The following is a 72,089-nucleotide window of genomic DNA, read 5'->3' on the forward strand; positions in this document are numbered from 1 at the left end:
CAATGACTTAGACAAAGGTTTTTGTCATTTTGACATTTAATTTCCCTTTTAAATCAAAGCTGCAGCATGCCATAGTTTATAGATTAGGCCTTAATTATATATAGCATTTTGTCTTCATATGCCTTGATGACTTTCCACCGCCACAACCTGTCAACAAAGGATAAGACCAAGAGGAAATGACTTTGTTGTTGCAAGTCTGAGACACCACCGCTTCTCTTCCTTTACTTTCTGCCAAGATTTGATTATTACAACATGCAGGGTTCATTTCATGCCACACAAAGAGCACTAGAGGAATCTTGTAGCCTTTGAATATTGTTTTCTTTTCTTCTTTTGATTGAGACGTAGCTGGACTTTGACCCACTGATTTCAAAAGAAACTTGCTGCACATTTGCTTAATTGGATATTTTGAAAGTTTTTGTCTTTAGTCCAAAGGTACAGCAACATCACGTTTTGTCAATCAAACTTAATTGCAAATATGATACTTAATTGCAAATAAATTTTGTCTTGTTGTGTATTAATCACTTCATCACTTTTAACCGCCAAGGAACACGAATTCATCACTTTGTCATGGCCTCTTGTATTGTTAAACCACCGCCCCATGATCAAAGTTTCATTAAACTAGTTGTTTCATGGTCCTTGTTGCCTGGCTTTTATTCAAAGCAAGCATGTGGCAAACATTTACTGCTCGGCTTCATTATATGTATGTTGTGTTCCTTCAAGCATCTAGGAGCAAGTTTGCAGCAACATACTCTGATAGTTATTGTTTCAAGGAGTGTAAAGCTTTGTCTCTGTCATTTTTCATGCGTGTCTTCTTCTTCTTCAATTATTCTCTCCATCAGTCTTTTCGAGTTCTTGACAGAGGCATTGTACATGTACATGCTGCAGGTGCAAGTGAAGGCAGGATCTTTGACAGCCAAAGCCATTTCCTTGCTGGGATTTGGTGGAGGAAGTGAGTCCGGATTCACATAGAAGTGAAGAGACTTCTGCTTCACGGCTTGGTCTCAGTTTTCTGATTCCTTTCCTTCTCGCCTACAGGTTGTTGGAAGCACTCCAAGAGAACATCAAGGGTAAATTCTTTTCTCCAGACACCAATTTTATGTTTTGTGTGGTTGATGTTCTGGCTGGTGTGTTCTTTACGTGGCTTATTTTGAGGCCATTTGTTGTGCTGAGGTGGAGAGGAAGGCAGAAGGTAGGAAGCTGCTGGTGGGAACTGCTGTTGAATTTTGGAGTAGATGATATTATACTCCACCGATTGGTCATACACTCGTTGATACACATGTATCGTATACGAGATTGCGACCGCTCAGGGATCTCCACAGCTCCATGGCGACAGAGGCAAAAGAGACACTGCAAAAAAAAACAAGAAGTAGCACTGGTAGGTCAAGGAGGTATCAACCTTTTAGCGTCTGCTTCCGGGTTTCTTCTTCAAACAAAGTTGCTGAAAACTTCTTCTCTCCTTTGCAGCAGGGCTTCGCCTTTCCTCTTGATGTGTTTTCTCCGTCTCCTTTCATTCTAGCACCATGCTTGCTTTTATAGAGTGTGTCGAAGATAGGATCAAGCCTTGAATTTGAATTTCAAATCAGCTTATCTCATGGCAGGTCATGTATAGCAGATAGATTCTGTTACATTCAGTTTGAAACAAACCCCACAAAATCTGTATAGCACGATTTGAATTTAGGCGTGAATGCCTCCAACTTTGACAAAACTCTTTCTTTGACCACTATTTGAATTTTGATAGCCATCTTGTATCTTGATATTGCAGTATAATCAAACTGGAAAGTAATTGCCGTGTTGTTGCATTTTTTTTTATATTATTATTTTTTCAACAGAGAGTCACCCCATCGACCCAGTTAATTTTGGATAGTCTAAGGGATATGAAGTTTTTAACTTGTGAACAATCTGGAAAAGTTTTGGATCGGTGGTGGAAGAAAGTGGAATAGTGATGAGTGATGGAGTAGTGATTTGAGCGGCAGCAGCGACCCTACTGTGGCCAAGGACCTCGTCGACCGAGCAGTAAAGAGAGAAAGAGAATAAAAAAAATAAAAAAGAGAGAGAAAAATAATAAAAAAAGAGGAAGTCAGGGTATAATGGTCTTGTTGGACTTGTTGTGTGAGAATTAAAGAGAATAAGAATTATCCAGTTTAATTTAAGAGGCGAGGGGCCAAACTGTTTTCCACGGAAAAGTTTGAGGAGTAACAAGTACTTAATCTTAGTATAAATATCATCAAATAATTTTTTCACCAAAATTTGCTAATTATTTCTACAAAGCCTTAAGAAATAGAAAATATTTCCTAATAAAATGATGATGAAACTAAATTGCCAAAAGTTGAAATCTTGAAATATTCGGGTTGCATCATTCCAGAACATATTGAGCGAGTAAGTCACATGATGAATTGGTGACAGCAGCTGCACGTAGGATGGCTTCGGCTTTTGGTACTGAGGCTGCTGCTTCACGTAGGAAGGATGAAGTTGTTGGTACAGAGGCTGTGGCTGCCGAAAGGATGGTTGATAGTGCTCGTAGCAAGGCTGCAACGTCGTCTGTCGGTAAGAATGTTGTTGTTGCTGGTAGAAAGGTTGTTGCTGCTGCTGCTGCATACAAGGCACATTTGGTGACGATGGTCCAACTTGAGTATGAAGATGAGGCACCTGACTAGGTGTCACACAATGAACGCAACTCGGATAGGACCCAAATCTTCTAAGATGTGTTGTACCACTATGTGAGGACTCCATCCTAAGAAAAAGAATAAGATCGGCGTTTCAAAATATTAAAAAGAATAAGATCGGCGTTTCAAAATATTAAAAAGAATAAGATCGATTATAGGTCCCAAATCCAATAGACTAATGCATAGATTTCATATAAATGCGACCAAAGTAAAGAGGGTACATCCCTTCCATTAGGAAATGCCCGTCGTTCAAGGGTAGTGCACAAAGTAAATATGGAGCTCATACCCAGTGAAAGATTCTCATCATGGATGAAAAATGCAAGGCCTTCATCATCGATTATCTCCACAGGTTGAGTAGGTAGATTTGACTTATATGCAGTCTTCATAATCAACTTATATTCATTTGGATCAACTCCCACAACACCATACACTCTATCAACAAGTTCTTGATACGTAATGTCCTCTGAGATTATTATTCCTTTCGTTTTGCCACCAACATATGTAGAATTCACCCACTCTCCATCATGGTTAACCAAAACTCTAACTTCAATAATTCTGCTGCAAATTAGCAGATAAAGTACACCATGAATGATGAGACAACTAGCTAAATAACTTATGTCTATTTCATATACCCCGAACATATATAAACCCTACACGAAACCCCACTTTTCGGTTTATTATAGCTCTGGTATCCCAAACAATACAGCAATAGTAATGTGGTAGTAAAAAATTAAAATAAGAGTAATGCTAGGTGAATCAAATTAGTAGAAGATATTCAAGCATTTTAGTAGCTAAAGAAGACGAGCACAAATGATCAATAAGTCTAAAGTTGTGTTTCCAAAAGTATCACAATTTAAAAGTTGAGAGTACCTTCTAGAAGAATTTGGCAATGGATGCTTCAAGTGCATATCGGAAGAAATGCTCTGATCAATAAAATTTTTGAGGTCATCATCATTGATTATCTCCACAGGATAAGCCGGTGATTTTGATTCATTGATCGTACTAATCTTGATCTCATTTTCATTTGGATGCACTCCAACAATATGATACAGTTGATCTAGAAGCTCAGTATAAGTAATGTCTTCTGAAACCACTATTTCTTCTGTCTCACCACCTATGTAACCAGAACCAACCCACTTTCCGCCATAGTTAACGCCAAGTCTGAACTCACCCATTTTCCTGAAAACAAAGATGCTAAAACAATTAACAAAGTAAGTATAATAATTAATTAACATGCAAGAAACTGAAGATGACTAACCTTTTATTATGATTAGTGATGTTTTCCTTGTTCCGCAAACTAGCCTTCCCCTTACGTGTTTTGTCTCCATTCACCAAAGTACGAGCTTGTTCTTCATATTCTTCAAATGGCTTCATCAAAGTTTCATTCTTCTTTCCCACTTTAGATGCTTGTCTACATTCAAGAATCTTCAAAAGCTCATTCAAGCACCATTTTGAAGAAGCATAATCTGGTGAAATGATGACAACCCAAACCTTTGATCCCTCAATTGCTTTGTCAAGTTGTTTACGAATGGACATTCCTTTCTCAAGATCTATGTCATCTCTAAAGGTGGAAATTCCACACTGAATTATGCAGCATATAGATGGTCCGTAAACTTCAAGCGGGTATCCTCCCTTCTAAAACTTAGAAAGACATCATGCTTCTGTAGACAAGAAGAGGACCAAGAAGGTGTTGATGGCAGACTTTTAATGGCAGGTTTTGAAAAAGAAGAATACAATTTCCTCCATGTCTCATCAACAACTACTTGAATGAGTTCTGCTTCGGGCCTATACAGTGGACATAGATAAGATACTTCGATTAGGTTAAGGAACATATAATATTCTTGATATACGTACTCAAGTTATACACTATATTTAGGGTCTTTAACTTATTAGACGAACATTCGGTGAATTAGTTTTCATAATTAGATGACAATAATATATATACAGGGTCCTTCTAGTGAGAGATTCCTTTTTTTAATAATTTTAAGGGATCGCTCACTAGACTCATTTTTTGATCATATATTCACATCTTAACCATTCAGTTGTTAGGTATATATGAGTATATCATCTCTGTAAATTTTCAGGCCAATTGATAATTGTTAAGGCATTCAAAACTGCGATTTACAATTATAAGCATGAACAGTTCAGATTGGACAGATTCGGTTCGTCCATTGATTTAATCTATTTCGATACCTTAACGGTCACCAATTTGGATTAAAATTTTCAAAAGTGATCTAAACATTAAGATCTAAAAATTGAATGGTCGAGATGCCAAAATGCGATCGAAAAGTGGGTCCCAGAAAAGAACCCCTAAAGTAACAAAAAAAGATCCCTTAGTGGAAGGGCCCTCAGTACATATATATATATATATATATATATATATATATATATATATATCACACACACACACAGTGTGTGTGTGTGGATGATCTAGAGAGGACCTCCTTAAACTGGAAAAGTGAGGATATTTTTATTTTTAACTTGTAGTTTAATAATCTAAATCATTCATCCTCTGGTTACATACATACATATGAATCCTACAAAAAATTAACCAAATCAAAAAATGTTCAACCAATTGATTACCACAATATTCATTTTAATTTTATCTAATGGACCACATTTGTTTACACAATTTTGAATGACCAAATGACTATGGATTTGGTTGATTTTTTGTAGACACAATTCTTGCATAGGAGTCTAAGGAATCAACGGTTGAGATCATTAAATTAGGTCACATACTAGTCTAAAATCATCCTCAAATTCTTAAAGTAAGGAGGTTCTCTCTAGAATGGGCATATATATATATATATATATATATATATATATTGGAAATTCTTCTATGCACTTATAGTGCAAGTGATCCAGTACCTATTAAATGATCTCAACCCTTGATTTTTTTAGTTTACATTACCAAAAAGTCAAATTGATGTATCTAGCCATCTATTCATATTGATGCAAGTGCATATCGGTGCTCTGAATACTCCCGTGTGTGTGTGTTGATTTAATGAGTCTAATGAGAATCTTGTTCTTATGTTTTTTGTCTTTTCTTTATTGTCACAAAATTTCATGGTAAATTTCATATTTTTCACATTTTCTTGCACTGAGTTTTACTTACATGTAGCCACTACATTTATAGACTTCAACTATGTAAGCCAAATAAAAACAAAATAATTAGAGAATTATTATAACGCACTTTTTAGGAAACATTATAGAGGTCAGAGATTTAAATCTCACTAACAATAAGGATATATAGGTGGGGTGGGGATGAAGGGAAGAAAAAAAAACAAATATTTTGAGGTGTATAGCAATCTTCAATAGGTATAAACAATCAATTAAAGGATCAATTAGGACACCTAAAAGACCATACAAGGTTTCTATCAAGTAATATTATGAATTTTTGATGTGAAAATTAACTATGTAGTAAATTAAGAACAGAAAGAAGTAATGTCTGATGTACTCATTTCCAATATAATAAATATTTCAATTGCATAATAGAATGCAATTCCTTTCTTTCTATTAAAAATAATAATAATTACATGAATTAACTGCATGTCTGCTATATTTTTTTTTGAAATAAAATGTCAAATATATTAATCATTGAAGAAGATTACAATCAGCTACTAGAGCATCTTGAATACATAAGGGAGGAATAGTATGCCAACACAGTTGTTGCCCTGAATGCAAGGCAAACTTAGCTAAAGAGTGCGCAACAGCATTCCCAGCTCTAGAAATATGCCCAAGCATGGCTCCTGGTATAGATGAGAGCCCGTCACTAATATCTTCATAGAGTCTTCCATAAGTAGAAGTAATTGAACCTGAGCTTTGGTTGACAATACAAGCTAAGTTCAAAGAATCTGTCTCAATGGATATAGGTGCTAGGTTTTTTGATTGTACCATACGCACAGGTATCCTCCCTGCTACTGCCTCTATCTGTTCCGGGGAGTAAACATTTTCAATATGCTGAAACATGCCCCCCATACAAGAGCCTTCTGAGTCTCTAATAATAACTCCAACACCACCCAAATGAGTTTGTTTTGAGAATGCACCGTCAAAATTGACTTTGAGCCAACCTGCTGATGGAGGCTTCCAAGTTGCTATCCTGGACACCTGTGCTATCCCTTTTTTGACCTGATGGAATTGAAAATCATGAAGCCATGCATTGGCTTGAAAGCAGACATTACCAACTGTAGAAGACTTCTCTCTCCAAGTCCTATTGTTTCGCTCTTTCCATACAGCCCACACTAGGAATAGAAGCTTATGGAAAGAAAGTTTAGATAAAGAAGCAAAACAAACTTGTAGCCAACCTTTAAAAGAAGGAAATTGTACATTGGGAGAGAGGCATACTTGATGAATCAAGGGATCAGCTGCCTCAATTAATGCCTTAGTGAAGGGGCATTCAAAGCATAAGTGTGTTGTAGTCTCAAGTGCATCCGAACACAAAGTACAACTCAAATCAGCTATATTAACATGACGATGCAATAATCTGTCCTTCGTTGGTAAAATGGCTTGACAAGCTTTCCATATACAAATTTTTGCAGAAGCTGGAATATTTGCGTGCCACACCTCTTTCCAAAACTGAACTGAAGACTCATCATCATTTGACTCAGCTTGTGACTCAATATGAGAAGCTTGAAGAAAAAGAGCTAATTTATAAGCTGATTTGACTGTGAATTGACCTTTTGGATCATAGTGCCATATACATCTATCAACCGCTGGTCTGTCACTCAACGAAATTGAAAGAATAGCTTCCACATCTTCAGGTGTAAAAACTTGGTTAAGATACTGAATATCCCAATTAAAGGGAGTAATGAAATCCTTTACTCTAGAATCCAATTCCACATTTAAGCCTCTTCTATCAGGAATAAAAGATGGAGCTCTTGGAATCCACGGATCACTCCAGGTATGTATGGAGCTCCCATCCCCTACTTGCCAACGCATTCCTTTAAGTACCAACTCCTTCGATGCAATAATACTTCTCCAGGAATATGAAGGAGCGATGGACTCTGGAGCATCCCAAAAAGAATGATGGGGAAAATATCGAGCTTTATAAATTCTTGCAACCAAAGAAGATGGATTTTCCAACACTCGCCACAATTGTTTTGCCAACATAGCAAGATTGTGTGCATATAAATTACGAAAACCCATTCCACCACTCTCCCTTGGTAAACATAAATCAGACCACTTTTTCCAATGAATTTTCTTCTTATCAGTAGAGCTTCCCCACCAAAATTTAGCGCACTTCTGCTGTAAATCATCACAAAAGCTCTTGGTAAGAAGAAAACAACTCATAGCATAATTCGGTAATGCTTGGGCCACAACTCTTATCAATATATCCTTTCCAGCTCCACTAAGGAGTTTCCCTTGCTAGCCTTGAATTTTCTTATCCAATCTCTCCCTTAAGTACTGAAAAGTCTCTGTTTTAGCTCTTTCCACATAGGTTGGGAGGCCTAAATAACGTTCATGAGAAGTAACAATCTCCACCTCTGCTAAGAACCTGGCAAGATCAATTTGCACACTATGCTCCACATTCTTACTAAAAACAATAAAGCTCTTGCTAAAATTAACTAATTGACCAGATGCTTCCCCATAAGTAGAAATCACAGATTGAATCTGCATACACGCTGCTAAAGAACTTTCTACATAAGGCATACTATCACCGGCAAAGAGGAGATGATTCACAGAAGGGGCTCCCTCACAAATTGATATACCCGGTAACAACCCCAGAGTAGCTTGCTGTGAGAAAAGTGCTGAGAAACCTTCCACTCCAAGTAAGAACAAATAAGGTGACAGAGGGTCACCTTGTCTCAATCCACGTTGAGGAATAACATAACCACAAGGCTTACCTCGGACAAAAAAAGAATAGCGTACAAAAGTCACACACTGCATAACCATATCAACCCATGGAGTAGAAAAACCAAAACCTTTCCATAACCTGCCGAAGGAAAGTCCACTCCATTCTATCATATGCTTTGCTAAAGTCCAACTTTAAAGCCATATATCCATCATCTCCAGATCTTTTATTATGAATAAAGTGAGCAAATTCATTAGCCACCAAAGTATTATCAGTAATTAAGCGCCCTGGAACAAATGCACTTTGAAAAGCAGAAATAATATAAGGTAGTATTAGCTTCAATCTATTCGCAATCACTTTGGAACAGATTTTGTGGATCACATTGCACAAGGCTATAGGTCGTAAATCTGCCATATGTTGAGGATTCTTGACCTTTGGAATTAGACAAATATGAGTGAAGTTTATCTGTTTCAAAAGTTGACCAGAGTGAAGAAAATTCTTAGCTGCCAAGGTGAGGTCCTCACCAATAGTTTCCCAGTAATGCTGATAGAACAAAGGGGGCAATCCATCAGGCCCTGGAGATTTAGTTGGGAACATCTGAAACAAAGCAATTCGAACTTCCTCAGAAGAATAAGGAGCGCACAGTTGCTGGTTCATCTCAGGAGTCACACGAGGTTGTATTGCCTCAAGAGTTTTAGACACAGCTTCGCTATTCAGGTTACCTGCTGTGAATATCTTAGAAAAATAAGATGTGATCACATTTTCCATTCCTTGTGCATCATCACACCATTTACCAGCCTCGTCAAAAAGGCCATGAATAGTGTTCTTTCGTTGCCTGTTTGAAGCCTTCCTATGAAAGTAACTCGTATTCCTGTCTCCCTCTTTCAACCAAGTAACCTTGGCTCTTTGGGACCAGTAAGCTTCCTCCTGCGTAACCAGTTGTTGGAGTTGAATAGTCAACATGTTCTTCTCCTCCTGTAATGCTGGTGTTATGGGTAGATCCATGATATCACCAAGCCGATTTCTAACCACCAACATACGATCCTGCCTTGCCCTGAAAGTTGAACGCTGCCATTTATCCAAAGCCTTACTCGTACTTTGGATTTTCTTCGTCAGATTAAACCAATGTATTAAAAAGCGCGCCTCTTAGAAAGCGCGAGGTGCTGTAGAAAATGAGTGTGTTTTGCAGGTGAGGTACAGAGGCGGACAAGGCGGCGATGTAGGTGGAAAAGGCGGCCAAAGCGCTCCTTAAGGCGTCTAAACCGAACGCCTGAGAAATTTTTTTTTTATTTGCTTATTCACCAAAACGACGTCGTTTTGGTGGTTTTGAGAGTTAAAACTCCTTCAGGTCTCGAGCTGAAGTTATTTTCGATTCCTTCAGCCTCCTCCATCAAAACTCCGACTCTTTCACTTCCAAATCCCAATTCCCAAGAAACAAATTTGATAAAATCATCAAGAGCCCATGAGTTTTCTCAAGGATTTGGCTCTAAAGGAGGCTTTTTTCGCACTTGGAGCAAGATATTTTCTCACTTGGAGATTTGGAATCGGATTTGCAGCAAAGGATTTAAGGTATGAATTTGATTTCCTCGATCTTGCTGGTGAATCCGATTTGCAGCAAATGTTTTGTTTTTTTGTTCAATTAATCAGTTTGGTGCAACTGGGAATGTGAGATTATGATAATAGCATAAATGAATGAAAATCATGTATGATAGCAATCGGTGCAGTGATAGCAATTGATACTAAATGAGGGAAAGAACATGGTATTGGCAAGGTTTGCAGAATATGCAGACCATAGTGTTGGGGATTATCATGTGCTTTGGTCATATTACTCATATATGATAGCAATCTGGGATTTTCATGTGTTTCTGGTAATCATTTTGTAATCAAAACAAAGGAGTGGTGTTTCATTATGGCCAAAGTTGCTGCTTTACCTCTAGCAGAATTGCTTTCTCAATTAAGTTTCTACTTATTGTAGTAATGTTCCTTGTATGGCAGATCGAACACCTTCAAGTATAGTGAGGCTGGCTAGAGTACTAGCTAATCACTGATAATTAGCTTCTGGTATAGCTTCTGTTATTATCTTTTAGAGAAATTGACAGTTATGTTTGTGTTGTGACGTGACGGTTATGTTTGTTTTGTGAGTTTCAGGGGCACATGATGTGGCTGCATAGACAAGACTCCTAGGAGAAGTTTGAGGGATCTCAGTGAAGCCAATAACAATGATGCTGATAATCAGCTTTTAAGCTTTGAGCCATTACCATCAAAATTGTATGTAAACAATTCCCAACTTCTGTTTTTTTCAGTCTATGTGATTGGTTTCTGAGTTTCAGTGTGTAATTGGGAGGGAGTAGTCTGATTTTGGTTGTCAAATGTTAGTTTTTGGTTACAATACATGTTCTATATATAAGACTAGTTATATACATAAATACAACTGATTTATACGTAAGTCTTACGCCTTACGCCTTAAGGCGAACGCCTTCTTGAGGCTCTCCCGAAAATGCCTCGGCTACGCCTCAGCCTTTTAAAACATTGGATTAAACATAGGCTGATCCCAATTAGGTAAACTCCAACTTGATCTCACAATCTGCTCGCATTCCTGGTTCTGAACCCAGAAGCTTTCAAACCTAAAGCGATGATAGCATGTATGCTTGGGTATAGGATCCAAACGAGCTTGCAATAGAAAAGGAATATGGTCTGAAGTCGATGGTGGCAGATGCCGAACTCTAGAATAACCAAAGATGTCACTCCAGGTAGGAGTAGCTGCTGCCCTATCCAACCTTAACTTTGTCAAGCTGTTACTCGAAGTATATTTGGCACCGAGAAACCCTAAGTCAATAAGATCTCCATAACCGAGGGCTTCACGGAAACCCTCCATCTGCCTCTCTAATCGACGTCTTCCCCCCAACTTTTCATCAGCGTGCACAATCTCATTAAAATCTCCTATGGTAAGCCAAGGAAGAGTATCTTCATCGCTCAAGTCACGTAGGGTTTGCCATGATAAGAAACGATCAGCCTTTTTTGGATGACCGTAAAAACCTGTTAAACGCCATCTTGGATCACCAGGGCCTCCCCCCACTTCCGCGTCAATAAACCTAGCAGAGGAAGATCGAACCCGCAAGGTAACATCATCCCTCCAAAATAGACCCAATCCTCCAGATCGGCCGACACTCAGCACCGCATGGGAATGCTGAAAACCTAATGCACGAGCAAGATCAAGAAACTCAACCTTCTCTTTCATCTTCGTCTCGCAAAGAAAAACAATGGAAGGTCGATTCTGGGAGATAAGATCCTTCAAAGCCTGTAGCTTGGATTTTCCCCCCATCCCACGACAATTCCAACTAGAATATCCATAGATTATGGATGAATAGCTGGGTACGTCAAACCCTAGAGTTCGACAACCTTAGAGAAAGGGATACATGTCTGCTATATAGAGTAACTAAATAATAGATGACAAATAAGGAAAAAGAAAGAAAATCAACATAATAAGTAATAAATAATTCATACCAGCCCTTTGAATCCCAGCCAGCGAGATTTGCCAGTTTCGTTAAAGCAGCTCTCCACCTTTTTACTTTTTGTGGGTCATCCTTGTACTTTATCTCATGGTCTGCAGAGGCTTGTGCAAAACTTCCTGTTTGATGTCGTACATCGGAGGGATCAACACCGTAGAATATTGGCAGCACTGTTTTCTCTACACTATTCTGCTTCGCGCCTTCGAGAAGCTGCGCGAGGTTATCCAATGCCGACTCCGACGGTGCCAAATTTTGAGTGACAACAGATATACGAGGGTCCGAACAGGTTCCATACATCTTTTTTAACATTTTCAAACGTTCCCGGTTGAACTGGATACGTGGACGTGTGGGATAGCTACGCATATTCTTAGTCTCAGACATCTCAACACTCAGAAGGAGTTCATATAGAATATCTCGATCAAGCTCGGAAAGTGAAAATCCTCTTTGTCGTCGCCGTGCCCTTAATTCCCAAAGATTCAGCAATTCGGTCATTTCTTCCCTTAAGTTTATCAAGCTTCCTATTGCTTCGCATAGCATTGCAAGCCTGCTGGGCCGAGAGGATGGGAATTCCAATTCGTCCTCTAGGGCACTACTGATTACAAGCAATTCGTCCTGTAGGGCACTGACTCCACTTATGGATGGACCATAGGACGTATGGTTTGGCATTTGAGACCTGATGTACTTATGCAACACAAACATTCTGTCCCGTAGGGCACTGAGGCGTGTGGATGGAGCATCGGATGTCATTGAAAGTTTAGGTGGCCGGAATCGCCGAAACTCAGCACAGAAAAATAATTTCAGATGATTTGCTGCAAAAGCTACATGTTAATATATATATATATATATATAGGCAAATGCCAACATCACTGCATGGTTCCAATTTCTCTCAATTGATTACAAAATTCTTTTACGTATGTATTTACATAATTAGGTCAGACGAAGCTTCCTAGATGCCTAATTAATTAACTAAACTAATTTCAGTGCAAAAGCATGGAACCAATCCTCTCAATTGCTTAGAAAATTCTTTTATTTATTTTTTCAGTCAAAATTATGTAAGACGTAGCTTCCTAGATGCTTTATTAATTAATCAATCAAATAACTAAACTAACTTCAAAGTGGAAATAGAAGGAACTAAGAGCAGGTATGACCGTATGAATCTAGAGAGATTATTTTTCCAATGAATCTATGGAAAACGTGTACCGGTGGAAGACGTGTTATATATTTTTGGCATTACGTTACGGTTTGACTATGGAAAACTAAATGTTGGTTTCGGGGTTGCTGAACTGGTAGGGAATTTCAAAGTGGTCGTCTCGAGGTCTGAATTTAGAGTCGGTTCCAATTTAGGTTGTGGTCTGATTCCAGATCAGGTCGATCCGCATCTGTATCCTTGTTGTTTGATGTATATAACCAAAGGCTGTGAATTCTTGCCAATTTCGTGGCATTTGTAGTTTGTCTAGTTCGTTTGATGAATGGATAACCTCTGTTTTGTGATGATCGTTTTATATCTTCAAAATTTGTTCTCGATCATAGTATATTTGAAGTGCACTTAAACTTATAAATGGCAGTCGGTTCCAATTTAGGTTGTGGTCTGATTCCAGATCAGGTCGATCCGCATCTGTATCCTTGTTGTTTGATGTATATAACCAAAGGCTGTGAATTCTTGCCAATTTCGTGGCATTTGTAGTTTGTCTAGTTCGTTTGATGAATGGATAACCTCTGTTTTGTGATGATCGTTTTATATCTTCAAAATTTGTTCTCGATCATAGTATATTTGAAGTGCACTTAAACTTATAAATGGCTGAAAATTATAATCTCCTCTATCATTCACATTACAGTCATAAGATTCAATGGAAACAACAAAGAAAATTACTCAATTTCCACTTCCGCGCAGAAAGTTTGAAAACCCTAATGGAGATGGATGACTTCTATGAACTCTAATTGCATAAAAGGCCTTCACCCATCCAAGGATAGCACAGGGTTCACAGTCCTGGAGGATAATAACTAGTTTCAGAACATCACTAAAAAATATGGAAAAGAGAGAAAAGTTTCAGAATGGTGAATATTTTATTAAGTTTAACAAACACTTGATTTTTTATTTAAAAATAAAAATATAATAATAATAATAATAATAGTAATAATAGTAATAATAATAATAAAAAGAGCAGTATAACTGGAGAACATATGAATGTAATGAAGGTTCAATAATCAATACTCAAAAAGAGGCTGTTTACCTAGTCTGTTTTGGACTAGTTTCCATATCCCTTGGGAGACTGTTCCTATTGGAAGCAATGATATCACATATCATAACTCAATTACAAAGCAGTAGCTTCTTTGTTTGGTATATACTTAAAAGTAAAAGTACAACTTTCCTTGTTGAAAAGTAAATCAAAGTAGAACTGGAAATTATAGCGGTATGTTGTAACGGGGGCGAATGCTCCAAAAGAAGCTTTTTACCTGGTCTGTTTTCAGATTTATTTCTTCAGGTGTTGAACCTATTAGAAAAAATGGCACGCATATCACAACTCAATTACAGAGTAGTAGCTCACTTGTTTGGTAAAAACTTATAATCAAAGTATAACTGGAAATCATAGAAACAAATGATTGTAATAAAGGTTGAGTAATGAAAAAAAAAAACAGAGAGACTGTTTACCTGGTCTGTTTTCAGACTTGTTTCTACAGGCGTTGGACCTGTTTCCATATCCTTTGGAGATTGTCCCTATTATTAGCAATGATATCTCTCATCACAATGGTAACAACTCAGAAAGTATAACTGAAACTAAAGAAACATATGATTGTAGTGATGGTCAAGTACTCGAAAATAAGCTATTTACCTGGTCTGATTTATGACTTGTTTCTACAGGCATTGGACTTGTCTCCATATCCTTTGGAGGTTGTTCCTATTAGAAGCAATATATCACTTATCAGCATAAAATTGAAATATAATTATACAAATGAAATTATAGAGAAACATATGATTGCTACGAAGGTCAAGTAGTCGTAAAGAAGCTACTTACCTGGTCTGTTTTCAGACTTGTATCTACAGGTGTTGGACCTGTTTCAAAGTCCCTTAGAGATTGTTCCTATTAGAAGCAATGATGTCACATATCAAACTCGAGTACAGAGTGCTAGCTCACTTGTATCATAAAAACGTGGTAGCTCACTTGTATCATAAAAACTTAGAATCAAGTATAACTAGAAATCATAGAAATGTATAAATGTAATAAAGGTTGAGTAATCCAAAAAAAAAAAAACAATTTACCTGGTTCGTTTTCTGATTTGTTTCTATAGGCACTGGACTTGTTTCCATAACCATCGGAGATTGTTCCTATTTGAAGCAATGATAGAACATGTCACAACTCTATCACAAAGTAGTAGCTGCTTGTTTAGTAAAAGCTTAAATTTGAAATATAAGTGAAAATTATAGAAACATATGATTGGAATGAAGGTCAAGTAGTCGAAAAGACGCTATTTACCTGGTCTGGTTTCAGAGTTGTATCTACACGCGTTGGACCTGTTTCATTGTCCCTTGGAGATTGCTCCTATTAGAAGCAATGATGTCACATATCAAACTCAAGTACATGAGTAGTAGCTCACCTGCTTGGTGAAAACTTGAAATCAACTTATAACTGGAAATCATAGAAACTTATGACTGTAATACAGGTTGAATAATAAAAACCAAAAAAAAAAAACCATTTTTTTTTTCTATTTACCTGGTTTGTTTTCTGATTTGTTTCTATAGGCATTGGATTTGTTACCACATCCATTGGAGATTGTTCCTATTTGAAGCAATGATATTACATGTCACGACTCTAGTACAGAATAGTAGCTTGCTTGTTTAATAAAAGCTAAAATTGAAATATAAATGAAAATTATAGAAACCTATGATTGCAATGAAGGTCAAGTAGTCGATAAGAAGCTGTTTACCTGGTCTGCTTTCAGACTTGTATCTACAGGTGTTAGACCTGTTTCAATGTCCCTTGGAGATTGTTCCTATTAGAAGCAATGACGTCACATATCAAACTCAACTACAGAGAATTAGCTCACTAGTTTAATAAAAGCTTAGGATCAAAGTATAACTTGAAATTGTAAAAACATATAATTGTAATTAAGTCCTTAAACAAAGCTATCTACCTTGTCTGTTTTAGACTTGTTTCTATAGGTGTTGGAGTAATTAACTGAAGGTTGTTGCTTTCGAACTAAGGATCAATAAAGTTAATTAAATGAATGGCCAAAATGATTGTTCACCCTCAAAAATGAATTTAACAGTTGGCTTAAAAAGAGAGATAACTAGGGACTTATTCAGAATCCAGAAAAATGAATACTGACAACAATTATGGAAAGTAAAAGCAACTGCAGCACCAACAAATATGGTTGAGAACATTGAAAATCAAACAACTCCCAATGTATGATATCAACACCTCTTCTCAGAAAAAAAAAATGACACCAAAACGAAGTGATCATGATCATCTTTATTGTGCTTGTAAAAGTTAAAAGTTTATGTTCTGTACCGCTGAAACTCACCTCTGCATATTTCTACGGTATCACAAGAAATCCTGTACTGTGATTAGTATCACTTACGGTTGATGACTTCTCAAACAGAGGTATAAGATCAGAGTTTAAGCTTACTTTGGTCAAGGAAACCTCAGAGTATATAGTATATAGAACCAACTTTTGCATTGCAGTAAGCGGAGCTTATTACTGAAACTGAAATGAACTTGGAAAAAAGAATAGGCAAAATAACTTCTAAGATATAACTATGTTAGAACATGATGACTTACTTCTTCGAACATCTAAAACCTATGACACAAGATTAATGGATACTTTCTGGAGACTTTTTGGAGTTGCTCAGCCCTTGTCATCTTCGGCAGATTGTCAGGGTGTAAATGGTTTCCTGTGGAGGCATCCACTTGAGGTATTTCAGTGCCTACTTTGGCTTCACAAGCTGTATCTCCTTTAGATGCATCCGTATTGGATTCTTCTCCAATCTGAGGTGCTGGAGCTTGTAAAGATTCAGGAAAAAGGGACTCAAAAACTTTCTTAGTAGGATCAGATGAAACTGTTGGGTCCATCTTGTACTTGGCAACTGCAATAGCAGGGAACTGGCTTTGGTCAGTGGTCAGTCCCTCATTCAGTCATATTACAATTTTTTCTTACCAGTACAACAGCACAGATGAACCATCCTATGTTTGGTTAAGGAAACAAATATGGAAGATAAACTATTATGTAGAATTTTTTCATTACTTATTTAATTGTTTTGATTCCAAGTGATAAGAGAGAAAATAAAAAATTCAGACTTGAAGAAGCCAACGGATAAGTTCGGTAAAATCTTCAGAACAAAACAAGCAGCTTGTAACCAATGTTTCTTCATTTCATTTATTGTCTAACTTTCCTTGTCTAATTCCTGAGAGATTTCAACTCAAGCGTACAACCCAAGCACATAAACACTGACTGCTGTATTTATATGCAAATGAGGAATCTTCCAAAAATAATCTGATAATCTAGAAAGATATGTGTTTATATTTTGAGCCACCCAAGGACTGGACGGCCAGAGGGAGCTCAAATCTACCGTGTTAGATATACATAATTGTATACTTTCTCTCTGAAATGAGACTTCCAAATCAAAAGTAGCTCAGCTATTTTATATAGCCACACATCAGCATCAGCTATGGGCAGATATGAATGTTGGGCCCTCAAGCATCCAAGCAAACTATTTTCCAACAAAGGAATACCCATAAAAGCATAGACTAGACACTACAGCAGGCATTCACATATACTAAATCTCAAAAGGTATATACACTATATATTCACCATCATCACTGACCTATTTCTTTCAGCATTCTGGTCATTCGACCTGAAGCAATAGATTGATCAACTTCTAGTAAGCATTTTGTGCAACCTACGCCTCCGAAATCCAGTGGTGCATACTTGTGGCGTGACATAATGCACCCACAATGGAGTGGCTGCATAAGGAAACCAATTATTATTTTCTTTCAAAAAAATATTGATGATAGAATGAAAGACAAAGAGTTTTGTGTTCTTATCTGAATCAACCTAATAGAATTTGTATTGATTCACAAACAGATGTCCGAAAGAAAATGAAAAAAATAAAATTATACTAAAAAAACAAAAAAGAAGACTTACCTTCCCACAAACAGCACAGTCTCTCCAGCCTTCTGCTTCCATGTGAAAGGTTTCACAAAATATACCATTCACATAAGCAAAACTAAATTTGCAAAGGATATAGTCAGTTACCATTTACCAAAACCTATGAGGAATAAATGGATAATTTATCACATTTGCACTTTCAAACTTCACCATATTGAAAATTAAAACCACACTACAGTAATTAAAAAAGTTTACACTCGAGACCTAGCATTTATGTCCCAAGAAGATCAGAGGGGAAAATTGCTATGCATTAGATACTTTCTTAAGTATGGCCTCACATAATAAGGAATTGCGTTGGATGGGCTAGAGGTACAGTTTGGGAACTTCTTTACCAATGATCAACCTATGTCCCTTCTAAGGTAAGATATTTCTTTGACTACGGTTACATGCAAGCAATCAATTTGAGCTACGGACTTCTGTTAGACTTAACTTCATTGTGCGGATTCATGACAGTAGGTCCCAATTATTGCTAAGATTGCAAGGGCTAAGTATAAGAGAATAAAAACCCAAGGATAAACCAAATTTGAACTTTAATCGTCAGTTACTTTTTTTCAATGCTCAGAGCTGTTTAACACAATGACATTGTGGCCGATATATGAGTCCCAATATGAAAGCTCGGCACTTAAATAAAATCAACCATAAGACTGAAAACCCTATGTCACAGCATACAAGTGCTCGGGAGCATATCACAATTTTCTTAACAGAACATGCTGAGAATTGGAAATAAAAAGAACGGAAAAATCAAATTATTCAAACCAAGTTAAGCATGCTGTATTTATTTAAACTTCTCTATGGCAACATTTAATGCAAATAATAAGTTTCCTACTTTAATCATACTCCCTCTTTTCCTATGTACATATAACAAATTAAACTGCTTAAAGTTCACTGGACCTGTCAACTACTAAATGTCATGAAGTTGGTTCCATGCAAGCAACTCGTACGCTATTGCAATTTGGTTGAGGAATTGATTTGAATTAACTTGCTCTTATATTGCAGGACCCTACAAAGATACTTGTCACTCTCGAGGCACGTAGATTTAGTCAATACACTTCAGGATCTTCCTTACCCAGAAAGAGTGTGGGAAATATCCTGGAAAATACATCTTTTATCAACAACTAACATTCCCAAGAATGGTTCATGAAGTACGAGGTCAAAAACAAAGTGCTATGAGCAAGTTCTAGGGAGTTCTCCTGTAAGGAATTCACCTGTATGGTGTCCCAGAGTTTCGTCTCAAAAATCCAAAATATACCCTGCGCCTGCAAGGTAGACTGAGAATGTGTCTTCAGATTTAATTCATTCTTGTGAGACCAAGAACCTTGTCCCAATTGCTTTTATGCTTAATTTTGTTGGGTTACAGAATATATTCTAAAAGATGGTGAAAGACCAAAGAGGTATCTCAACAATGTTTCTGTTCCACGAAACACAAGTTATGTATTTCAACCCATTAAATCCTTATGAATAGCGAGCAGTTGCTGCACTTAATTGTGCCTTCCAGATAGTTACCTAAGTTCTTTACCATTCTCTTAAATCTCTTTCGTATATCATGCAGATTCCAAGTTATACATAAAAGGGGGAGGGGTGGTCCTCAAATCATTTATTTACAGAGGCATTGTTGTTGAAGTCTTCAACGGAGAAGACCTTTATACTTAGAGAGATCTACCATCAAATTATTTTGACCTTTCTCAATGAAACATCTTACAGAACTTCTAGAGAGGGCATTTACATGTGGGTTGGTTTCTCCTTTGGATTGATTTGTGGTGATGATCACAAGACAAAACACAGTTGATTTTAGATAGTAGGTCATGATTTATGTAATCATGATCTTATTATACCAGTAATCTTGTACTTTGAAAAGGTAAAACTGTCTTCAAATCACCTTACTTGGCTTTACTAGTGTAGATCAGAAAAGAAAAAATTTACATAATACCACTAGGTGGCTCTGTGTTGTTAGTCATTACTAGTGAGTCATGCATCTCACTTTAAATTTGTTTAACACGAACTCAAGGAATGTTGGAGAACGAAGATATACTGTAATTTAAGGGATTTATCAAAGCAACAAATTAAGAAAAGCACACATTATTTTGAATGTTTTGCAGAAAGTCATTCCATAATCTTCTAGCTAACTCAAATATTCACATATAAGATTGTTTAGGTTGCACAGAGAGGAACCAACTCTTTTGTTGAATCACTGGATTGCTTTCGGGAAAAAAGCCCTCTGCTTCATTGAAAATAAGAAAAAGAAACTTCTAAGGCACCCTCTAAGCCATGGCCCTTTGGATAGAAACAGAAGCCCCCTTACATGTAGACCGTCTAGTATTTAGCCTCTTAACTAACTTGTAAAAGCCTCGAAGCTAATAGCGGTTGTACATGATAGTGTAAGCACTATCTCTAGACAAATAGGCTTAATCAAGGGCTCTTTCTTTATCTCTAGACAAATAGGCTTAATCAAGGGCTCTTTCTTTATCTACAGTTCTAGACCATTACATGATAGTGTAAGCACTAAACACCTATCCCTATTATGACTCGATCTCTTCATTTTTATATTAAATAGGTGAAGTTGTGACTAGAATCTACGTATTTTGACTCTCTACATTTTATACACCAATCTCAACCAGAAATCTTAACGGATTGCACTCCGTTTTCAGTCCTTCCATTAAAACCAATAGCATAAATTACCACAAAAAGATGAACAACTGTACCAATTTAAATCCAAAAGACAATGTGACAAATCAACTGGAGCATCCAATCATTATCAACCCAAAACCACACACAGAAACACACCATCAATTCAATCAAAAAAAAAAAAACATTTACATGCAGCAACATAATCCCTCAACGCAAAAACGAAAACAAAAAACAATCTAAACATACAGCCCAATTCAATTCAATCTAAACAGACCAATATTATCACAAAATTAAAAAACACATGAAAAAGGAAAACTGGGCTGACCCGCATTTCTTGCAGAGCTGGGCGAAAGACCCATCCTTGAGCTCCCAGCCATTAACGAACTGATCACTCTCGGCCTTGCAGAAAAAGCACGAAGCTTTGGCAGCCATTGAAGCCAAGAAACAAAGACATTGACGGAGGCAGAGAGTATAAATGCGTGTGGGTCAAAGCCATTTCGACCTTTCCTAATTTGCGATGGCTCACAAATTGGGAATTAGGGTTTTGGGGGGTTGGTGAATCGAATTGGATTTGAACTGGGTTGACGTGGAATGAATGTGGGGGGATGAATCTGATGGGCGAATTTGAAAAAGTAGGAGAATTTTGAACGTTTCCGAGGTTCGTCGTTTTCAGGTGCTTTAAAAACGGGGAGAATAGCCTACCTTTTATACTCGAAACTTTCCCTCTTCTTTTTTCCTCCGTCAAATTCAGATTTCAAAAAATTAATCATAAAACATGTACAAACTCCCAAAATCAGAAAATCAAAAGAAAAATGCCCCAAATTATATTAGAAATTCTTATTGATTACTTTGATCCAAGAATGAAAAATACAAAGAAAATATAACACGTGTGTTAATTATTGATTATGAAATTAATGTGCAATGTTCAGATCCAGCTTGAATATGTAAAAGATAAGATTGATTATATTAACTCTCAATAGCAACACCAATAAGAGGCCAACTACATATCAATTGATACTTCAAGATGTAAAGAAGTTAAATTTAAACAAGAAATGAGTAAGTAAGATCTAAAGATTTGTGGCTCCAATTTTTCGGAGCAACTAGAAATGTTTGACTATTTTATGTCAGAATCCCTGCAAGATAAGATCAATTACGATAAGACTTGCGATTGCCCGATGGAATGCCGACCAAAATTAAATATAAACTTATATCTGAAAAGTAGTTTGGTAATAAAAAAAAATAAAAAAAAAGATAGCATACCCATTAGGCAAGAGGTTTGCTTCAATTTATGGCAGAAATCAAAGAGCAAAACATTTTAGAATCTAAAATGAGAACAATTACGATAAGATTTGAGATTGGCCCCGGTGGGATGCCGTTCAAAATTTATTTCAAACTTAAAATCTAAACTTATATTTAAAAAGTAATTTGGTAATAAAAAAGAGTATATCCGAAAGGCGAGAGCTTTGCTTCAATTTATGGGAGAAATCGAAGGCCAAAACATTTCCACACTCCTCAACAACTTCAACGAGGAAGGTTTGGGCGACTCAACTTTGGTCTTTCGACTAAATATCGGCCAAGGCGATACATTATCTTTATTACATTTATATTGAAATATCTTTCACTTCTTAAGGCAGGTGGATATTAATGGGTTAGAGCTGTATTCCATAAGAATCTACAAGTGAGATTTGTTAACACAAAAAATAAAGGAATTACCAAATAGGTCAAATATTTTCAAAACATTTACCCATTTAGACAAGTCTTTATTGTCAAATAGTAAATAGTAATAATAATATGACAATGAGTATTACACACATAAAGAATAGAAAATTACATATAAGTGTCAATTTGAGACTGATATTAGTCATAAGGTCACCGAAATTATTTTGTACACATAATGTCACTTTAGGGCCCAAAACCATTAACTCATTTTTTTGTTATACCTAATTTACCCTCAGCTGTCTCTTTCTTTCTCTACCATTTATTATTTCTGTTTCTATTTCAGTTAACCACGATCTCTCTCTCTCTCTCTCTCTCTCTCTCTCTTGCACGCAGACGAAGACAAACCTCTCTCAAGATCGCTGCAGAAGCTCCCTCTCTAAATCGCAGACGAAGCTCTCTCTCTCTCGTTGAATCAATCTCAGTGTTCTCTCTCTCGTCTAATCTATCTCAGTGTTCTCTCTCTCGTCGAATCGATCTTAGCGTTCTCTCTCTCATTGAATCGATCCCAGCATTCTCTCTCTCTACACTCTGTAGTCCATGAATTGCACACTCTCTAATCAATCATTGATGTTTGATTCCATCTCTCTACACTTGGTTTAGCTTGATTTATACTTTCATTTTCATCACTATGATTTCATTTTTGTTTTGATTCGATCTTAGCTCTCTCTCTCTCTCTGCACTCTCTTTAGCTTGATTTGTAGTTCAACTTTCATTACTGTGATTTCATTTTTGTTTTGCTAAACCTAAATCATACGTAGCTTATAGTTAAAGAAGCTGATTGTGCTATAGAAAAATGTACAGAGAAAGTTACTAATGCAATGTGTAATTGTTACTGATACAGTTAAGGAATGCAACTAACACACTGAAATAATTCTACGTCAACTGTTTTGTTATACATTCTTTGTTTTTTCCTCTTGCCTTTTTATTCATATCAAAACTAGAAGCTGATTGATAGAGTTATAGGTTTGCGGTGCAGCGACACACTGCTTTGCATTGATTCTTGTCATATATATATTTATTCTTTCATTATTTTTTCATTGTTGATTGCATTCAGTAGCTTTATATAATTGTTATAGTGACTTTACCTTACTGTGATAGTAGTTTTTTTTTCTTCTGTTCGATTAACTTTACCTCACTTGTTTTTGTTTTATGTTTTCATTCATATCAAAACTAGAAGCTTATTGATAGAGTGATAGGCTCGCAATGCAGCGGCACACTGTTGTCTTCATTCTTCATTATAATACCAATCTTTATATCATGTGCCGCTGTCTTCATTCTTCATTATAATACCAATCTTTATATCATGTCTCTGTTTTCCTGTTATTTTTTCCTTTTTGATTACATTTAGTAGCTTTATATAACTATTATAGTGACTTTACCTTATTGTGATAGTAGCTTTCTTCTCCTCCGCTAGTACTTTTTCAATCTGATTCCAGCAGGTTTTGTGTTTTCATTGATATTGAAAATAGAAGCTGATTGTTCTTCCATTAATGTGAAATTGCAGTAACTTAGCCATGGATGCAAAACCTTATGCGAGGTGCAAGTATATGTCCGAGATAATCATGTTCTTTCTTCATAAGAAGCGTACGTTCGATGATATTGTGAGGGAGGTTTTATGAAGATGAGGTGAGTTCAACTTCTGTGGTGAAGCCTCAATTGGTTAACAGGTCATTTGGCTGACCCAAATCCGTTCGAATGAAGTATATTGCGGTGCCACGATGAGGCCTATCAAGTGTGGTTGATGTGGTGAGTTGGGGCGCCACAACAAGATAACGTGTATTGCACCAATCTGAAAGCTGGCAGTAGTACATGAACAGATGGAGTATCTTTTTACAACATTAAGATTAGCTTTTTACAACATTAAGAGTAGCTTTTGATAACATTTGGAGTATCTTTTACTATATCATCATTTTTTTTTTACATTGAGCATAGCTTTCACTTATAGTGGCAGCTATATACATGAACAAATGGAGTATCTTTTTACAACATTAAGAGTTGTTTTTGATAACATTTGTAGTAGCTTTTATGGAATGGGGAGTTCTTTCACTACTAGAATTATGGCCTCAGACATCGGCCAAAAACCGATGAGAAAAAGAATTCCGACCAATGTCTTAGTGGGTGATGAGAAAGATCCGGAAAATAACCGATGTCTGGTATAATTATATACATCGGTTCTTCATTATAAATCGATGTAAATACGTTTAAATTCTGACAAACTTATATGTTTATATATTGTTAAACCCTCATATTTTTTCCTTTAATGCTTATAGAAATATAGATCCTATAGCCCAACATACATTTTAACATCGTTATTTACTTAAAAACGATGACTGATATTGTTTCACACATCAGTTACCATGAACGTTTCTTGTTGTTCATGATTTAGACGTGTAATTTGGCTCATATCCTACCATTCCTTATTCAATAAACACAGTTGAATATTATATGAACCGATTTATTTACTTACATTAACATCAGATTCTAGGGAAAAAACGATGTTAATCATCTCATACTACATCGGTTCCAGTAAAAGAACGATGTCTAATGCTATGTAATATATCGAATCACTAAAAAAAACGATGTCAATATATTTTCATAACATTGGTTTTCTTGTCCTCATCGATGGCAATACTTATATTGGACATCGATCTTTGTCTAAAAGACGATGTGCAGTAGCTTATGGCACATAGATTCCAACATAATAATTCGATTTCCTATTGTTAATGGGACATCGATTTTGATTTTGGAACTGATGTATCTCTCTTACTGGACATCAGTTCTTATAGCTATAACTGATTTAAACTTTATACATAGACATCAGTTTGAAATAAGAGGATTGATGTCCACAAAATATGTAGCTGCTGCTATACAATATTGCAATATCCACAGTTGACCAAAGTGATTTCAATATATATTGGGGTATTTTGTCCAAAATCATCATCATTGACGGTTCACAAAATAGGCAAAACAAAACCCCAATTAACCTACTACAAGGCTAGCCTAACAATGCCTATATATAGCAATTTTGTTCATAATTGCTGCATTCACTTCATCTACTACAAAAAAAGTGAACCAAAAGCTATCTAGCCTTACTCAAAATCCTCATCCTAGTCAGAATCTACAACAAGGTCTGTAAGTAGTGAAAGTGAACCAAAAGCTATCTAGCCTTACTCAAAATCCCCATCCTAGTCAAAATCTACAACAAGGTCTGCAAGTAGTCGGCCACCTCCATGCGCACCTCGTCAAGTTGTTGTTGGGTATATCCTTTCCGAGTCTTTACCGCCCACTACAAATATATATATATATATACACAACAAACATATATCAATGTAAGTCATAATGAAATGCGCTAATATTTAAACCAAAGTTTCTGTTAATTCCTAATACGTATACCTTGGTCGAAAAGGAAAGTGTGTCATCATTAATAATATCCTTCATGTACCGCATAACATAGTAGCCACACTCAATTCCACCCGGTTGTTTAGGTACGCCCTATTTATTCATGTTATTAATTAAATTTGAAAGACTATCACTCTAAATCAAATATTGTAACTCAATCAACCACATATACAATGCTTACCGGGAGTAGTCTTAATTTAGGCATTTTGTTAGCCCTCCCCTTTTCAGCATTGTAACTTTTAACCGCACTACATGCACCACCAAGTGTGTCCAGTTTCAGCAGAAATGTTACTTGGTGAAAAATAAATTAAAATAAAGAAGCATAACATTGCTTACTTCATCACTGCAGTTTCCCATGCCGTGTAATGGACCGGTTTTGGCAAAGGGTCTAAGATGTAGACTTCATCCTCCCAAATGATTGTCAAAATCCAATGTTCCCTACATTATTTCATAGCCCACATGATGCAACTAACCAAGCAGAATGCAGCTGACCACTAAAAGTATAAAAAGAATACTTACCCCGGATTGTAGGGCATAAAGAATATACGATCAGCCTTTCCTTCTTTCAACCGATCCACTAAGTAAGGACCAAATCCTGATCTCTCACAGTTATATGTGGCTGCAGGATCAATGAATGCAAAGGTCTCTCTCAGTAAGAATTTCATGTAGGTGCCTGTGTCAAAATAGACTAATTAAATTGCTGAAACTTGAGACATTTAAAATCAAAGTTTGGGTGTTGAGTAAGAAGGTTCTTACGCCATGTATGCTGCTATCACTCCTTGGCCAATCTTCTTCATTTCTAAAAGATCAGTGACATTCTCAGTCAATATGAAGAGCTCTTTGTGTAACCCGAAGACTTTATCGTCCAACACCGTGCTTATCGACTCACTAGTTTGGCTCATAATAGTTTTGGCATGTTTATACAATAATTTGCAGCGCTTTGGTACAAATGAGTTTAGCTCAGCTTGATCAAACAATTGTTTGACAAAATCCATCTTCCTTTTCTTTTTCTGTTAGCATATAAATTAAATCACATCATTATTTAATGAAATTGACTTTAATTAGAACATCCTACAGTGGCAAAATGAAGCTGATCCTACTAAATAAATTTCTTCAACAACTCACACTCACTTCAAACAACAATATGTAGATCAGATTTAGGTCCTTACCTTATTCACTCTTCGAATAACAAGCTCCTCAGGCCAAGCCACATGACTTCCAACAGCTTGGCCAACCAATCCCATCTCACCCTCCACTGGGAAAGGAAGTTGTGCTTCAGCTTGAATGGCCCCATCCACTGACACCCTAACACACCCCTCCTTCAACGGAACTCCATGTATCATCCTATTAACATCCTCATCCTCAAATACGGTACCAAAAGCAACTATGTTGCTGATGGTATCCACTGCTAACTCACATGTTCCACCCTAGACGAAGAACCAAATGCAAATAGTGCCCAATGTAAACATATTTCAGAAATAACATGAAAGTAAAAATCATGGAACTGGAATTAAAATAATATATAGTTACCATTTCATTAGGGGGAGGAACAACCTCGCAGTCCTGAACCTCTTCTTTCACCTTGGCTTCATCAAGATTATTTGAGGTATTTAGTGTTCTATCATGGATACTTCCTTTATCCGATACAGGGGAAATTCTACAGTTTCCCACAACATGGACATTCAAAGGTGGAGTGTTGGGTGTCTTCCCTATTATCATTGCTTCTAATGCAGCAATCCTTTTATGTAAGAGCTCTTCTGCCTTTGCTTGCTGTGCAGTGAGCATTTTCTTTGTCTCCTCCAACTCTCTATCACGCTCTCTATCACGTGCTAGTAAGTCTGCCTTGGTAATTCTAATCCTTTTCAGCTTCGGAAGTTTAAAGTATGTGGAGGGATTGATGAAGCCTCCAACACCCCTCACCCTACCCGAGTGTTCAGGAGTTTCTAATGCTTGAGAAAGAACATCGATACTCCCTGAAATCTCAAGCTCACCTTTACTTTTCTTCTCCAACAAATCATCCTAATAAGATATAGACAGATTAGCTACATATGGGGAAAATAAGCCAAAAATTACACTACTTACAAAAATTCATCCTAATAATCAGCAGCTATATCAATGTTTTTCTAGTTAACGGGCACTTACTATCTTTGTCACCACAGCTCTAGCCTCGTCATCTATGTCCCCATCTTTACGTTGACGGGCTTTCTTCCACATAATTGCACGATCTATTACCTCTCCTTCAGGCAAAGTCTTTTTCTGTCCACAGATTAAAACTCTTTGTAAATACACTATAGAATTCACTTGATAGATATCAATAAGCTCATAAAAATGGAAACCAAAAATACAAAGGACAAACAGATTACAACCAGCTCCTCTTCTAGTCCAATATATCCTTTTCTTGATAATCGATGATGATATTTTCTCTTCCGAACTCTTTCACTTTGTTTATTATGTAGTTCCTGCACACAAAAAAAAAAAAAAAAAAAACAAGACCATTAATTGTCTCAATCACATATAAATCACAAATTTTGCATAAGAGTTCACTTCATAAAGTATAATTACCAGCCATTTCTCGGTAGTCCTCTCTTTCACAAATTGCCTCCATGGCTGCCTCCCAACAAATGCATATTGACTTGGTGGCTTTCTCAACTTCTTCTTCTTTCCCAAGTATGGGAGCACATATTTTCTTGTTAACATGGTCTTGAATGCTCTCCATTTAGTGCCAGCAGATGTCAATACCAGTTTCTTACTTTCAGGGGCGACCTTGAATGTATCCTATGCATTAAAGATAAAACATTCAGTGACTACAGCTTAGTGTATCAAATTGATTTCAATATTAATATAGATTCAAATGCCCATCAGCACCATTTCAATGACAATAGCACATCAATATAAATGAGCAAAACATGATAATGACAATGAAAACTATAAATCATTACTTTAACATCGAGCCAAAGTTTATCCTTCAAGTCACCGTCCACGTCGGGCCAGCTTACAATGTTGATGGGCACCTTAGTCCGCGCCAACATTCCTATATAAGACTGTAGAGTGTGCCTTATTGATCCATTTAGATTGCCTGTGTCAGTGTATGTCACTTTAAACTTTTTTCCCAAAGCTTTCTTGACCAAGACCTTGTACATGGCAACCACATTTCGCTTCCCTCTAGCAGCAGCTGATTCAGTGCTCGTGACAGTGTTGGCTGATATAGAATCGTCTTTTTCTTCAAGCACTTCATCAGTCTCAGGTTGAGAAGTCTCCTCATCTTTCTTTTTCTTTGATTTTTTGCCTCTTGGAGATTTGCGAATTCCCTTCTTGGAACCCATTGCTACCTACAATATGTTCACAATTGATAAAGAAAATGCTATATAAGGGAAACAAAAGAGTAAATTGCAGCAAGATACAACAGCAACATGATGTACATCAAAAGACCATCAGAAGGCAACAAAGTGTGGAGGTTTAATGCAGTTATATAAATCACAAAGTAATGCAGTTATATAAATCACAAACTAATGCAGTTATATAAATCACAAACTAATGCAACAAGAGTATCACAAACTAATGCAGTTATATAAATCACAAATTTGTTTCAAAGTCTTATAAAACAGAAATAAAAAAGTAGAAGGCACCAAATACCATACAAAATGGAAACCTCTATTGTTCTCTTGCAGCGGTGAACTGCTGAACCCAAAACCCCTCAACATTCGCTCTTATGTAAGTGGAATCATCCTCATGCTCATCTTCCTCGCAATATGGAATTTCTACACAGAATGGTTGTACTTCCATGATGGTGTCCCCTAGATCATCGTCATGAAAAGAATCATGATAATCTCTATTCGGGGTCGTTAGCACAACGGACCAGTCAACATCAAGGGGATCTTCAACGTAGAAAATTTGTTTCACTTGACCAGCAGAAGCAAATTTATCATTTCTGTGGCCTTGCCGATTAAAGTTGACTAATGTGAAACCAAACTCATCTTGTTTAATTCCTTTTTCATTCTCTGCCCATTGACACAAAAACAAGGGAGCTTTGAAATCATGATAATCGAGCTCCCAAATCTCTTCAATAAACCCATAAAAAGTCATATCACTCTCCACCGGATTTTTATCCTTGGCACTCGATAACTGCATCGTCTTAGCCACTAAGGACACCCCACTATTTTGGACAGCTCTAGCATTGTCTCTCTGCTTTGTGAAGTATTTAGCTCCATTATATTGATAGGCTTCATAAGTAAAAACTGTAAAACTTGGTTTTCCAGCCAACCACCTCACTATATGAGAGACATTGTTTGGTCTACACTTAAGTTCAGCTAACACCTTGGATTGAAAACAATCGGCAAAGGTGCGATTGTGCTCACTTTGTAGCCACTTTTTGCTCTTCTTTTTTCCTCCGTATTGCTGCTCCACAATCTTCTTATGTGTCCTACAGTAGATATAAAATTAGACATGCGATAATAATGATCATATTCAAAGAAGATGCGAGAGAAATCATACTTGCTGAAAATACTTACTTTCTATATGGATCCACCTCAGCATTATTGAACAACACATGGAGATGTGCCTGGTCTCTCACTTCTTCATCTATTGACTTCAGCTTCGCACCCGAAAGTGGGCCAGAGACCTTAGATGGACCCTTAGGAACACCAACTGAACTACATTGTTGTAAAAACTCGGAGCAAAACTCAACAGATTCTTCTCCAAGGTAGCTCTCAGCTATGCAACCCTCAGGATGAAAACGATTGCGGACATACCCCTTTAGTACTTTCATAAATCGTTCAAAAGGGTACATCCACCTATAAAAAACAGGGCCACATAATCGAACGTCTCTAACTAGGTGCACAGTGAGATGTACCATAATATCAAAAAATGAGGGAGGAAATATCTTCTCTAGCTCACACAAAGTCAGCACCAAATCAGATTGAAGCTTATCCAACTTTGACACATCAACCACTTTAGTGCACAAAGCATTAAAGAAGAAGCATAGCCTCATTATAGAAATTCTCACATGTTTGGGAAGCACCGAACGGATGGCCACCGGAAGCAATTGTTGCATCAACATGTGGCAATCATGAGATTTCAAACCATACAATTTCAAATCTTCCATGGAAACCAGATTTTTGATATTTGATGAATGACCATCAGGCACCTTCATAAACAAAAGAGATTTGCACATTTTTATCTTCTCCGCCCTCGACAAACTATATGGGGCAGCAGGTAAATATGTTCTTTTCTCCCCAATTTTCGGACCCAAATCAACTCTTACACCCATTTCAACCATATCTAAGCGGGCAGCAACACTGTCTTTTGTTTTGAAAGGCATGTTTAACAAAGTACCAATCACACTTTCGCAAACATTCTTCTCAATGTGCATCACATCAAGAGCATGGCGAACATGAAGAGATTTCCAATACTCTAAGTTAAAAAAAATAGACTTTTTCTTCCAACAAGAAGGTGCAGCTGCATCTACAGCCGAGTTCTTCTTCTTCTTCTTTCCCTTCCCAAACTCATAGTCAACATGCTGAAGTCTGTTGAACACTTCCTCTCCGGATAGTGGTACTGGTGCAACTTCGAATTCTTGCTCATTATTAAATGCCTTCTTCTGCCTCCTATATGGATGATGGCGTGGCAAATACTTACGGTGGCAACCGTAAGACATTTTTCTACTATGGGGCAAATGCATAGCAGAAGTGTTGTCACCACAGATTGGACATGCTTTGTACCCTTTTGTGGTGCACCCCGATAAGTTTCCATATGCGGGGAAATCATTGATGGTCCACAATAAAACAGCTCTAAGAGTGAAGTATTCTTTCCTATGTGCATCATAGACATCACTAACCCCATCCCACAAAGATCGTAGATCATCAATCAATGGCTCTAAGTAGATATCTATATCATTTCCCGGCTGTTTTGGACCAGAAATTAATAGAGATAACATCATAAACTTCCTCTTCATGCATAACCATGGAGGAAGATTATAAGTCACCAATATTACGGGCCAGCAACTATATCTACTACTCATAGAGCTATGTGGATTGATACCATCAGCTGACAATGCTAACCTAAGATTTCTTGATTCAGAAGCGAATTCAGGCCACTTATAATCAACCAACTTCCAAGCAGGAGAATCGGCTGGATGGCGCATGTGTCCATCCTTAGTTCGCTTATCTTCATGCCAAGTAAGCATTTCAGCAATTGAAGCAGATTTATACAAGCGTTTAAATCTTGGAATTATAGGAAAATACCACAACACCTTGGCTGGTTGTCCCATTTTAACAGATTTATCCTTCTTTAGCTTCCAACGAGACACACCACACTTAGGACAAGTAATTGCATCAGAAAACTCTTTCCTAAATAATATGCAGTCATTAGGACATGCATGTATTTTCTCATATTGCAACCCCAAATTGGAGAGAGTCTTCTTTGCCTCATATAGAGATTGAGGCAGTACATTATCTTTCGGAAGCAAAGACCCAACAGTGGCAAGTAACTCAGAAAAACAAGTATCACTCATACTAAACCTAGCTTTCAAATTGTGAAGTTGCGCTAATGCTTCTAACTTAGTGTGGTCACTATTATCAAATAATGGTCTTTCTGCTTCCTCGACAAACTTATTGAACTCATACAACTCCTCATCATAATCACCTTCATTAAAGACAGCTTCACACATATTAACAGTTTCAGAACAAAACTGAGGGTTTGGAGGAGAGCCAATAGGTGCACTAGCACAGGAGGACAAAGTAGGTTCTCCATGCCAAATCCAATTTGTATAGCCCAAACTAAAGCCGTAATCAAACAAGTGTCCCCTAATGACTTTAATCGACTTCTTTTTGAAGTTTACACATCTTGAGCAAGGGCATGGAATTCTTTTAGGGTTGCTAGCATTTTCTTCAACAAAAATCAAGAAAGTTTCAACACCCATTTCATACTTTAAAGTGTTCCTATCTTCATTAATCCAAGATTTATCAATGGCTGAAACATTTAAAAAAAAAAAACAGAAAAAAAAATAAAAACACTCAATTAATGAAGTCATGACATCAAACAACAAAATGGAAATCAAGCTCCTCATATAAAGAATACCGAAGACCAAGACAAACAAATGGAAAACCAACGAAAAGATCAATGACAATCTAACCTGACTATGGAAGCGTCAACAAGGAATAGCCCTTCCCAAAACTAGTAACTATAATCTGCCTCAATGCCTCACTGTCCAATTAATCCTAGAATAAACAATTCAACAAAGTACTTCAATACAAATAATGATACTAAAGTGGAATAAAATATTTTTGTATGATTAAAATAAACCATTAACAAAGCTCAAAGACATTTATATATCTGTTATTTTGAGCTAGAACAAGAGAACTCAAATTTAACTTTGCCTTCTTATAGAGATGCTAGTATTACCTATGGTTTTCGAGGAGGAAGAGGTGAACTTGTTCTACTGCTGTTGCAATTACCTCTCCTTGCTATTTATATGACCTGTTAAGTCATAATAACACTTTAGACTATGATGTAGTGCAGCCCACCATCCTCCATAAATTCTGGATATAGCAAAGTTACAGGGCCTATTTGGCTGATTTAAGTAGGAAATAATTTGATCTTGCAAAACCACATACTGACATGTATTTCAGACTGCAACTATGAAAAGAGAAGTTCAATGATATTAGGGTATGACATTACTTAGTATACCTTGTTGACGTACTTGATATCTATGCAATGAAAGCTTCTTTACTTTTCCCTTTTATCATATGCCTGCATAATTGTTCACACATATATAAATTTCCAAATGACTAGTAATTGTCTCAATCCACACATATATAAATTTAATCTGCCTTACGGAAAACAAGTATACAAATCGAAGTCAAATTGCTCAATTGCTGCTGATGTAGAAAAGAAAGAAGTCTGGGACATTCATAGTAATATTGTCAACATGTTGTTTCAGAACTAGTAACATAAAGCCTTAAAGAGAATAGCTATATATGCAGCTCTTGCTTGCAAATATAGGTATAGGAATACTGGTCTTTTCCCATTTCAGAATCGAAAAGATCATCACAAAAACATGTAAAAACGTTATCTTAGGGCATCAACATGTGGCAATCATGTTATCTTATTCTATCCTTCTTAATGAACATTTGAAAACTAATAGACATGTCAAAGAATCCAAATGGAGCTTGTGTAAGATTAACAACAGCATGTCCATGTCAGAAGGGAAATGAAATATTGGTTTGTACCTGGCAAACTCAGTACAGTTAGCAGAAGGCAATGATCAGTGGCATGTTCTGCCTTTCCCAAAGTATTTAGCTCAGCTCTGTATCTATTTAAGGCCAGGTTACCCCAACAAACATTCTCACAACTCTACCTACTATAAAATCACCAAATAAAAGATTGCTTCAACAACCAAACAGTTTCTTCTGCAGAATTAAACCCACAAAATAGCAATGATCAGTAAGAAATTGAAAGATAAACAAGAAACAAAGCAAACATCATTCCATTGCTCTATGTGATCAAAGAAAGCTGTGGGGAAAAAAGATACTTAACAGGTTATTTATTTAAAAGGAACCATTTCACTTAAGAGAAGTTTTTGTTTGATTCGTAACAAAAGAAATTTTTCATAAACACCAAAAGAAAAAAAATATAGTTACAGTGCTGTTAACAATATTGCAGAGCATATAAATGGAAAATGAGATGCAGGAGCTAAATGGGTATCCCAGTTTCAATATTTACATCAATTTCTACACCTTATAATCTGAATTGACAAAGGCATGGCCAACTCATTAAACATACTATACAACAGAGAAGGTGTAGTCTCACCGAGTGAATACAATTACGGTATGGCACGGAGCAACACCACCAAACAACACAGTTCCTGTTTCACGGCATTTTGATTTTACTTTTTGATTCCAAATTAATAGGTCCTAGCCTTCAAACTCCCCACTAACAACAAAAACAAAGGACGAAAACAAAGTTAATCAAACCTTATAAACCATTTACATCTCAAGTCAGCTAGCAGAATATATAACACAGATAAGGACAGTAGCTTGGATAATGAAACAAATACAAAGAAACCGCAAAACTTGAACAATCAAAGACATTTCATGATGTCGATCTGGAAAAAGCAAAGCCCTTTATTAAACTGATTAACTGAGATTAATCTAAGCACCATAGTTCCAACAGAACCCAAATTCATGAGACCAAATTAACGAATCTAAGCACCATAGTTTCAACAGAAAACCCAAATTCATGAGACCAAACCAAGCAATCTAAGCACCATAGTTTCAACAGATAAGCCAAATTCATGAGACCAAACCAAGCAATCTAAGCACCATAGTTTCAACAGCAAAACTCTTCAATTCATGAGACCAAACTAAGAACTAAAAGTTTCAAAAATAAAATATAATCGACATGAACAACTCAAAAGATCAAAAACAAAAACATTCAAAGCATTTAGAGCTTTAAGCCATTCAAAAACAAACCCAATTGAAATACATAAGAATTAAACAAAAAAAACCCAAAATTTAGATCAAAACCGGCCAGAAAACCAGCAAAGACCCAAACTTTAGATCAAAACCGGCCAGAAAACCAGCACTGGTGGTGAAGAGAAGAGAGAGAGAGCGGACCTACGATGGTGGCGATCGGAGAACTACCTCGAGCTGGCTCAAGTCGGACAATGACGAGCTCAGGTGGGAGAATGAGTTCGTGGTCAGGTCATTGAAGGAGCTCGCTGAAGGAGTTCGTGGTCGTGGTCGATCGAGGCTGTTCTGGGTCGATGAAGGAGCTGAAGGTGGCTTGGATCATTGAAGGACGAGGTCGGGTCGGAGAACGAGCTCAGGTCGTAGAAAGAGGTCGGAGGAGCTCGCTGAAGGAGATCGTGGTCGTGGTCGATCGAGGCAGTTCTGGGTCGGTGAAGGAGCTGAAGGTGGCTCGGGTCGTTGAAGGATGAGGTCGGGTCGGAGAACGAGCTCAGGTCGTAGAACAAGGTCGGGGAGAACGAGGTCGGCCAAGGTGAAGGAACTGCGCGAAGTGAAAGTGGGAGTCGCTTTAGCAAGGGTTGGAGAGTTTTTTGTCTGAAAATACTAAGTGTTGGGGGGAATGAAAATTTAGTCCCCGCGCCTCTCAAATGTTTTAAGTTAGTCCCTCCGCGTTTTTTCAAAATTTTTGAACAAGACTTTACACATCAGTTAATTTAACGACCGATGTTTATAATCACAATAGAAATCGATTTTTCACAAACTGATGTTAGGATGTATTTTTTACATCGCGTGCAATTCCGACCGATTTAATAGTGGTGATGTCTGATGGCATAATTCTAGTAGTGTTTTTACTGATGATGTAATAACTTTTACTATATTGGCATTTTTCAACATTTAGAATAGTTTTTGCAATAGCTTTCGAGATTGATGTTGAACTTTACTGTTTTAACTTTGTCATAATTCCGATAGTTTCAATTTGTTGAGAATTTGTTGGATGTTGAAACTTTTAAGTTCATTACATTTCTACAATTTCTACCTTGCTCTTTTTTGTTATACACAATATCGAACGCAAATGGGCTAAACCTGTTGTAACTTCATTAAGAGTAGCAAGAAATGTTGTAACTTCAAAACAAACCTGGAAATGGACATTTGTGTCAAATAAGAAATTTAAAGCTGAAAATAACAAAATACACATTAATTTCGATCCAATATCAAAGTTGAAAATTAAACATAAAGCTACTGCTAACAGTTCATAAAGCCACTTTCAATACTTCAAAATACTACTGTCACCCCTACATCATTTTCCATCAACTATCAAATCTGGAAATTAAACAAACATAAAGCTAATGTCCAGACATGAAAAATCTACTTTGATAGACTAAAAAACCTATTGTCACTACTACATAATGCTACTGTTTTAATTATCATCTAATGCCTCTTGCCTCTTCTTGTTCTTTTACTGGCATACATGAACTCCTTGTCTTGACCAACCTTCCTTTTCTTCTTCTTGATTCGATCGACCATTGAATTTCTCTTTACAACTTGCTTCTTCCCTTTCTTCATTTCTTCAATTGGTTCCTCTTCAAGGTCTTCTTCTTCATCAGCAGTAGCTTTTTTTACCCTTTTGCTTCTTGTTGCTTGTCCTTTTGTTTCCTCTTTTTCAGAAGCCCTGCCTTTTTTAGATTTTCTTGTTGCTATGTGCTTCTATCTTCTTGTCCTCACTACGGGTTCTTCTTTTATGTCTTCATCATCGTCTCCATCACTATCACCATCTTCACCATCAGCCCCTTCTGCACCGTCGAAGACTAGAAAAAATAATCACAAAAACTAGAAAATGCTACTGTGAAAGACCGACAAAGCTACAGTGGAAGACTACAAAAGCTACTTCAACATGCCAAGATAGAAAACCTACCACCAAAGAAAACAAAAGCCAATACCAAGTATTTTAAAGCTACATCTAGTTAATAGGAATGCTACTGTCAAATAACAAAAAGTTACTGTAATAAATATGTAAAGCTACTGACAAATAACCATAAAGCTATTGAGACAGAACTAGAAAGCTCTTGCTAAGTATGCAAGCTGGTAAGCCAAGTTGCTGTTAAAGACAAGCTATTGTCAAGCATCATGAAACATACTACCAAACACCCTAAAAGTTACTGCATGCCTAAAAAAATCTCAAATCTACTTCTAAACATTCTAAAAGATACTCCAAAGCAATTTGCAAGAATCAAGAATGTATTTACATACAAGTACTACAAAATTTTGGCAGGTTTTTAATCGAAGACTAGAAAAGCTACTGTCAAGCAAGACAATCGCTACTGCAAAAGACTATGAAACCTACTAGCAACCAACATAAAATCTACTACCATAAATTATGAATGTTATTGCCAAGAAACACCAAAGTTACTGTCAAACAAAACATATGTACTCCCAGGGAAACAAAAGTACCTGCTAATCAGCCTAATTTGTTTAAAAGCTACTGCGAGGAAATACGAAAACTACTGACACATACAACAAAAGCTACTGCCAACCAAAGAAACAATTATTGTTAACCAGAGAGAAAGCAATTGCCAACCAACCTACTCTCAACCCCAGAGAGAGCCACTATCTACCAATACATAATCTACTCCTAACCATCAAAACAACTACTGCAACAACAGTAATACAAACCAAGCATCTACATTCATTAACATCATAATTATTCTTGAAATGAAAAGAGAAAGCTACTCCACAGCATCAAAACAATATCAAAGCTACTATAATAGTACTGAAACCCTAAAATTTGATCAAAAATTAAAAGCTACTGCAAAGCAATTGGCTATTGTGAGAGTTGAAAGAATAGATTCTTACTTTGTTGAATTGATTGGAAAATTGAGTTATAGCTCCAGATTCCTTATCTTCAAATTATGCCTGCTGCTTGAAATGCCAGATTCCACCGTGTTGAGACTAAGCCCCAACGAGAGTGCCGTGACAGAAGAAAGCACCGGCGACAAGAGAGAGAGAGAGAGAGAGAGAGAGAGAGAGAGGTTTCTGATTCAAAATGACCTAGACGATAGAATTGGGTCTAAGTAGACTAGTGGCATGACTGTAATTTCTTTTATTTTTAATGTTTAAAATTTAACTCTATTTTGTATCTGGTGGCCTTATGAAGGAAGAAAATAGTGGCCCTTAAGCTAAAATAACACCTTAAAATGAACTTACATGTAATTAACCCTATAAAGAATTGTAAAATGTTTTACTTTTTTGATCAAAAATGGGTGTCAAGTCATTAAAATGTAGTGAGATATTATACACAAAAAGTTGGGCAATGTTAAAAACCGAGTTACCTAGAGGCCCTAGTAAACTAGAAACCTTATGTAAGGAAGATGTCTTGGACAACGGTGTAATAACTTGACACTATCAGAGATTAAACCGAACTAGGTTCAATCATAATCCAATTCATTCATAAACTCACAGGACCTCCCTACGCAAAGAGGGCGTCCCCAAGATGCCAACAAACATCAAGTCTTTGCTTCCTTCTCTTCAAGAACCAGAGCACGCTTCAATGTACGCTTCTTTCTTGGTTTCTTTAAACCCGCCGCAACCGGCCTCACCTTTCAAGGCTTGACATCTTCGACCTTGGGTTTGTTCTTAGCCCCCCTCCTTTGCGCTTCTTTGTCGGTGACACCACCAAAGCTCCTTCAAGTTGAGGCAGCTCTAAAATGGGTTCAAAATCCAAAAGAATTGGTACTGAAGGATAACTCACCAATTGTTTGGAGCACTTGCTGCAAGTGACAAAGGCTGGAGACACCAGCCTTTGTCCCCAAAAATATTGGAGACATTTGGACTAGGTTTAACAGCCATTGTCTGAGGGTTTGAACGAAAAGATTACACCTGAACTGCAAGTGCTTACATTGACATTCTCATAATGGTGAAGAGAAGGGGAGTCGGTGCATAAGTAAATAGACTGGGAGCTCAAGCTTGATTTACTAGCTCTCTCAGGCGCTTTCTATGAACCAACCACCACCGCCAGTAAATCCAGCATTGTTGAAACATCCGGTGGCTGTGGGTTAATACGTGAAGGACTCACAGTGCTGGTGATGGTTTTACTATACAGGAGTCCTACAAATCCAGCACTGCTGCAATCTCTCACCTAATAATTTATTTGCCAGGGGTTATGGTGTTGTGGTACTCACGTATAGGCACGCCTCCACTTACACGGGTCTGTTCTACCTCAAAATGGCCAGCAATTGGTTTGTCCAAAAATAAATAACTGACCAGCAATTCTCCTGGAAAGATTGTGAAGGCTGCTAACTTGGGGAATGGAGAAATGTTTTGTATCCTGAAATAAAACAGCATGCCTCAATATGAACCTGTTGCCAAACTCTGAACTCAAAACATATGCACAAAGAAGAATTTAGTAGCAAAAGACTGGTCATTCAGTACTTCAGTGGATATCTGAATCTACTTCACTTTTCAGGGACAGATAGATTTGTTTTAGACTGAGTTCATGAATCTTATGATTCTTCAGATCTGGACACCTTTTCCTCATAGTTATAAAGAAGCTTCACTATAGTAACAAAAAAGCGTAACATTTGCCACTGCACTTTGGTAATTACTAGAGCAAACAATACCTGAAACCATGTTATATATTGCAATAAAAGAGGAACTGATGCAGGGATAGAAAAAAAGACAGATGAATCTAAATCCTAATATAAGAAACAATATGCTTGATCGAAATCCTTAGTCGTATAGCAATTTTGCAGATTGAGTTCTCAAAGTTTTGCTTTCATGCTTCAATACTTTCTCAACAGCCTTCTCTCTTTTCTCAACATCCTTCTCTCTTTTGCTTTATTTATTAATAAAGTCTCAATTGTTACGAAATATAGTTTCAATATACTGGCATAAATGGGTTTTGATCCTTGAGGATCAGGCCTTCCGATCGACTTGTAGATTTGATATATTGATCGTAGAAGTGTTCTGATGACTTTGTGTGGTCTCAGATGAGGATCTGTCCGTTGGATCATCGTATAATTATGAAAAGATGGTTCAAAAGGAGATCCATGAGGATCCGACTTTTGGATCTTTGTATAATTTGGAGAGGATGATTCAAAATGTGATCTGTGAGGATCCGACCGTTGGATCTTCGTATAATTTGAAAGAATGATCTTAAGAGCGATCCGTGAGGATCCGACCGTTGGATCACGATATAATTGTGAAAAGACGATTTAGAAGGCGATCTGTGAGGATCCGACCGTTGGAGCATCGTATAATTGTGAGAAGATGGTTCAAAAGGCGATGCATGACGATCCGACCGTTGGATCTTCGTATAATTTTGAGAGGATGATCTTAAGGGCGATCTGTAAGGATCTGATCGTTGGATCATAGTATAATTGTGAAAAGACGATTTAAAAGGCGATTCGTGAGAATCTGACCGTTGGATCATCGTATAATTGTGAAAAGATGGTTCAAAAGGCGATCCGTGAGGATCCGACTGTTGGATCATCATATAATTGTGAAAGGACGATTCAAAAGGCAATCCATGTGAATCCGACCGTTGGATCATCGTATAATTATGAATCATCCCCAAACTCGTCTCCTCTTTCTCAGAATTACCGGAAAGGCTGTTATCCCCGACAAACCGGGATCCAAAAACGACGCACCCAATCGCTGTGTGTCTACGACCCAGATCGCTAGGTTGAGCGATCCCTTATCGGTCCTCCATCTAACTTGATATTTACCCGTCTGGCAGGCCCGGCCCCAAGAAATTCAAGGCTCGGGGCGAAAAATAAAATTGGGCCCTTTATATAAAAAAAATTCAAAAATATTTTATATTGATGAAAAAAAATATGATACAACCGGGGGGACATAAAACCAATACCCCAAAAAATAAAGATTACATCGCTTTATATCAATCAAATCTCATCTAAAATGACTTCTTCTTGCATTTTTAGATGCAAAATCACACGATTTATTTCAATATTCTCACTTTCAAGCACATTTGTTTCTTCCATATTTTTTGTTGGGAAAATTTTACAAACAGTACCCGAACTAAGGCCCACTCTTAACTTCAGTACCCGACTATGTAAAACTATCACTTTGGTACCCCAAGTTTGAAGCTCAACCCAACAATCGTACACGCCGTTATTAACGGTGTTAAGTCTTGTGCCACCTAGCACATTTTGAGGGATATTTTGGTCACTTCAAGTCTTAATCCAGATTTTTTTTATATTTTTAATAGACTATTTTTAATTCATTGCAACTTGGTTTCTCTCTCCTTGATTACTCCCCATTTTGTTCTCTTCATCTTTCAGAAACACAGAGAGCCCAGAATACTGAAAAACCGACGCTCCTCTAGAACCGCCGTGGTTCCACCATGATTCCGATGACCCATCCGGTGATCCCCGCTTGGCCCGCCAAATCCGGACACAGAGGTCGTCATTTTCGACTCGCAGGAACACAATCGAGTCACCTGCGACGAGCTTCTTCTGGTTCACGAACGTGCTCCACTCAGTCGTCAGCAAATGCCGGCGAGGGGTGCCTCGGTAAATGACCCAGTACCTTGGGACGGAGAAGCCACCGCCATTGTTGGCGTCGGACTGGGCTAGAGTTTCAGCGAAAGAAGAAGACTTTTCCAGATTGTCAGGCCCATCAGAGTCCACATAGCCTTGGTCCTGAGCAAAAAGCTCGATGCTCTCAGAAGGGACGAGCTAGATTCTGGTGAAGACCTCGTCAGTTTCCGGGTCGGCCATGTATTCCCTCACTGTTCATCTCTCTCTCTCTCTCTCTCTCTCTCTCTCTCTCTCTCTCTCTCTCTCTCTCTCTCTCTCTCTGTGTGCAACAGGGTTTACCAATTTCATAGAGAAATTGATAAAGTTATTGAAGGATTTGGTTGTGTATTGTGTTTGTGAACTGCGATTCCATGGATTGTTGGGATTTCTTGGGTACGGTTTGGGCTAGTGGTGGTGGAGTAGGCGGAGGAAGTGGGGGAGTTGGTATGTGATTTGGGTGGAGTTGTTGAATTTGGGTTTGATTGAGAGAGTGTAAATTGGGTTGAAATGACTTAACTACCCTTTAGGTTTTGCCACATGGCTGGGCTCTTAACACCGTTATGGACAGCGTGTACGATTGTTGAGTCAAGCTTCAAACTTGGGGTACCAAAGTGATAATTTTACATAATCGGGTACTGAAGTTAAGAATAGGCCTTAGTTCGGATACTGTTTGTATAATTCACTCTTTTTTGTTTGATCATTTTCATTATCACCTATATCTTCAACTCCTTCGATTATCTCATTTTCATTTTCACCTAATCTTCAACTCTTTTAGTTACCTCATTTTGGTTCTCACCTATATCTTGAACTCCTTCACCTTCGGTTACCTCATTTTCACCTTGATTTTCCAAAGAAACACCTCTTTTCTTAAAAAACTTATCTAAAGAACCTCTTTGGGAGCTTATAAATTCTTCTTGCTGTTTTTTTCTTTTTCTTTTTTCACTACCAGAAGCATATTTCTTAGGAAATATTACTCTAATAATAAAAAAAAAAGGACAAATATCAATCGAATAATAGAACCTGGATATGAGAACTGAGAAGTCTAATATGCTGTGTCGCTGTCTACGGCTCTAGGCAAACCTCCCTCGGTCCCTCCTTGAGTCTTTGTTCACAATTTCACTTTCACACCAATGACACCAAAATGAGACTTGGGAGCTGTGAATTGAGATTTGAGAGGAAGAAGAGAAGAATTAGAAGAGAAGAATCTGCCGAAGAGAGTGTAAGGAGTGACGGTAACCTAGGCAACCCAGCTATTCTCCCTTATTCTCTTTCATTAACCCCATGCTGTCTTCCTTTTTTTTTTGGTCGAGTGGCAGTAGCTCCACAAGTGAACTGCTCGAGAATGGCATGCTGTTGTCAGTGTGCAGCAACCCCTATATGTTCCCACTTCCCACACGTCTCAAGAATGGGCATGCTGCTCAAGAATTCTTTTGTCTAGTTGCATCAACTTTAATATATTCTAAATAATTGCCCATGAGGGGTCATCAATGCAAAATATGATTAAACTTTGATTTCTTTTGTTTTTTGGTAATAAACTACAGCCAAGGTATTTTAGAGATTCAGTTTTTTTTTTTTTGCATCTACTGCCTCAATATTTGGGCCCTGGATTATCACCCTGCCTACCCTAGGCCAGGGCCGGGCCTACCGTCTGGTGTTCTTGACTGTCAAACAACAAACAAAAGTTAACTTTAAGCAAAGACTTCGATGCTCTTCTTGTCTTGGCTATTTTTTATTTTATTTTATTTTTAAATTTTTTTCAGTCAACGGAAGACCAATCTATTGATGAAAATTATACGACCTCACTCAGTCAAACTTGAGGAGTCCGAAGACCCCTCATATTACATAATCGATGCTCAATTATTAAAAGACTAAATTCTGAAAAAGCGGAGACTCCTAAACTTAAAATCTAAGAAGAAAAATGCAAGAAAATAAAATCCCTTACTCCTATACACCCTAAGGCAAAACAACTGTCTTCACAAGCTTAGACGCCTAAGACCCTCATGGTGTACGTTTCCACTCATGAAAACAGCAGACATATTCAACGTAGCGACAATATGGACTAAGAGCAGGATATGCCACCCCTAAAAGGCCCAGACCAAGCCAACCCAAAAGAGAGAGAAAAAAAGAATAGGGCAAGCCAACAGGCAGCGAGGCCGATCATTCCAGCCCTAGTCTTTAGGGCAAATGCTCAGCTGTCTATTTCTTTTCCTTTGCTTTCTGCTTTTAGGGTTCCAAACTTGCTAAAGAAGAGATCGGTGCAAATCTCTTCATTGCCGGAGCTAGAGAGAACATTAGGGACTGAGGGGACCTTTGCTCAACCTCTGATTGTGGGTGTGTGTTGTCCAAGAGAGGCGTGTCTTGGCTATTTTGATATATAGAAAATTAGAAAAATCTCCCTACAACTTTTATTTTTTTAGCGACTATCCAAGGTAATATATATTTTATAACTTATAGTACACTAAAGAAAGAATTTTGTAGGGAGGCCTTCACGAATCTTGGAGAGACCTCGGCTAGCGAAACTCTAGTTTCTCATTTGTGGCGGTGATGAACCTTGTTCCCCAGACCAGGCAACAGCGTGCTCTAGGGAGAGGAAGGTGTGCAGTTCGGTGACCGGCTTGCAGTGAGGTCGGTGACGGGCTATCAGCGAGGTCGGTGACAGGCTCTGCTCTGATGTTTCGGCAACGATCGTGGTGGGGCGGCTTGGCATCAGTGTTCGATCCAGGTACGTCGGAGAGGCTCTAATTGCTGCGGCAGAAGGCGGTGGTTGAGGGTGTTTGGGCTACGTCGGGGAACAGATTTGACAGGCACTGCACCGGAAGGAGGCGGCGACTGATTATAGGGTTGGGCGGTGACTATTTCGATCAGATCTTATCGGTCTTCTCGGCAGTGAGTTAGGTTTTGGGGCGATAGTTTGATCTAGAAACTTCTTCCCTTGACAATGGCAATGGTGGAGGTTCACGGCCGGCCGCCAGATTGGTGACCAGTGGTTGTTTCCCCAACAGCTTGTTGCAGGCGGAGGGAAGGTAGAGGAGATGGGCTTTGGCTACTGGGCCTCCGTCTGCCTGGGTCACTGTTGTGTCCTGGCTGGGCTAGCCCATCTTTCTTCATTTGTCTTTGTTGGATCATGGCTGTCAAGGGCCTTTGGGGAGCAGCAGAAGGCTTTTTTGTTTTTGCTTTGAATAACTGAGCGCGGCTCGGCTCCTACCCCTTTTTGATCCTTGATCGTTGCTGTGTGCTGCTTGATGAGTGGCGGTGTACACCATTGTAGGTCTTAGGCGTCAATGCTTGTCATGTCAGTTGCTCTGATTTAGGGTTAGATCGGAGTAGGGGTTTTTTAATTTCTGTTTTTTTTCCTTGCAGTTCCTTTAGGCTTTTAGTTTTTTGGTTAGAGAGATTTGGCCTGCTTTTCGCAGTCTGTATTGTTCTTGGGCTTGTATTATGAGTGGGTTCTTGAAACCCTCTACCTTAACGCAGTGATGTCGTAATATATTGGAACCTGATTCCATTTCCCTAAAAAAAAAAAAAAAAGTAATATATATTTTGATGAATTTAGCTCTTTGACCAGAAGTTAATTAAACTTACTAGGATAGAATGATGACTCAAACATATATATTTTATATGCCCTCAATCCTAGTATTTTATGTAGCCGACCGTAGACTTTATCAATTTGACAACAACGATTTCTCTCCATTTAAGAGCTAGTTTGGGATTGCTGTGTCTTTTTAAAAAAACTGTTGCTGCTGTGTTGTGAGAATAATCAGTTGTAAATTAAAACAGTTTCGTGCTTGGTAAATAATATTTTTAAAAGTGCTGTCAGTACATAAAACAATTGCAGAGTGTGTTTTGATCTAGAACAGATTTTAAAAACAACCTCTGGGCTGCTTCTAAAATCTGCTGCCAGTGACCTATAACTTTCAATTTAAGCTGCTTTTATTTATTCACCAAACACAAAATAATCTAAAATTTTGAACAAAAGCTGATTTTTTTTAAAAGCGAAGCAATCCCAAATAGGGCCTTAATCAAGTAGAAGATTATTAGATAAAATTGATTTTGATAACGATTTCAAATACATGCAAAACCTTTATTGACCTATACACTTGCTGTAGGTGTGGCAACATATAACAATAATATGGATGAATTGCTGGTAAAATCAAAATTTTGATCTAATTATAGGATTCTCATTGAGAAATGTAAACGGTTGAAAATTACAGAAGGGAGAAGTTCAAGTTCTCCAACTTTAGAAATTATTTTCGTTAAACATTTGTATTTTTTCTCATTTTCTCGACTATCCTAAACTTGATAGTAATTTTATCCCAATTTAATTGAGTAAGAAAAACAAAAACACAAAAGATTTCATCTTCTTTCGTGCTTGTATCAGAGGCAGCAGGAGGTTTATTTGCTGCTGGTGAATCTGGAAGAAGCGGCTCCACCTCTTATAAGACAAAATCTTGGTAAACCAAGCAGGCCCAAAGTTCAGAACCTCAAACTTTCTGACCAAACCCTCCTGAAACCGACACTGAACATCCACAATTTCTCTCACCTTTACTGATGTAGAGGCCAGCGCAGTCAAAAAGTTATGAATGCTAGGGATGAATCCAATACTAACCTTTTCAGGAGACTCCTCCTCGACAAATTCGGCCCCAAGAATAACAACCAGAATAGAGGAGAGGAAGGAGGCTAGCGAGCTAGGGCTCCATGTGATGATGATGTTAATAATAATTCAGAACCTGATTCTGAAGAAGAAATTGTGCAACCTGAACAACAAGGACAAGCTGACCCGGATTACAAAGTTAAGGCTAAAATTCCATTCTTTTCTGGCAGCTTGGGCGTGGAGGATTTTCTGGATTGGCAAGTTTAGGTGGACAGATTCTTTGAGATTATGAACACAAGCAGGTTAAGCACGTTGCTTAGCATTTGAAGAGTACTGTTGCAGTTTGGTGGGATAAGTTGCAGAATACTCGAAAGAGGTAGCGGAAGCAAGGAATTAGAACATGGTGAAGAATGAAACAGCTGATGAAGGACAGGTTCTTGCCACAGGATTATGAAAAGATTCTGTATAGGATGTATATTGATTGTGTCTAGGGTACTAGGACCGTGGCTGAGTACGCTTGTTGAGTTTTTACGCTATTCATAACGTAATGAACTAGGAGAAACTGAAAGTCAGAAAGTGGCTCGCTACATCAGTGGGCTGAAGTCTTCCATTCAGGTACAAATTGGGTTGCAAACTGTGTGGACTGTGATAGAAGTTTCAAGCCTAGCATTGAAAGCAAAATTGTTAAACAAGTCTTCACGAGCTTCTTCTTTCCAGAGGTATACCTATCAAAGGAGCACAGAGTTGGTGAACTCCTCAGTTGACAAGGGAAAGGCCACACATCAGAATATAGAGAGTGCTCCTAGGGCTTCTAATCCTCCTCCTAAAGGGACTGGTGGTTCTAGTATGTTAACGTTAGAACCGAAGGCTCTAGTTAGCTTGAGAGAGAGAGAGAGTAAGTAAGACACGAGAAGTATAGTGGTTCGTCTCCCGCCTTAGCGGGAGACTACGTCCACTTGAATGTTTAACTATGTGTGTTGGGCCTTGCGACCCAAGGGGATTACATGAGTTGTAATGAGATGATTGAGTAAGTAGGAAGGAGTCTCTTTTTATAGGGGAGAGAGGCTTCATCCTTTACATGTTTTCCAATGTGGGATAAGAAACCACTATTCTAGTGTAGAAAGCTTATCATGGAGGCATCTTGGCAAGGTCGAGAACGTGGCTTCCCGACAGGCTCTTGGCGACTTTCGACTACCGTGGCGTAGCTTGAACATCGGGCTACAGGATGCATGTGGCGGTTGGGTCCCACCATGGCTTGTGGGCCCCCCAAAGAGGGTGTTACATATGCTTGGTGACATACCAAATCCTCCATATTAGTGGAGGTATGTACATAGTAGTTCTAGAAGTTCTAGTGGTGCTCAAAATAGGGCCCCAAGTCAGAAGCCTAATAATCCTTATGCTAGGCCTATAATAGATGTCTACTATAGATGCAATAAGCCTGGGCATAGGTCTAATGTGTGCCCTGAGAGGAGACAAGCTGGCCTTATTGAAGATTATGATGAAGATAACGAAGAAGTAGGAAGAGATGATGAATATTAAGGGGTCGAATTTGTGGTGGAGGAGTCTCCGAAAAAGGTTAATATTGTGTTGCAGAGGGTCTTATTATCTCCTAAAGAAGATGGGCAGAAAACGCAATATCTTCATATCACTTTGTTCCATTAATAACAAAGTGTACAATCTGATTGTGGATAATGGAAGCTGCGAAAATTTCGTAGCCAAAAAGCTAGTGGAGTATTTGCAGTTACCTACACAGCCTTATGAGGCACCTTATTCTTTAGGGTGGGTCAAGAAAGGTCTACAAGTTCGAGTTGCTGAGTCCTGCAAAGTACCGGTATCCATTGGTAAGCATTATAAAGATGAAGTGTTGTGTGATATTATTGATATGGATGCTTGTCATATTTTATTTGGGCGACCTTGGCAATATGATGTGGATGTGACTTACAAGGGCACAGATAATGTGATGATGTTTATGTGGAATAGTCATAAAATTACAATGGCTCCTGTATATCAATTTAAGAAATCTAGTGGAAAGAAAGGGGAGAGTTCTCTGACCCTGTCTAGTAGTGAGTTCGAGGTGGAAGAAGCCTTTAAATAATATGAGGTTATCTATCCTGTGGTGTTGCAGAAAAAGAAGACATGGTGTTCCATAAGGAAGTGCAGAAGATGTTGGGGGAGTTTAAGGAGTTGCTTTCAGATGAGCTGCCCAACGAGTTACCACCTTTAAATAATCTGGCTACAGGATGCATGTCGCAGTTGGGTCCCACCATGGCTTGTGGGCCCCCCAAAGAGGGTGTTACACATGCTTGGTGATATAGCAAATCCTCCATATTAGTGGAGATATGTACAAGTCCCCGAAGTCCCCAAGTAAGAGGAGCTTCTTGGTTGGGGAGTTATAAACATGATGTCATCAAGCATAAGTACCGTCCGAGAGACGTCTAGCCCCTACAAGTCCCCGAACTCCGTAAGCAAGAAGGGATCATTAACCTTTACAACAAAAACAGAAGCACACATATGTAGAATGCTTATTGTATTGGGCAACAAATGTGAGTTGCATTGATATGCTTTGGCATATACGAATATACGAGGTGCATGATACATGTTAATGTATATATGCAAACAGCACTGAGTATAATCGATTATGACGTATAAACTCGAGAACGCATTTAGTTGTGTGAACATATCATGAATAAGCATATGAATTATATATGATGCACCTGGTGGTCGCAAGAAAACAAACGAGTCGAGTTGACGAGGTTACGCTCGGTGTAAGTTGCGTGAGTGCCATGAAGGCACTCGTTTGTAATTCTTGAACGAGGAATACGCGAACGCTTTTGTTTGTTTGGTTTTCGCTCGTATTAATGTAACGCGAAAAGATTTCGATTTGTGGAAAATGACAAATAGTAGAAGAATTCAATGTTCCATTAATGTGTATTATTTCGAGGGGATATGAATGTAAAGCTCGAGAATGCCCGGAAGGCGTGAGCATAAACTCGGGGTTGTCGGGAAGGCATGAGGGGGAAGCTCGAGGGTACCGTGAAGGCATGAGCGTGAAAACTCGGGATACCATGAAGCTCGGGGGAGCTGGGAAGACATGAGCCGGAAGCTCGGGGGAGGGGGGGGGGGGGGGGGGGCAGGAAGGCGTGAGCATGAAAGCTTGGGGGTGCTAGGAAGGCATGAGCATGAAAGCTCGGGGGTGCCAGGAAGGCTTGAGCGTGAAAGCTCGGGGGTGCCGGGAAGGCGTGAGCGTGAAAGCTCTGAGATGCTGTGAAGGCATGAGCACGAAACTCGAGGGTACCGCAGAGGCATGAGAGTTAGAGCTCGTAATCTGGAAGCTCGGGGATGCCGGGAAGGTGTGAGCATTAGAGCTGGTGAACGGGAAGCTCGGGGATTCTGGGAAGGCGTAAGAAGAGAGTCGTGAGCGGGAAGCTCGGGGATGCTGGGAAGGCGTAAGAAGAGAGCTCGTGAGCGGAAAGCTCGGGGTTACTACAAAGGCGTGAGCATTAGAGCTTGTGAGTGGGAAGCTCAGGGTTGCCGAGAAGGCTTTAGCAGAGAGCTCGTGAGCTGGAAGCTCGGGGTTGCCACGAAGGTGTGAGTGGAGAGCTCGTGAGCGGGAAGGTCGGGGTTGCCGCGAAGGCATGAGAGGAAGCTCGAGGTTGCCAGGAAGGCGTGAGCGGGAAGCTCGGGGGTGCTGCGAAGGCATGAGCGGAGAGCTCGGGGTTTGCCACTGAGGCAAGAGAGTGAAAGCTTTGGCGGGGATGCCGCTGAGGCAAGAGCATGAAAGCTCGGCTGTGTCGCTGAGGCAAGAGCGTGAAAGCTCGGCGGTGCCGCTGAGGCAAGAACATGAAAGCTCGGGGATGCCGCTTAGGCATGAACGGGTAGCTCAAAGGTGATGTCATGTGGCAAGAGCATAACCGTTGCTAATTATGCTATGATGTATGTACAAATCTCCGAAGTCCTCAAGTAAGAGGGTTTTCTAGCGGGGTGGATACCAAAGCGTAACTTTGTGCCGTATTGGGAGCATAATTAGTGCAAGTGCGTCGTCCATCTAGAATTGGTCGGATCGAGCGCTTATGCCCTTTCAGGTGGGCCCCTGCTAGGCCATCCAAGGAGTCCCCCACTCCTGGCTACAGACCTCTGTATGGTCGGAAAATTGTTTGATGAGGGGAGTTGCGTTTAAGCAGTGGGTGTTAGGTAGCGAACCTAATCTTTGATACCCAAGCGTCGGGGGTTAACTGCCTGATCAATGGCTGCCATAGGTTGCGTTAACCGGTCTCTTTACTCTTTCCCGGTGGAGAAAAGCTTGACTGCAATGCTGCGTAGCGGTCATCTCCATTATGAGACGTTGCCTTACCGCTTGGCGGTTGGTCTTGGACCATAGACTTGTGGAGTCTTTAGACCCGTTTAGGTCTCTTTCCCTTGGGGAAAGATTGATGAAGTAAAGTCTAGTCAGTTTTGACAAAGTTTGTTTACATATAGAGTAACATGTAAAGTTTGCTAATTGTGTGAACAACAAATAAGCATGGTATAACTTGTTTAAGTAAGCATCACATATTTATTTAATTGGGTTGCAATTAAATAGAAGCATGGCATATGTGTATAGCATGTACTTGTAGTAAAGTTTGTGTACATACTAGGGAAGTCTTCACTAGGTTTGGCACTATCTGCTGGGGCCCATCGGGATCCCTTAGTACCATGCCATGGGCTGGGTTCACGACCCACCATGGCGGGGGCCATGGGGGACATCACCCCGGGCACACAGGGCCTGGGGCATGGCTAGTACAGCCCATCTAATACACAGTAGTGGGTTGATAAAGCATCAGGAGAATCGCCTGCGTCCCACATAGAAGATACGGGAAACTCCTTTCCCATGCTCGAGTATTAAAGCATCAGTACAACCACCATTTACGGGTAATAACTCCTTTATCCACTATTTATTTGATCCATTAATATATATAAGCTCCTCACTCAAGCATTGGAGAGGCGTAAACCATCCGGTACAGTTTACCCCTCTAACGCTGTGTTCTTGGTCCAGGATATAGGAGTTGGGTCAGTACCCCAGGCGGTATAGCATTCTGTGTGAAGTACCCGGAGAAAGCCACCAGAAACAGTTTGCTAATTGTGTGAACAACAAATAAGCATGGTATAGCTTGTTTAAGTAAGCATCACATGTTTATTTAATTGGGTTGCAATTAAATAGAAGCATGACATATGTGTATAGCATGTACTTGTAGTAAAGTTTGCTAATAACATTTAATATTTGCTGTAAACATGCTTAGGGATCATGGAGACGTTTGAAGCATGGCAATAGTATGTAAGCCTAGTAGGTATGCTACGAAAATTGATACATATTATAAGCATGCCTAAAGTCATAAAAGCATGTAAATGCATATCAAGTGTGATATATTGTAGGCATGCTTAGAAGTTACTTATCTCGTGCCGGTTTGGAGTAGGTTGGGATTGGAACTAATACAAGTACCTAAATCTTGTTGGAGTTGTCCAAGCATGACGCTCTATTGCTTTGGTGGATGAAGTGCTCCGATAATGTACGTCAACTCGTAGTTGAGGTATCCTTTGCAAGTAGTTGAATGGTCGGTAGAAATAGTTGAATTTCCCATTTACAGAGCCAGCTTTCAGAGCTAGCACAAGCACGCTAACTTGACGGACCAGAGTTCTGATGGACCGATCCTTGGAGAAGTGCCAAGCATGACGTCAAGTAAGGAGTGAGACGGTTTGCTGCGAATAGAGGGGCTTAGCTTTGTCGGAGGTTGGCAGTTGGTTGCTCAGTGAAGACTGCCCAGCGGCAAAGTTTGGCGGTGAAGTTCGGAGGTGAACTTCCAGCGATGTAGCTCGGCGGTGAAGTTCGGCAGTGAACTTACAGCGGTGCAGCTCGACGGTGAAGTTCAGTGGTGAACTTGCAACGGTGTAGCTCGACGGTGAAGTTCGGAGGTGAACTTCTAGCGGTGCAGCTAGACGGTGAAGTTCAGTGGTGAACCTGCAGCGATGTGGCTCGACGGTGAAGTTCGGAGGTGAACTTCCAGAGGTGCAGCTCGGCGGTGAAGTTCGGCAATGAACTTACAGCGATTCAGCTCGACGGTGAAGTTCAGCGGTGAACTTGCAGCGGTGCAGCTCGACGGTGAAGTTCGGAGGTGAACTTCTAGCGGTGCAGCTCGGCGGTGAACTTGCAGCGGTGCAGCTCAACGGTGAAGTTCGGAAGTGAACTTCCAGTGGTGCAGCTCGGCGGTGAAGGTTCGGCGGTGAACTTGCAGCGGTGTAGCTCGACGGTGAAGTTCGGAAGTGAACTTCTAGTGGTGCAACTCGGCGGTGAATTTCAGCGGTGAACTTGTAGCGGTGCAGCTCGGCGGTGAAGTTCGGCTGTGAACTTCCAGCGGCGCAGCTCGGCGGTGAGCTTCCAGTGGTGCAGCCCGGCGGTGAGGTTCAGTAGTGCAGCTCGGTGGTGAAGTTCGGCGGTGAACTTCCAACGGTGTGGCGGTGAGGTTCAGCGGTGAACTTGCAGCTGTGCAGCTCGACGATGAAAGTTCAGTGGAAGCTGTTGCTGATCTTGCTAGCCGCTAGCCTTGACAACGTTGGCTGGTGCCGCTAGACTCGATAGGAGTCGAAGCAGAGGGTTTTTTTTTTTTTTTTTTTTTGGACATTAGAACTAGAGCTTGGCAGTTTCAAGAAATGTTTTGAAATGTAGACTAGTTGTACAAGCTTTTGTGTAGGGAAGCCATTCTCTATGACTTTTTTTTTTTTTTTTCCATCGCTGGCCTGGGCAGAAGTTGCCACCCAAGAATGTTGGAATTGGGAGCTGATGATAATCCAAGAGAATTTAATGATGAGTTGGGTGCTCAGTGAGCGACTAAATTTGATGATTCAAAAGAAAAGGAAAATTCTTTGAGCTTTGTCCACTTGAATGTTTAACTATATGTGTTGGGCCTCGCGGCCCAAAGGGATTACATGAGTTGTAATGAGATGATTGAGTAAGTGGGAAGGAGTATCCTTTTATAGGGGAGGGAGGCTCCTTCCTTTACATGTTTTCCAATATGGGATAAGAAACCACTATTCTAGTGTAGAAAGCTTATCATGGAGGCATCTTGGCAAGGCTGGGAAGGTGGCTTCCCGACAGACTCTTGGCGACTTCCGACTACCATGGCGTAGCTTGAACATCGGGCTACAAGATGCATGTCGCGGTTGGGTCCCACCATGGCTTGTGGGGCCCTCAAAGAGGGTGTTACACATGCTTGGTGACATACCAAATCCTCCATATTAGTGGAGGTATGTACATAGTAGTTCTAGAAGTTCTAGTGGTGCTCAAAATAGGGCCCCCAGTCAGAGGCCTAATAATCCTTATGCTAGGCCTACTATAGATGTCTACTATAGATGCAACAAGCCTGGGCATAGGTCTAATGTGTGCCCTGAGAGGAGACAAGCTACCCTTATTGAAGATTATGATGAAGATAACGAAGAAGTAGGAAGAGATGATGAATATTAAGGGGCCGAATTTGTGGTGGAGGAGTCTCTGGAAAAGGTTAATATTGTGTTGCAGAGGGTCTTATTATCTCCTAAAGAAGATGGGCAGAAAACTCAATATCTTCATATCACTTTGTTCCATTAATAACAAAGTGTACAATCTGATTGTGGATAATGGAAGCTGCGAAAATTTCGTAGCCAAGAAGCTAGTGGAGTATTTGCAGTTACCTACACAGCCTCATGAGGCACCTTATTCTTTGGGGTGGGTCAAGAAAGGTCTACAAGTTCGAGTTGCTGAGTCAAAGGGGTGTGGATTCTGTGTTTGTGGTAGTTGACAGGTTTTTCAAGATGGCGCACTTGATAGCTTGTCGAGAAACTGCTGATGCTTCCCATATAGCCAATCTATTTTTCAGGGAGGTTATTCATTTACATGGAGTGCCCAAGTCCATTACTTCTGATAGAGACATGAAGTTCCTTAGTCACTTCTAGATTACTTTGTGGAATGAATGTGAAGCTCAAAGGGTGTCGCTAAAGCACCAAAGTGAAGCTCGAAAGTGTGTCGATGAGGCATGACTGTAGAGCTCAATGGTGCTGCTGAAGCATGGGTAGAAACTCAAAGGACCCTGCTAATACGAGCATGGAGCTCGAAAGTGGTGACATTGAGGCATGAGTAGAAACCTCGAATGGAGCCGCTAAGGCGCTAGCGTGAAGCTTGAAATGTGCGGCTGAGGCATGAGCATGAAGCTCCTAGTGTAGAAGTAACTATTGGTTACTGAAAATACAAGGACAAAAATTGTTTTATGGAGAATGAGGATTGCAGTACACAGATCAATCCTTACTGGGCAGCAGAAATCAAAATAAACAAACGGGACACCAGATTTTTGTTACGTAGTGAAAACCTCAAATATGAGATTAAAAACACTGCGGGGCTCTTACTCTTGAGAACCCAAAATAAGAATCATCATATTCAAAAGGATATGTTCTTTTACAACTTCAAATAGCACTAGCTCGGCTATCTTGTTTAGTCAAAAACTAACACACAATTTGTCTATCTTCTTGAACTCCTTCAATTGAACGATGACCAAATCTTGTTCTTCCTTCTTCACAGTCTCTCTACTAATATCAAGAGAGTTTGTTTATGCATATGAAAACATGATCAATAACACTTACACATGGACCAAGTGTTTTACTCTTTGTGAAGATTCAATATCAAACTTACATGCAAGACTCTAACAAAATTCTTGCGTCACAAGATCCACCCTTCTGCCGTGCATATTTTTTGAATATATATCAAGCACCAATGGCAAAACCTCTCAACCAAAGATTCTACCCTAATTGTCCTTTAAGTAGGAAAGTAACTTTCCATATATGAAATTCAATAAATCTTAAAGAAAATCAATTAGAAATAGACAAGTCCTAAAAACCCTAGGGCATCAACACCACGATTTTAACACTCAGAAAAATCTTTTAAAGACATAAATACATCAAACCTAAAACCTACTTTTCAAAATCGGACTCCACATGAAACTGACTACTGACTCCGGGATTGCAACACACGTTGCAATCCCATGCATATGCATATGCATTTACCTGTGATTCTCCGAGATCAGTAAAGGGACTTTGTCATAGTTTTGTATGGGAATGCCAACACGACACGTACAAGAATTGTACCTACAATCTCCCCCTTTGGCATTCCTATACAAAACATAAATTAGGACAAACTCTCCCTCTCAACACGTACAGGATAAGCATCATAAATCTTCATCCATTCATTCCTGAAACACTTTATCACACATTGGTAAAAGGCATAAGATAGAATAATGTTATCTCAGTCACACATCCCATCTAATTTCTCCCCCTTTTTGAATAGGAATGACAAAGGTAACTTACGTAGCGGAAGCGATGTAGAAGGAGGATCACAAATAGATGGTGCACAGTAGACACTAGCTCAAGTCGAATCAATCAGAGAAAGATAGTCCAAGTATTAATACTCCCCCTAAGGGTGATCATGTGAAGAGAGGTGCAAGAATGAAATGTAAACACACAATGAGTGGGCTGTATCCAAATGCTAAGAACAGATTTAATTCACATAGCTTTTCCAACAAGAGCAATACCACTTCACCATAAATAAGGGTGCAACAAAATAAGTTCACACATGCGAATCGATTTCGACAACCACAGGGTAAGAGAGAGGATGATCGAGTATTCTATGCCTCTTGGTGTGTAGACTGAACATAACTCGAGATGGGGTGTGTAATATTTGTGGAAACCTGAAAAGCAAGGCTCACATATGAAACAAATGTAAGCACATAAACTATATTCCCCCTTATAACACCGTGTGGGCATGATTTCGATTTTTTTTTCTTTTCGCCTTCACACAAAGTAACATTTTTGCTCAAGAAGACTATGACCCATGTAACCAGTATTATGCTAGCAGCTCCCAAGTCAAATGACCTTAGGGTACTAGATGTAATAAGGACATCCCAAAGAGCACATCTACTTGAGTCAATAGTTTCACAATCCACCGGGGTGGCCAAACCATTCCAGTTTCTTCCCAATCCTCATATCGTTCGTCAGACCGAGGCCTATTTACTTTGGGAATAGCCTAGCCATGCTCCATAAACCAACTATAATATATATATATATATATATATATATATTTATATCAAGGAGCAACCAACATGAGTAATTTCGTATATGAGCAATGAGAACAAGCTAACCATCAATTAAGACTTACCACCACTTAGAGTATGTGTGCATGTGAGAATTCAAGGTGATAGAGAATATATTGTTCAAGCTCACAATTACAGAGTGATGTAAGAACAATTTCAAAACATGCTAGACACCTTATTGCACACAGATTTAAAGAAAAGAGTACGGCCCTTGTCAGTCTAAGTTCAAAATAATATGCCAGACACTCGGGGATACAAATTTCCAGAAGCTGAACCTAACAATGCAGAAACATAAAAAAAAAATGCACCTATACTATCATGAAGACATACAACATGAATGCATGCAAAATGGATCAAGCAAAGTGAGAGTATCAATACTTAGAGCATCCACCAACGGTGCTTCTAAGTGATTCAAATTGAGTTCTGTCTAACGGCCTACTAAACGAATTATCAACATTATCCGTATGAGCAGAAAAATGATTATTTGAACCTTTTTTTAATCCAGATTTGCTTCAGCTTCGTTTTTGTTTCCAGATCCACGGGGATTGAAGCCAGCTTTGCAATCCTGGCGATCAGATTCAGACCCTCTTTCAACTCAGCTTGCAACGAGGCAGGTGAGTTAATTCTCAATGTTTTCCTCTGATTTTGAGTAACCCTGCGAAGCATATTGCACCTAGGACGTATGTGTCCTAATTTTCCACAATAATGACAACTAGGAATGAAGTTTTTGGGGTTGTGAATATACCTGGGCTGACAAAGTTTGTCAGGACTTACCGAGGAGCTTTTCTGAAGTGTTTTGGTGAGACACACGTGGTTCTGATTTTGCAAGCAACTTGGAACCAGACCCATTTTCACAAGAACTTTGTGACTGACTTGAAGAACTATCACCTCCCTTACTTTTTACAAAAGCCAATGGTTTGCAGGATTCACCATTATATCCTAATCTTTCTTTATTGCCATGAGCTTTGCCAATTCTGACAGGACCCGCCCCGGATTTTACCCCGAAATCAGAAGTAGCCCTGCGGGGCCCACCTTAGAAGAAATTCTACCAAAAATTTGGCGGAATTTCCCCTAAAAGTAGGCCACCCAAAACTTGTAGGAAAACATTTACACTTCTAAATCAATTCATCCTTATGCTCCTGGAGCCACCCTGCTCCCCAAATCAACATCATCCCAATTCACATAACACAAATCACAACTTAAATAACATTAATTCCTCAGGTGATCAGAGCAATTCTAATAGCAAGGGTAGTCAAGGAAAACCTGAAACAAAGAAAAACGCGGAAGCCATGCTGTTGACTATGCCTCAACTCCAATGTACGCCGACCTCAACTAATTTCTCCTGCAAACTGGGCATCTGAAACGGAAGGGCCCAGGGGAAAGTAATTGAAAAACACGTTAGAGTGAGTGGACAAAAATAAACAAATAAATGAATAATTTTAAAGAAAATAAGCTGTATTACTTTTCCACGAATTTAAATTCATAAAACTTCGATGCATGCAACGTTTATAAAACGTATGTGTTTAAAACTCGGAGTCTCGTGAAAACATACCAGTCCCCGCTGGCTAAAAGAATCGGACTAGCCCCGGATATGGGGAAGAGATGTCACCATACGGGTAAAGGAGCCCTTTAGGCTCTACCTACCCTCGACTGCCTCTCACACATAGATTGTGTGAGGAGGAGAACTAATAACCTCGACTGCCACCCACGTGAGGAGGAGAATAAGCTACCTCAATTGCCACTCACAAACACAAAGTAAGTGAGGAGGAGACCTAATCAAATGACCCGAGTATGGTGAGGAAAAACAATCAAAAACCAGCAAATCCATAAGGCTTCCCCACATTGCTCACGAGGAAATACATATATTCCAGTGACATGACCCCGCACGTCAAAATATTCTCGAAAACATAATCAAACAGGCGAGAATCCTTCCGAAAACCTCAAGTACGATAATATGGTAGAAAAAATCTCAAAATCGCCAAATAAGATGTAATAAAAATTTCTGGAATTCTCCTCGGAAAAATCTTCATCGATCATCATATAACTCACAAATTCATTTCCCAACTCATACTCGAGATGGATTAAATCAATTTCCGAAAAATCAAATCATACTCCCAAAAAAATAAATCTTAAATCCAAATCTGAGTATAATAAAATTAAATTCCGAAACTCATACGGAAAAACAATGCCCAAAAGTATAGTCCAAAGCCAAATATTATACTTAATAAATAGAACGAAAATAATTAAATAAACCAATCATCATTTCGGAAAAATATATGCATGCATCATTCTTTGAAAACAAAAGTCCACTTACAATACTATTTAGGCGATCACGCGTACGAGTTTTTTGGTCGAGCAATAGCTCGATACGTCGCCTTGTACATAAATATAATTCATGAATAACGGTTCGGAAATTAAATACGATTCTATTAACTTATCCTCCTAATCAAACTTCCAATTTCTTTTCCAATTTAATCCAACTTCACCCCTAATACCAACTCATTAGTTTATGGGTTCTAGGGCAGAACCGAGAGAAATCCGACGGTCGGATTCTCGTAATTCAATGATCGACATTCCAAACCTCGGAATTACACAATCGATACAAACCTCCTTCAATTTCCACCAAACTTCACATACAAGCTTCACAACATTTATAGGATTTAATTGAGCTAAAACAGGAATTAAAAACCTACCCTACTCGGCCCCACGCGCCGGTGGCCACCAAATTTTGACAGCATCACCTGCTCAACAGACCCAACAATTTTTTCAACTACAACACATTCCAATTTTACCTTGAAGTAGTCGAATCTGGCCGGTGAAGAAAAACCCAGAAAACTCAAGAACCCTAGAAATTGCAATTGTTAATTCGACCTCCACATTGCAAATTGAAATGAAAGACCTTAGGGGAAATGATGTTTGGCAAAAACCGAACCTTCGACGCCGGTTTGGTGACCGGAGATGGCCGGAATCGCCGGAAATTGACGAAAACCCCAAACTGCAGCTATGAAGTACTTTGCTTCTATCCAAGGTTCCTCGGCCAAATCGCCACAATATAAGGCCACTAGAGTGCAGAGAGGAGGGAGGCGCTCCTGTGGTGGTCGCATGCCGGTTGGTGGCCGGAAGACGTGGAATCGAAGGAAGGAGGAAGAACTCGAATGAGAAGGAAGAAAAGTCTGGGGAGAAGAGAGAGGGAAGGGGTGGTTTCCGGTTTTGGAAACCTACCTCAGTAAATTTCCTTATTTAACTAAATTTTTTCTATGAATAGTAATTTTCGTATTTCACTCATAGCTTTCACATACGAACTCCAATTTTTACGTATCACATGTCCACGGACTCGGTTTAACGTCCTCTACAACTTCCATAAAGGAAACTTTCTCAAATTTTGATCCGAACAAAAAGTCAACTTTTAGGGCCACTAAAAGTATCAAAACAAAGTAAAAAGTGAAAGTAATTGTCGTTTACCGTCCAAAAGACTAGTAAACCATTAAATTTAGGTTCGGGACGTAACAAATTCCCATCATCTTAGAGACTTTTTCAGATCCAATGGAGAATTTGTTAAAGCTTTCCTTGATCCTCAATAATTCTTCCTGCAATTTCTCATTCTCAAGGGTTAGAGACACATTTAAGGAAGATTGAGCCTTAATTTCAACCTGCAAAACTTTGATTTTGTTAGTAATCTCATCATGCTCCTTGTCCCAATTTTGAGACCTGACCTTATCCTGCAAAACATTTATCTTAGCAACAAGGTCAGTACGCTCATCTTCCCATTCTTTCAAAGATATTTCAAATCTTTTCTCAATTTTCTCTTTCTCACCCCTTAAGAATTCAATTTCCTCTTCAAGTTTATTATTTTTCTTAAGAACAATTCTTGAGACATTATACAATTGCTTGCATTTTTCATTTGTTTCTTCATCAAAAGTGTCATCTTCTAAATCAGAAACATCAGATAACTCAGAATTAAAAGAGGAAGTAAGAACAAAATTTACCTCTTCATCACTATCACTCCATGTGGTCTTTAAAGCCTTGTTACCACGTGAATTATACTTCTTGTTGCCACAATCGACAGTAAGATGTCCAATTCCACCACACTCAAAGCATTTAGGTTTATTAGGAAAACTTTTCGAAGAGTTTCCAAAGGACTTTTTGTTTTTCAGAAAATTTTTGAACTCTTTTGTCAATAATGATAAATCCACATAGTCATCATCAACATCATCTTTCTTTTTAATAGAAGAGAAAGCAATATTTTTTTACCTTTTTCTCAGGCTTGATCCTCATCTCAAAGGTTTTGAGATTACCTATCAGTTCGTCAAGAGAATAGGTGTCCAGGTCTTGAGTCTCCTCTATGGTGCTTGGCTTGAAATTTTGAAGGAAGAGCCCTGAGAAATTTCTTGACTATTCGGTGCTCCTCAAATGGATCATCAAGGTTGCGGCATTGGTTTGTCACATTGAGAAGTCGAGCATGAAAATCATCAATCGATTCATCTTCCCCCATGGTCATGTTCTCAAATTCCAATACGAGTCTTTGAAGTTTCTGACCTCTAACCTTCTTGTTTCCCTCATAAGTAACCTGAAGTAGATCCCAAGCTTGTTTGGCTGTGTCACAGTGGCTAATTCTCATCCTCTCCTTCTTGGACAAAGCTGTGAATAGTGAATTCCTTGCCTTAAAGTCACAATTTCTGTCAAGAACTTCCTCTTCTGTCCATTCCTTCCAAGGTTTGAGAACCCTTGCATAGGACCCTTCTACTTTCTTTGATTCTTCTGCCTTGGTTGGGTGTTCCCATCCATTCTCAACTATTTTCCACATGCTTTCGTCCTGAGAGTAGAGAAAAGCCCTCATCATGATCTTCCGTTGTGAGTAATCTTCACCATCAAACAAAGGGGGGCAATTTATCGAACTGGAGGCTTTGTTATATTCACGTTCCATCCTTGACCACGGATCAACTAAAAAGGTTTAGAACCTGCTTTGATGCCAAGTGAAAATACAAGGACAGAAACTGTTTTATGGAGAATGAGGATTGCAGTACACAAATCAATCCTTACTGGGCAGCAGAAACCAAAATAAACAAACGGGACACCAGCTTTTGGTTACGCAGTGAAAACCTCAAATATGAGATTAAAAACACTGCGGGGCTCTTACTCTTGAGAACCCAAAATAAGAATCATCTTATTCAAAAGGATGTGTTCTTTTACAACTTCAAATAGCACTAGCTCGGCTATCTTGTTTAGTCAAAAACTAACACACAATTTGTCTATCTTCTTGAACTCCTTCAATTGAACGATGACCAAATCTTGTTCTTCCTTCTTCACAGTCTCTCTACTGATCTCAAGAGAGTTTGTTTATGCATATGAAAACATGATCAATAACACTTACACATGGACCAAGTGTTTTACTCTTTGTGAAGATTCAATCTCAAACTTACATGCAAGACTCTAACAAAATTCTTGCGTCACAAGATCCACCCTTCTGCCGTGCATATTTTCTGAATATATATCAAGCACTAACGGCAAAACCTCTCAACCAAAGGTTCTACCCTAATTGTCCTTGAATTAGGAAAGTAACTTTCCATATATGAAATCCAATAAATCTTAAAGAAAATCTATTAGGAATAGACAAGTCCTAAAATCCCTAGGGCATCAACACCACGATTTTAACACTCAGAAAAATCTTTTAAGGACATAAATACATAAAACCTAAAACCTACTTTTCAAAATCGGACTCCACATGAAACTGACTACTGACTTGGGGATTGCAACACACGTTGCAATCCCATGCATATGCAGATGCATTTACCTGTGATTCTCCGAGATCAGTAAAGGGACTTTGTCATAGTTTTGTATGGGAATGCCAACACGACATGTACAAGAATTGTACCTACAGTTACGCTAGCGGGGTTGTCGCATGAGTATACTAGTCCCCCAAGTGTAGGGAACTTTAGCCTTGTTAATCCTTATGTATGTCGTAATATACGCTCTAATCAGCTGAGTTATTCCAGGTCGAGAGGTGTAGGTGGTGAGAGTGCCGAAAATGCTAGAGTTTAGCATGCTCATGTGGAGCGGGTCATAGTCTCCCTTATGGTCTTATTAATGGAATGTGAAAAGACTTTGACTGTTGGAATCAACAATAGTGGAAAAAAATTCAATTTTTCATTAATAGAGCGGGATGGGAAGTTCAAATGTACCGTTACGGTATGAGAGTGATGCCCGGATATTCCCAGGAAGCATCAGTGCAAAGTTTAAGAATATCCATAAAGTGTGAGTGTAACTCGAAGAAATTTGCGAGGCATGAGAGTAACACTCATGTGCCTGTAAGGCGAGAGCGTGAAGCTCAATGATAATCCCGTGCGAGTGTTGTTTCCACTTGGTGATAAGTGAGATACTCAAGTTCCCCAATATGGAGAATATTTAAGACTGACCCTGGTCATTGCTTTATTGCCAACTTGCTGGTGTGCAGTGTCATGAGGGGTTACTACGAGGGATGCAATGAGGATGAAACAGAAGCAAAATGAGGGCGGGTCACTGGTAGGTTAGGTCACTAGTAGGTTGGGTTTGATTATTGGCAAGGTTCCATGAGGGGCTATCATATTGTAGTGCCGTGAGGAGTTACCATGAGGTGTAGCCAGGAGGCATGATCGTTACGCGTGACTGTGAGGCGTAACCATGAGGAATGACCTAGAGTTGATTCGTCTACCGGCGGTACCAAAACTCTACTAGGAGATTTCGTATTAAAAGATAGAGAAAGAATGGTTACAGATAAAAGCCTGAGACTTTGGGAAATTTTGTAAAAACCTATGAGAATTGAAGAGATTTGGGCGTTTGCAACCGCTCGAATCACAACAAGCTTTCTGAATGAATTACAGGAGTGAGAGATTGTATTTTTAAGAATACAATGCATAGAGTACTGTTGTTTGTGTATTGTATTTGTGGGTTAGTATAGAACTAACTTGGATAGGACTAACTAAAAAGAATGGATTGGTAGTTGAGAGAGATTGTCAGGTGTGCTCATAAATGTATGAATTTCTGGGGTTATGGTTGGGGTAGTGGCGTGAGTCCGAGTGAATTGAGACCAGTAGCTAACCCTTAGTAGCGTTCTATGGTAGAACTGGTGGACACCTTAAGTGGGCCAAAGGTGGTACCGATGTCTAGTTTCGGTGACCCTAGTTAAAGTTAATGAGCTCGAGGTGTCTTGTTGGTGTATCTCCTCATGGCTCCTGTTGGGGTGCCATGAGCGGTTACTGTGGCGAAAGCAAGAAATAATCTCGTTGGTGTGATGTCATATGTGAGTATAAACAATAGAAGTACTGAGCATTTAATCATTATGCAAATATAAGATGTGTAATATACAGCTTTATTCATGTATTGAGTGTCCATATCAATCTTACGAGTATTGAGTATAGCCAATGGGTAATTTTGTATGCATGATATTGTTTGAACTATTAGCCTATTAGAATACGTAGTTGGATTATGTTCGAGTAAGTTGGGTGTGAGTGAGCGGATAAGCGTTGAACATGTGAGCGTGGCTTAAGCAAGTCGTGGCTATACTTGATATCCAAGCAAGTTGTCATCCAAAAAATTCTGAGCCTGTAATGATCACAAATATTTATGCATGTACGTCATAGTCATGTAATGAGTGTCACATGTGTATATGTAGCAATTTAATTGGTTTGCAATTAAATTAAAGCATGGTAGTTGTGTTTAGCATGTACTTGTAGTGGAGATGCTAATAACAATTTGCACTTTATAGTCATAGAGACATTTAAAGCATGGTATTAACATTTAGGCATAGTGAAATGCTACTAAAATTATCACAGTTTGTAGGCATGCTTAGATTACTATAAGCACTATGGTAGCAAGTAAAACATCAGATAAAACTTAACTTGTGCCGATTGGAGGAGGTGACAATTGGGACATGTTGAAAGTGATTTTCATTACCTTTGTTTGTACAAGTAAACAACTTATAGAGTAGTAGATATGCTACTGTCACGTAGAGAGAATAAAGTGCATTTCCTAATTAAACTGATGCTATTACAACAATTACACAGCAAATCAGAAATAAGTTATGGTTTGATTTTAGCCAATGAGTTATTCTCTCTAACAGACCCGAATATCAAATCATGTTGGAGTTGTCCAAGCATGACGCTCCATGTAATCGACTAATGGTTGATAGTTTGCTTGGCTTTGTATGCACAAGATGATGCCCAATTTAGAGTGATTTTGCTTCCTCCAAAGGGAAAACAAAATAAGTGATTAACAACTTATTCATATGATTTAATTGACGACTAACATATGTTTTGCTTGTATGCTTTGATATTTTATTAGAGATATAATGTCCATGTAAAATTGTTTTACATGAAGCTAGAGCACAAGTGATCATGCTTCACATAAGGTGCATTGTCATTTCTTGTATAGTAAATCACTGTGGTCTACTAGCATATGGGAATGTGGCCGGGTTAATCATGGAGTAGGCTGTAGTAATCAGGTAGCCAAGTACGTAGAACTATGTAGAGAAACAAGTTAGTGATGCTTGTTTCTATGTTGCCCATGTGAAGAATCACTATGCACTAGTTGGTTATTTTTAATTAGAGTTGTGTTGATTGAACTCAAAAGTGGTGTGATTCACATGTTCACTTCTATATATGCATCATGTAATGGTGAATAACCAATTATGTATAAGATATAATTGATGGAGCAGTGCAATGAATTATGCACGAGCTAGCAGTCATATCTCACCATGTTGATATATGTGATATAAGATTTGTAGAGCAAATTTGTTTGATATTCTTGTACAGTAAACACATGTCATTCAATAAAACAGAATATCACATTCTTGCACGGTAAACATAGATGTTTATAGATGTGTGAATTTCAACTCTAATCGGCGAGACGGAATGAGAATATTTAGCTCGGAGTGCTTGTAGTTGCTGTTGCGGATTTCTGTCGGATTGGATAAGACTAGCTGCCAGTAGAGGTCGTTCACCGGGAGGATCAATTGCAGCCTTGCAGGTATCGATCGGGTCGTGATGGGCGGGAGCGGGTCTGCAGTTGGAATCCGTGAGCTGCCGGTGCTGGAACCAAGATGATTTGGGTCACGATGGGTGAAGGATCCGGGTTGATTGAGCGTGAACGGGAGGCGAAGTCGCTGCTTGGGAAGATTTTTTGCTACCCAGCCGTAGGCACAGGTGCTGCCGAGAAGGGTTGTGACCGGGGTTTTGTCGACCAAAGAGAAATTAAAATCCAGATTCTCTCTCGTCCATCTCTCTCATACATGAATCCACAACTGTGATGTTTGCAAATGTGATTAATCCAAGAAGAGATAAGCTCTTGACGGTGTTGTGTCGGACCAGGGTGTCCAAAGCAATTCTGGATATTGGTTTGCTACCGCCTGAGTTCACTTTCGGGCGTTGCTGGAACATGGAGAGTGGGTTTTGCTCGTCGGAGGCCGGTGAGCATGATGGAGGCAGTAGTGAGCCACAAAAGTGATCGGAGTTTCTAGACCGAGGAGAGAGAGAAAAACTGAGATGGATGAACAAAGGTTGAGGGTGCAGATAAAAGATTTGACTCGTCAGCGCGTGAGTCGGCTTCCGGTGCCGCCGGACGACGTTGAGGTTGGTATTGACTCGTCGAAGGCTGGTGGGCACGATGGGTGTAGCGGTGAGTCATGGTGGTGCTTAGAGATCAATCATTGCGGAGAGATAAGTCCCAGATATATTTTCTCTCTCCTCAAGCTCACTGTTTATCAAAACCCAATAGCTGAAAATTCTTGATTCTCATGTGAAGGAGATGAAAATCAAGAGGGACATGTGAAGGAGATGAGCTCCTGATGTGCGCGCAGACGGAAATCCATGAGGAGAGAGAAAATTGGTTGTCCGGAGAAAATTTTCGGCGAGATGATGAAATTGTTCGTGGTGAGCTATGTGGGTGCTTGCCACTGAGGACCATCTTTTTAGGACCTTATGTTTCCGTGTGATTTCCGAGGGGGTACCAAGAACATTTACCACAAACAAAGGTCAGATGATAGATCAGGTTGTCGGCCTATGACTCTTCGATGCCTAAGTCACATATTTGTAAGAATGTTGATAAGACAGGAGTAGAAAGAATGGTAGCTTATCATGAATGAAAGGAAAAGCATGTATTTATGGCTTGGCACCTTTCCCTTTTCCATGCATGTGGGACTAAATGTGGGGCTACCAAAATTAGTAACGTGAGGCCTGCTTGGTCTAATGGCGAGTACTTGTGATGTTTCTGCTCAGCGCACAGCAGGTATCAACATCATGTTTATGGTTTAATATATCCTTTATATGATGCGAATTATCTTTAGAATTCTTGACTTTTTAGAAACCGTACCTAATATACAGGGAAAAAAACCCTCGTCTCTTTCCTCATTGCATTTGTGTTGTCACTTGTCAGAATGTGATTTGTTGGAGGTTTAACCACTAAACCTGAATTGCAACCATACAGGTGACCGAAGAAGAAGGCAATGGTCGATACAGAGAGCGAGAAGAGTGCAGGATCAATTTGATCGAGGGAGACGACCATTTGGTGGAGGGATATGTTTTTTAGACGAAACTTTAGCTAGGCTTTGGTTCCATTATTGGAGTTTCGCCAAAAATCTTAACTCAACGTTAAAGGTCTTTCTAATTATATCCAGCAAATACATGAGCTAGCAATTCATTTACCATGCAGCTAAATGTAGTTGCACCTTAATCAAGTTCATGAACATAGTGTTTTATGTAAAACTCATTAGAACTAGATATCAGCAATTTTACTTGAGCTAATATTTATGAGGAGCTTTGAGTTCAAACTGTAACACAAATGTATAAATATAAAACTTGCAATCGAAATTAGTTTTATAATTATAATGTATTATGAATTTGAAATTCAAATTGTAGGGTTATCTAGCTCAACCAAAGAATTCTTGTTGCAAAACTTTGACATGAAGTATATGGGAGAAGCACACTATGTCCTTGGGATTGAGATTACTAGAAATATAAGGTTTTGCACACTTGTCTTATCACAGAAAAATTACATTGATACTGTGCTGAAGAGGTTTGGTTTAAATTTGGTGAATCACCTATGTCAAAAGGTGATAAATTGCATAAAGGACAATGTCCTCAAAATGCATTACAAAGAAAAGGGATGGAGAAGATACCCTATGCCAGTCTAGTTGGGAGTGTAATGTATGCTCAAGTCTACAGTAACCTAACATAGCTTTTGCTATGTACATGTTGTTAAGGTATCAATCCAATGCATGACATGAGTATCGGGTGGCTGGAAGAAAAGTTTCGAGGTATTTGAATAACACAAGAGATCATATGCTTGTGTATAGAAGATTAGAGAATCAAGAATTGAAAGTTGAAGCCTATACTAATGCATCCTAAAAACATGATTTAGATGATTTGAAGTTCACTTCAGGTTATATTTTTATGCTTGCTAGAGGAGCAATTTCTTGGAAAACAAACAAGCAATCCTTAACAGCCACTTTAACATTCCAAGTAGAACACATAGCTAGTTTTGAAGTTATTACACATGCACTGTGGTTGGGGAATTTTATTATGAGATTGAAGATGGTGGATTTCATAGAAAGACCTTTGCCTATCTACTATGACAATGTTGCAGCAGTGTTCTTTTCAAAGATCAATGTAAGAACATCTAGTTCTAGAAACACAGATGTTAAGTATTTCTCATTCAGAGAGTGTCAGAGATAATGAAGTGGAGGTGATTAAGATAGGCACAAAAAAGCAGCTGGCATATCCTTTAACCAAGGCATTACTAGTTTCTGGTTTCATTAATCATGTAGGGAATGTGGGAGTGTTAGATTCTATAGATGTGTGATGCATTTTATGTGAACTAGTTGTATAAACTATTATATGACGGCAATGCATTCATTTTAATCAATTAGTTTCAGGAAACTCATCATCTGATATTCATCATTTGAATGAAATAAGTTTTCAATATTTATTTGCTGCATAGGTTGAACATGCACATATGTAGAGCAAAATACATTTAAAGGACATGATACTGATATACTAAGATCAGTAAGATGTAAATATACAAAAAAAACCTAATACTGATATAGAATCAGTAAATGTGGATACAAGCTTTCGTTGAAAATGATTTTAGGATCATACAAGTCTTACAAATTGATTACTGTATATTTTGAACATGTACAAAACCATACTTGAATTCTGACATGTTTTCTTCTCGTGCAGCAGGCCTATGCTTTAACCTGACCCGAGAGGAGCAGTGTCGCGTGGCACGGATCAGGGGGTGTTGGCAGAATCGCAATCTGCTTGATCTGCGGTTGCTTACAGGCTGAGAGTTGCTGGTCGACCTGAGGTTGACACGTTTAGTTAGTAAGTGTCGTCCGCCAACAAGTGATTAATTTTTTTTTTTGTTGCTAACTTGGTGGTTTGCCCAGATTCTCTGCCGGGAAACAAATCCAGTCGTGACTCATTTGACAAGGCCATGGATCGAGCGGAGATGCAGGATTTCCTGGAGGGTATGTATGTCGCTGGGCTTGCCGCGCAGCAGACCACCGTCTATCCACATACACTGGCGGTGAGTCCATCAGAGGCTCCAGTGGTGCTGCCGATGCTGCACGACTCGCATCTTGGCGCTGATGGCTTGCCCGTGGTCCAAGCGTCAGCCGGTGGTGATGGCGGGGCGGTCTGCCTGAGTAAGGGCCCTGCTGCCCCCATTCATTAGAAAGAGAAAGCGCCCGCCACTCGTCGTGGGCCGCAGCAGGAGAAGGCGGCGCCCTAGTGGCCATTGCGGGGCTGGAGCAGCAGAAAAGATCGAGGCCCATTGCTGCTGCTACCACTCGAGCGGTGCTCCAAACAAAGCGGCGACAGAATGGCGCTGATGAAGAGGAAGAAGAAGAAAACGTGGAGGTCATCAAGGCTCGCTATCCCAAGAAGGCGAGGAAAGAGGCGTCACAGGTGACCTTGGCTGTTGCCAGAGAGCTGTCGTCGGGCAGGCTTGATTCATTTGCTACCTATGCTGAGTTTCTGACCGACTCGGAGCAGGAGTTCCTCTTCCACCTCTGCGAGAGGCTTGGCTTTGGTGGTTTAGAGTTTAGACGGGACCGTCCGCTCGACGGCCGTGCAGCAATCGGCATTTAGCTCAGCGTTTGGACACCTGTCCGTCTGGCTACATGAGCTGTTCCTTGCCGCGTCAGGCCTACCTCGGGTCCAGCGGCAGCTGAGGGAGGAGATCAAGGGTCTCCAGAGGGAGCTGCAGAATGCCAAGGACAAGTTAGCGGATGTCGAGCGGCGCCTAACCAAGGCAGAGTGCGATGCCCTAGATGCTCGTGGCAAGCTATCCGTCACAGTTGCATGGGACGTCGAGTGGAATGAGCAAGTCTCTAAGCTGAAACAGGTTGTAGCCCTGTTGAAGGATCAACTAGCGACCAAGGAGAAGAGAGTTGAGATCCTGCAGCGGGAGTCCACCTCCAAGGGCTCGGAGGTAACGAGGTTAGAGGGCGAGCTGATAAGAGCTATACTGAGGCCGCTGCCGTGGGCACATTCAAGCAGTCTTCCGAGTACAAGTGGGCACTGAACCAGCGGGGCGCCATTGATTGGGTGAAAGCATCCCAATCCGCCGAGTCGTCAGTCTAGCGGGCCTGGGAGTAGTACGGTTCCCGCTTGGGTAGAGGAGAGAGTGACGCGCGCCCGGAAGATGATTCTCAGTGGACTCCACCTCCTACTCAGTCTGAGATCTCTTGTGCCGACTTCATGGCCGCCCACACCCGAGCAGATGGTACAATGGTGACGCCGAGCCCTATTGCTCGTGGGTTCGACCAAACTAGCCGCCTGGACGAGCAACAACCGCCGCCAAAGCGTGAGAATGTCGCTGCTGCTCCGGAGAACCCGTGAAGGTTGCTGCACCTTTGTAATGCCGCTGAGGCCTGTGGTTTTTTATTTTTTTTATTTTTTTTTATTTTTTTGTCGTTGAGGCCTTTTGTATATGTACTTGACAATAGCTTTGGGCGGGGAGAGTCCCGACCCTTAATATGATGTATTTCTGTTTGAACCTTTTTGCAAATGTGATTGCTGGTGGAATTACTATTGTTATGAATGCATTTGTTCCGCTAGAGTTTTGACTTCAGCATTTGTTGATGAATGAAACATTAAAAGAATTAAAATTGTTCCAAGTGCACGATGTAGCGGACGTGGTCCACCGAATATTGTTGGCGTTGCCAGTTAATTCTTGTGCATGGACTTGGCGACAATGGTTTGAATAATTCCTCGTTTCATTGATAGCTGATAGATCAGCGTTTACAAAAGCAGGGTTGTACCCGTTGGGTAGCTTTCCTTAGCTAAATATTGATAAAAAATTTAGCTAAGTCAAGATGCTCTTGGGTAGCTGAATGACTATTTGCAATAGTACCGAAGGTGTTCGGTATTCCAAGGGTGGGTCGTTGTGACGCCATCCTTGTCCATTAAGTAGAAGGTGTCGGGGCTAATGACTTCCACAATTTTGTATGGTCCTGCCCAAGTTGGGCAGAGTGCCGTTGGTGGCAGAATGACTTCCTTTATTACCCAGTCCCCCAGTTGGAGGTTTCGAGCTTTGACCCTAGCGTTGTAAAAACCTGATACCCGTTGTTTGTTTGCAAGTATTGCAGATAGGCCTTATAGCGTTTTTCCTCGAAGAGGTCCTTGTCTAGGTTGACGCCTTCGTTGTTGATCTCAGAGCAGTAGCCCTCGACCGTGGCGGTTGGTTGGGTGACCTCAATTGGTAGGACTACCTCAGTGCCGAACATCATACAGAATGGTGTTTCACCAATGGCGGAAGTTGGGGTAGTCCGAATGGCCCACAGAACTTGCGAGAGTTTTTCAGCCCACAAACCCTTAGAGTCATCGAGTTTCTTTTTTAGCAGCTTCTTGATTATCTTGTTTACTGCTTTGACCTAGCCATTAGTTTGGGGGTGGGCGATAGATGCAAAGTTCATCTTGGTGCCCAGGTTGGCAGTGAAAGATATGAGTTCCTTATTATTGAACTGCGTGCCGTTATCTATGATGATTGTGTGGGGGACGCCATAGCGGCAGTAGATGTTCTTCCAGAGGAAGTGAGTTACCTTGGTGGTAGTTATTGCCGTCAGCGGTTCCGTCTCTATCCATTTACTGTTGTAGTCGATGGCGACAATGATATATTTGAACTGGCCCTTGGCGGTTAGGAATTTACCAAGTAGGTCCAGGCCCCACGTGGAGTTAATCCATGGACCAATGATGATGGAGAGGGGTTCCGATGGGGCCTGGGGAAGATCAGTATATTGTTGACACTTGTGGCAAGACCTGTGTGATGGTGTGAAATTTGAATTTTTTTAGGAGTGTCTTGACGTACCCCAGGTATGCCGCCAGTTGTTGGTCTTTAGCCTGAAAGTAGTCGTTTACCTGGTTGACGACTAGCTGGGAGTCATTGAATATGTGGACACTGTTGGCCCCTTAATCAATGGCGAGGAGTAAGCTGGGAATGAGTGCTTCATACTCCGCCAT

The 72,089-nt window shown here is 39.3% G+C and overlaps 2 protein-coding genes and 1 long non-coding RNA gene across 6 annotated transcripts; all 3 read right to left on the reverse strand.

Moving 5' to 3' along the window:
• Positions 1-13,674: 13,674 nt before the first annotated feature.
• LOC112202603 lies at positions 13,675-21,440 on the reverse strand. 4 transcript variants are annotated; one of them, XM_040506805.1, is made up of 15 exons: positions 21,079-21,438; positions 18,105-18,186; positions 17,785-17,923; positions 16,785-17,046; positions 16,485-16,584; positions 16,095-16,159; positions 15,888-15,953; positions 15,674-15,739; positions 15,437-15,502; positions 15,223-15,288; positions 14,978-15,043; positions 14,795-14,860; positions 14,614-14,679; positions 14,195-14,455; positions 13,677-13,950 (listed from the first exon to the last, which is right to left on the reverse strand). In XM_040506805.1, the coding sequence occupies exons 8-14, from the start codon at positions 15,725-15,727 to the stop codon at positions 14,435-14,437; spliced, it is 405 nt and encodes a 134-aa protein (XP_040362739.1). In that variant the 5' UTR covers positions 15,728-15,739; positions 15,888-15,953; positions 16,095-16,159; positions 16,485-16,584; positions 16,785-17,046; positions 17,785-17,923; positions 18,105-18,186; positions 21,079-21,438; the 3' UTR covers positions 13,677-13,950; positions 14,195-14,434. The 4 variants fall into 4 exon arrangements, with proteins under 4 accessions (XP_040362736.1, XP_040362737.1, XP_040362739.1 ...); XM_040506803.1 differs by lacking the exons at positions 16,095-16,159; positions 16,485-16,584 and having other exon boundaries at positions 13,676-13,950; positions 14,195-14,239; positions 14,418-14,455; positions 16,742-17,046; positions 21,079-21,440; XM_040506804.1 differs by lacking the exon at positions 16,095-16,159 and having other exon boundaries at positions 13,678-13,950.
• Positions 21,441-25,665: 4,225 nt separating this feature from the next.
• Positions 25,666-26,120, reverse strand: LOC112201714. The gene is made up of 3 exons (XR_002936873.2): positions 26,053-26,120; positions 25,866-25,964; positions 25,666-25,758 (listed from the first exon to the last, which is right to left on the reverse strand). It is a non-coding gene; the product is annotated as an uncharacterized LOC112201714 (long non-coding RNA).
• Positions 26,121-29,522: 3,402 nt separating this feature from the next.
• On the reverse strand, positions 29,523-42,066 carry LOC112203608. Its single transcript, XM_024344547.1, has 4 exons — positions 42,043-42,066; positions 41,601-41,988; positions 30,380-32,837; positions 29,523-30,291 (listed from the first exon to the last, which is right to left on the reverse strand). Exons 1-4 carry the CDS (start codon positions 42,064-42,066, stop codon positions 29,523-29,525), a joined length of 3,639 nt encoding a protein of 1,212 aa, XP_024200315.1.
• Between the last annotated feature and the right edge of the window lie 30,023 nt (positions 42,067-72,089).

Source organism: Rosa chinensis, chromosome 5 (assembly GCF_002994745.2).
Source record: "Rosa chinensis cultivar Old Blush chromosome 5, RchiOBHm-V2, whole genome shotgun sequence".
Lineage (NCBI taxonomy): Eukaryota > Viridiplantae > Streptophyta > Magnoliopsida > Rosales > Rosaceae > Rosa > Rosa chinensis.

Excerpts from the sequence above, each read along its gene's own strand:
- LOC112202603 (XM_040506802.1), bottom strand. Across the intron at positions 15,503-15,673 it reads CAAATCAGAAAACAAACCAG|GAGCAATCTCCAAGGGACAA; the intron begins GTAAATAGAAAA and ends TGCTTCTAATAG. Across the intron at positions 15,044-15,222 it reads CAAATCAGAAAACGAACCAG|GAACAATCTCTAAGGGACTT; the intron begins GTAAATTGTTTT and ends TGCTTCTAATAG.
- LOC112203608 (XM_024344547.1), bottom strand. The coding sequence starts at position 42,066 with ATGGCCGACCCGGAAACTGACGAG. Across the intron at positions 41,989-42,042 it reads CCGACCCGGAAACTGACGAG|GACCAAGGCTATGTGGACTC; the intron begins GTCTTCACCAGA and ends CTTTTTGCTCAG. Across the intron at positions 30,292-30,379 it reads GAGGTGGATCCATATAGAAA|GACACATAAGAAGATTGTGG; the intron begins GTAAGTATTTTC and ends TATCTACTGTAG.